The sequence below is a fragment of the Quercus suber genome, unplaced genomic scaffold, assembly GCF_002906115.3.
Source record: "Quercus suber isolate HL8 unplaced genomic scaffold, Cork oak 2.0 scaffold_1009, whole genome shotgun sequence".
Taxonomy (NCBI): domain Eukaryota; kingdom Viridiplantae; phylum Streptophyta; class Magnoliopsida; order Fagales; family Fagaceae; genus Quercus; species Quercus suber.
The window spans coordinates 1-68902 of record NW_027070422.1 but is presented as its reverse complement, the minus strand read 5'-3'; the positions used below and the strand labels follow the sequence as shown (position 1 = coordinate 68902).

General features: G+C 32.4%; 5 protein-coding genes, 2 long non-coding RNA genes and 1 other non-coding gene across 11 annotated transcripts; 3 read left to right on the top strand and 5 right to left on the bottom strand.

Moving 5' to 3' along the window:
- Positions 1–6: 6 nt before the first annotated feature.
- LOC136065538 (probable E3 ubiquitin-protein ligase ARI1) lies at positions 7–2092 on the bottom strand. Its single transcript, XM_065768859.1, has 3 exons — positions 1949–2092; positions 1363–1395; positions 7–1271 (listed from the first exon to the last, which is right to left on the bottom strand). The coding sequence occupies exons 1-3, from the start codon at positions 2063–2065 to the stop codon at positions 939–941; spliced, it is 483 nt and encodes a 160-aa protein (XP_065624931.1). The 5' UTR covers positions 2066–2092; the 3' UTR covers positions 7–938.
- An 8818-nt stretch (positions 2093–10910) lies between these two features.
- On the top strand, positions 10911–10984 carry TRNAN-GUU (transfer RNA asparagine (anticodon GUU)). Its single transcript has one exon. It is a non-coding gene; the product is annotated as a tRNA-Asn (tRNA).
- A 1029-nt stretch (positions 10985–12013) lies between these two features.
- On the top strand, positions 12014–14543 carry LOC136065539 (uncharacterized). The gene is made up of 3 exons (XR_010627162.1): positions 12014–12157; positions 12868–12912; positions 13636–14543. It is a non-coding gene; the product is annotated as an uncharacterized LOC136065539 (long non-coding RNA).
- A 6139-nt stretch (positions 14544–20682) lies between these two features.
- Positions 20683–24530, bottom strand: LOC112040119 (uncharacterized). The gene is made up of 7 exons (XM_024073027.2): positions 24323–24530; positions 24141–24237; positions 22883–23021; positions 21901–21983; positions 21620–21754; positions 21404–21508; positions 20683–21036 (listed from the first exon to the last, which is right to left on the bottom strand). Exons 1-7 carry the CDS (start codon positions 24406–24408, stop codon positions 20908–20910), a joined length of 774 nt encoding a protein of 257 aa, XP_023928795.1. The 5' UTR covers positions 24409–24530; the 3' UTR covers positions 20683–20907.
- A 1440-nt stretch (positions 24531–25970) lies between these two features.
- On the bottom strand, positions 25971–35476 carry LOC112040118 (protein TIC 62, chloroplastic). Its single transcript, XM_024073026.2, has 14 exons — positions 35270–35476; positions 34161–34278; positions 33993–34065; positions 33857–33908; positions 33535–33711; positions 32380–32461; positions 32190–32262; positions 31991–32101; positions 30224–30376; positions 29381–29514; positions 28312–28515; positions 26781–26978; positions 26332–26415; positions 25971–26226 (listed from the first exon to the last, which is right to left on the bottom strand). The coding sequence occupies exons 1-13, from the start codon at positions 35442–35444 to the stop codon at positions 26361–26363; spliced, it is 1605 nt and encodes a 534-aa protein (XP_023928794.2). The 5' UTR covers positions 35445–35476; the 3' UTR covers positions 25971–26226; positions 26332–26360.
- A 4901-nt stretch (positions 35477–40377) lies between these two features.
- On the top strand, positions 40378–43973 carry LOC112040117 (4-hydroxy-3-methylbut-2-enyl diphosphate reductase, chloroplastic). Its single transcript, XM_065768855.1, has 10 exons — positions 40378–40729; positions 41273–41469; positions 41846–42025; positions 42127–42258; positions 42384–42458; positions 42549–42654; positions 42769–42863; positions 43217–43402; positions 43534–43620; positions 43761–43973. The coding sequence occupies exons 1-10, from the start codon at positions 40453–40455 to the stop codon at positions 43824–43826; spliced, it is 1401 nt and encodes a 466-aa protein (XP_065624927.1). The 5' UTR covers positions 40378–40452; the 3' UTR covers positions 43827–43973.
- A 15393-nt stretch (positions 43974–59366) lies between these two features.
- LOC111990253 (uncharacterized) lies at positions 59367–59828 on the bottom strand. The gene has a single exon (XM_024022045.1). It carries the CDS (start codon positions 59826–59828, stop codon positions 59367–59369), a length of 462 nt encoding a protein of 153 aa, XP_023877813.1.
- A 4666-nt stretch (positions 59829–64494) lies between these two features.
- LOC136065535 (uncharacterized) lies at positions 64495–67316 on the bottom strand. Of its 4 annotated transcripts, XR_010627159.1 has the most exons (4): positions 66346–67316; positions 66043–66104; positions 65389–65454; positions 64495–65063 (listed from the first exon to the last, which is right to left on the bottom strand). It is a non-coding gene; the product is annotated as an uncharacterized LOC136065535 (long non-coding RNA). The 4 variants fall into 4 exon arrangements; XR_010627157.1 differs by having other exon boundaries at positions 64495–65454; XR_010627158.1 differs by lacking the exon at positions 66043–66104.
- Positions 67317–68902: the final 1586 nt, after the last annotated feature.

Below are 68902 nucleotides of genomic sequence, written 5' to 3'. Positions count from 1 at the left end.
AGAGAGAGAGAGAGAGAGAGAGAGAGAGAATGATCTAGAATACAACAAACAAGTCTTAGTCCCAAAACTTTGGGGTTGGCTATGGATAATTAACAAACTAACCGGGGTTGGCCATATATTGTTTTTCACCATTCTATTCTATTCAAAATCATACTATCTACCACCTTTTTAATTAACATGTCATTTTTTATTACTTCTACTAATGTTATTTTAGGTCTTCCTTGACTTGAATCAACTCACTTTTCCTCACTAGTTCATTAATTGCTCTTCTCTGCACAGCCAAACCATCTCAAGTGACTCTTCCTTGTCTTTTCATCAATAGGAGCTAACCCTGTCTTTAAGTGAATTTCTTCATTTGGAATCTCACTTATCCATTTCAACATTCTCATTTCAATTACAGTTAAACTCATTTTATGAAAATGCTACTTCTTAATAGCCCAACATGCAATACCATAGAGCAAAACTTGTCTTATAACAAACTTATAAAATCTCCCCTTTAGGTCAATAAATACCATACAATCACACAAAACTCTTGATGCACTTCTCCACTTCATCCACTCTATCCTTATCCTATGATTTGCATCCCTCTCTATACTTATGAATTATGGGATTTACTCAATCTTTGGTATCCTTTAACAATCTAAGTCTTAGAAATTATGGGATTTACTCACTCTTTGGTATTTTTTAACCATCTAAGTCTTAGAACCCTTAATTTGTGTCTCTACATTTACTAAACATACATTCCATGTACTCTGGTTTAGTCCTTCTTAGTCAAAATCCTTTCGATTATAAAGGATTTATCCAAGTTTCTAACTTGACATTAACTCTCCGTCTTGTTTCATCCACTAAAACTATATCATCAAAGTGATTAAGGGTCAATCTCAGCCTAGCTATGCCCTATGCAATAATGCAGCACGTGAAATAAGGACTTTACTACTTCAAAGTATACTGCACCATAGCACAAGAAAATGCAAATGAAGGGAAGAGTGCTTACAGTTGTTACAAAAGCAATGGCCACAGTCCTCTCTTGTTGCCTCACCACTAGGTACATCGTCCATGCAGATATCACACATTATTGTAGAACCAAGCGGTGACTCAAGACCTTGATGCTCCACCACTGTAACACCAGCTTGATCAAACAAGAAATCTTTCCCTTTTTCTACAAGCACCGCAAACAACCTTTCGACATCCCAGCGGTAATAAATCAGTAAAGTCCGGGCATGGTGCTCTCTAAGGGATAGCAAGTCCATTACTCTCCGCAAATCCTCCCTCTACATTAATGCAACCCAACTCAAAACATCAATATCACAAAACCTTTAAAAAGGAGCAAAATATAGGCAAAAGACCATTTGTTATCCTTACCTGAGCAGCCAAAAGAGATTCTTTTGTAATTACCTGTTAAAAAAAAAAAAAAAAAAAACCCACCAAAGTTCAGAAAAAATGGTCAATTTCCAAATCAAGTGTGGACAAAAATAGAATATAGACAAAAAAAAAAAAAAATACGTGACCAACTATCCAAACTAGCATAGAATCTATAAAACTAGAAAAATCATGTTTGCTCCATAAAAGGGTTTTGATTTTTCCACTGGAGTTGATATATTCAACAAAGGCAACTGCTTTTACACTCAAAATTGATCAAATTCCTACTTTCCAACATACCCATCAAGATTAAACCTAAAATCAAAGCATTTCCAAAGCTCTAACCCACATAAAACCCAAATTCACAACGAATACCATCAATTAAGTTCAAAAATCAGCAATCCCCAATTCTTAAAATCCAAAACGAGAACAATTACACGCAATTACCGTACAAAACAAACCAAAACTCACTTAAAGATTCAATTTTTACACCCAGAAAACACAAAAGAAAACAAAAATTCCAAACTCCAAAACCATCAAAGACAACCACATATTCAAAAAAGAACAAAATCGAATAATAACAAATAACCTTCGTAGTGGGACCCTTTGGAGGGGTACAGTGGAACTCAGAGTCCTCGTTCTCGAGGCCATCAAGCGAGTCCCGATCGGAGTAATAGTCCTCATCGCTGCTCATACCATCCTCCATGGATAAAATTACAAAAATCAAAGCAATCAATCAAATTCTTAATAACAAAAAACAAAAAATGATTTTTCTCTCTCTCTCTCTCTCTCTATAGAAATAAATATATGGGTATAATATATAGGTCAATTGGGGAGCGGATTCGGATCGGCGGCGGTGAGAATACGGATTTTCCGACGAGAAACGAGGGCTGGATTCCGATGAGGGCAACCGAACCGGCGTTGAGAAATGGGGGAGAGAGCGAGAAAAAGCTTAAAGAGGAAGCATATGCAAATAGAAGAGCATGAAGAATGAGTAATTGCTTGAAAGAGAGAGAAAGACAGGGCGATAAAGAATGAGAGAGAGAGAGAGACAAGTTTAAATAGATATTACTTTTGTGGAAATTAACGGAAGTTTTTACTATAAACGGCGTCGTTTTTCGCTTTTCTTTTGTGGGAGTGAGATTGGGTTGTGACTTTTTTAAAATTCGTTTTTGTAGGAGCAGAACAAATTCTCAAAAACATTTTCGCAACAAAATAATGTGACTGTCCACCCAATTTTTTTTTTTTTTTTTAAAGAAAGTTTTAATATATGACGTCTTCTCTTATTTTTTAGTAGAGATTGAACCCCAGATCTCTTATACAATTATTAAAATTTTACAATTAAGCTAACTATAACCCACTATGTCCACCCAAATTAGAATGTAATGAAATAGCATGAATATGTATATTTTTTAAAAAATGGGTTATAGTTAAGTCAACTAGTAAAGTCTCAATGATTAAATAAGAAATCTGGAGTTAATTTCCACCTACACCAAAAATCGATTGGTGTTTTGAATATGCACTCAAATTTTTGCCAATTAATAGTGGATGATGATTATGATAAAGAGTTATTATCAGCAAAGGGTAAAGAGAGAGTTTCACTTGAAGATAGAAAATCATTGTTAATAAATTGAAATTCTAAACAAGTTTTTTTTTTTTTTTTTACAAAATAGAAATTCTACTCTAACATAATCTGTACGGCCCCCGCGTCATATCCTACATTGGGCCTTGGGCCTTGGCCTGGGTATATGGCCCATGAGGCCAATCCCCTTATACCCGGCAGCCCATCCCCGGGCCACGCGTACTGCAAGCCCGAGCCTTGCTTCTTCATCGTTTCTCGGCAACACCTTTCCATGGAGTAGATATTTGACTCACGGGAAGACCTGCACTGTACCTACCCGGCCGCGCCCCGGAGAGCCACCGCTCCCGAGGACTTTCGTGGAGGCAGGAACCAAGTTCCAACGCCACCCTCATAATTTCCCACTCCTACCTGACCACCCACTTACGATCGATAATAGTGGACCGCCGGTTGCACTCGTTGGCAAGTAATTATGACCTCTCCACTAAACTATGGCCTATAAATGCAGGAAGCTTGGAAAAGAAGGGGGTTGGAAAAAATGGTGCGCAGTATGGAGAGTATAAGAACAGAGTGAGTAAAAAGAGAAGGTGACCCAGACCCACGAGGAAAGAAAAGAAAGGGCCTTAGGTCTCAGCGAGAAGAACGACCCAGTGTTGGAAATCCAAACCCACCATACAAGTAAGTTGTGAGCCCAACTTGAGGCCCAGTCTGACGGGTTTCGGTATCGGGCGCGCACATAATCTAATTGTATATGTGTGTGAAAACTCTCCTAGAGAATTAAACCTCGGCCCTTGCCTCTCACTCCCCACAAGCACTTATATTTGTGGAGTGACCATCGCACTAAGAGTGTGCGGTGGACGGTAGTAAAACAGTTTTTTCAATCCTTTCTGATATGCCACTCAAATTTTCGCCCAATTAATAGTGGATGATGATAATGATATTAAAGACAAATAGAAGATTTTGTAACCGACCAACGATTCATTAATAGTTAACAGCCATGATTATCAGTTATTAACGATTTAGAAAATTACAAATACAATGAATGCACAGTTATAAGTTCCTAATGGTTACAAGACAGAAAGGCTATAAAAGGAACCCTAATACACAAAAGAAATGTACACAAAAACACTTTTCAACAATATTACTCTACTCTCTTAATTCAATTTTCTTCTCTAACTTAATCATCGGAGGGTTCTTAGTCCACACTGATGCTTTGAGTCCTATCCTTTAGTCTTTTATTTAAAAGGCCCATATCACCGTCCATTCGACCTACACGAAGGAGTCAACTGACGATTATTTGTATCATCAGTTTCAAACTTAGTATGCATTAAAACTTTTGATTCATTGTGCAAAAGCATGAATATTCATGTTAAATTACCACATAAAGGGTATACACTTCTAGAAGGTAAATGATCTCCGTATTAAATACCCATATATTAGGGAAAAAAAAATACCTTGGATTCCCTTTTGATTCCCTCTTTATAGGTTGCTTGCCTTCTCCAATTTTTTTTTTAATTTAATTTTTGAGAAATTGAGAAAAATAAGGAAATGTTAAATTTTTTGTATATCAAAGTAGGTTGTAACACAAGTTTGATTCCATTTTGGTAGTAGAAGAATGTTATTTTAATCCCACTTTGATAGTGGAAGAGTATTATTATCTTTTTATAGAAGATAAGAGAGAGAAATAATATAAAACAAGAGAAAACTGCATTTGTGTAACTTCGGAATATTTTGGGACATTGGGTTAAGTGAATGTTAACCGAAAGTTTCTTTGTTACAATTTCATTGATCTCACTCAAAATTAGGTCGATCGAATGTTAGGTGAGACTATGCAAAATTGCAGTTTTTGCAAAATTAATGGTCAAGAATTGCACTACTTGATATTTTAACGTTTGTGAACACTGGGTGATTGTTTCTAACAATTTTCTAACAGTTATAAGTTATAACACTTTATTTGTAACAATATATATATATATATATTATATATTGTTTAAACTCTCATTATTAACATAAAATTGATTTTTCTTGCAAAATCAGATAATTTTAGAAACACAATAAATCATGTGGACTCTCTAAAATTGCTATTTGAAGTACCCAAAAATGTTGGTTGCGTCTTCGAAGTAATCCATTCACAACTTGTGTGCGTGGGAAAAGTTTGTCTAAGAGCAACAATTTTGTCACGCCTCCAAAGTCATTCAAGTTTCCTTATTTGTTTATTAAATTTCACTCGTTTTTTTCATTGTTTACTGTTTTATTCGCAACAAAAATTCACAATTACATCCACAGTCAATTACCAAACGAAACTGAGATTTATGAAAATAATAATTAAAAAAAAAAAAAAACAGCAACCACAATTATAATATAATAATAGATGGAGAAAGTGGGAACATGCTTTATATAAGAGGGGATAAATGGAGAAGCTCCATCGAGTTAGGTATACGAGAGGGCATTCAAAATCTCTATATCTAATCAATGGATTGGGTGCTTCAATTGAGATAAAGATGATTACTCAATCACCAATCCTAGTTAAGTAGGAGACGTAGAGTCTAACATAAATTGGTTAATATATTAAAAGAAGATAAATGAATAATTTGAGAGTAATGCTTAGACTTCTCATATAATAACTAGCCCACTAATTAAAGTTTGTACAGTAAACTCCATAGATATGGTGAATTAATATATTTTCAGCAAAATCTTTAATTAGTATCCCAATAATAAATGACTAAAGAACATTAAAATTTAATAATCATAAATAAGAATTTAAACTATAACATAAATATGATACTTATTTCTTTTCATTTTTAAGCTCTTAAGGATAAGTGGTTCCTAAGACTTCATGATATCCACGAGATTCTAGATTTGAAATCTCTTACTAGCATCTTAGGGTCACCCCCAAGGGATCCCTTCCTATAATAACTTGGTGTGTGTGAAACAGGTGGACTATATACACCTGCAGGAGTAGTCAAATACTTGAAAAGTTTTGGAATGGAATCTAGATACCCTCATTTCTCACCCAAAAAAAAAAAGCTCCTTAAAACATGACATGTATAATTTGTCATGTTACAACATAGTAAAGGATGATAGGACACTCCTCTCTTATTATAGATTGCAGTGTTAAACACTTTATCAAATAGTATGTAATGTGATTGATGGTATGCGTCAACAATAAATGCCAATGTGATTAGAAATGTAATTGGTAAAGTCTCCATAAGCAATTTGATTCAAAAGGGAAGGCACGTGGCTTGTTCATTGACCTAATTTTGTTGGCTAAGGTGGAGTTTGGATAGCCTTTTTGAGCTTGCCTTGCACGTTTGCATTTAAAAACTAGGTCTCACGGCACGATTTACACATTTAAAAATTAATTTGATATAGTGTTTTCAGTTTTTAGCAATAAACGGTATCCAAACAGACCCTAAAAGGAAGCACTTTGATTGAGTAGTTGTTGAGGGATTTTGAGTTGCATTGATCTTCTTTACCAAATCTTTAGATAGTTGCTAAAGAATGAATGATTAAAAGAACATTAAACTTTAATGCTCATAAGCAAGAATTTAAACTTGACATAATATAATTCTAGATATATACATTTATCTCTCTTTGCATTTAAGCTCCTTAAAACATGACACGCATAATTTGACATGTTAAAACATAGTAAAACATGAGAGGACACTCCTCTCTTATTATGGGTTGCATAGTAAAACCCTTGTCAAATAGAATGTAATGTGATTAACGGTAGGTGTGAACAGTAAATGAACGGCTAAAGACCATTAAAGTTTAATGCTCACAAATAAGAACTTAAACTTTAACATAAATATAATGCTAAATAAATATGTTTATTTCTTTTTGCATTTGAGCTCCTTAAAACATGACAAGCATAATTTGACATTATACAACAGACTAATAGAGTAAACATGAGAGGACACTCCTTTCTTCTCTTATTAAGGATTGCAAGGTAAAACACTTGTCAAATAGAATGTAATGTGATTGATGGTAGATATCAACATTAAATGCTAAGGTGATTAGGGATGAATTTGGTACTAAAGTCTCCACCAGCAATTTGATTCAAAAGGGAAGGCTCATGGCTTGCTTATTGCCCTAATATTATAGGCTAAAAGGAAGCACTTCAGCTAACTGTCATAGTTGCAGAGGGTTTTTTACTTGGATTATTCTTTACCAAATCTTTAAATAGTCGCTCAAGAATGAATGGTTAAAAGAACGTTAAAATTTAATGTTCATAAATATGATGCGAAATAAATACATTTGTTTCTTTTTGTATTTAAGCTCCTTAAAACACAAGTATATTTTGACGTGTCACAACAAAGTAAAACATGAGAGGAGACTCCTCCTTATTATGAGTTGCAGAGTAAAACACTTGTCAAATAGAATCTAATGTGAGTGACGGTAGGTGTGAACATTGAATAAATGGCTATAGAACATTAAAAATTGTTTCTCATAAATATGAATTTAAACTTTAACATAAATACGATGCTAAATAAATACTTTTATTTTTTTCGCATTTAAGTTCCTTAAAATATGACACGTATAATTTGACGCGTTACAATAGAATAAAACATGAGATAACACTTCTCTATTATTATGGAATGCAAAGTACAACACTTGTTAAATAAAATGTAATGCAATTGATGGTAGGTATCAACATTAAATGCCAAGGTGATTAGAGATATACTTGATCTCCACAAGCAATCAAATTCAATAGGGAAGGCTCATGGCTTGTTCATTGCCCTAATCTTGTTGGCTAAAAGGAAGCGCTTTGGCTAACGGCACTAGTGGTGGAGGGTTTTTGAGCTTGATTGATCTTCTTTACCAAATAGCTGTGAGTTAGAGCTTTGTAGGCTTTTTTTTCTTTTCTTTTTTTTCTTTTTTGCGGGTAGGGGTGCCCTTTAACCCAAGGGCAAGGGGGCACACTAAAGTTGACTCCTAAGCATGGTTTTCAGACCCAGACCGAACCGTATGGTCCAATCAGGATAATCAGGAACCTCTCACTAACACAGTTCTTTAAACCACCAGAACTGTTCTATGCACAGAAAGCACGAAACCATTCAAACTGTGGTTGAACTGCCTGGATTTGAAAACTGTGAACAGTTTTCACGGTTCAGATCAATGCTTTAAAAAAAAAAAAATTTTAAATTTAGAAGCTCACAGCACCTTATCACCATGGTTGAAGCTTCAACCACTATGAGATGCTGTCAAACGTTGAAAATATTGAGATCCCATCATCTCTCTCTTGCTAGCTCTGTCTCTCGTTTGTTATATGTCCAGAACTTTTCTTCTTAATCTTCTTCTCTTTCTCTTTGTCTTGTTTTCCTGCCTCTACTCCATCTAGATGTTGCGTAAACTGGTTTAAGAAAACTAAAAAAAAAAACGGTACGAACTGGGAAGTTGGAGTGACAAAAGAAATTAAGGTTAAGAAGACGAAAGAAGGAAAAAATATGTAGAAGTAAGGTTGTGTTTGGCTCTATGTAAAACATTTTCCAAGTGTAAAATATTTTCAAGTGAAAATATTTTTTAGAAAAGAAAATATTTTAAGGTGTTTGGTGGCATTTTAAAAAATACTTTGAAAAATATTTTTTAGTGTTTGGTTGTGATCTTGAAAATACTATAAAAAAAACACATTTTCTACTTGTTGCTCACACTTTCTCAGCTTCCAAACAAATATATAATATCATTTCTCAATAGATAAACACAAAAGAAACAAAACCAAAAAAAAAAAAACTCATCAAATCCTGTCAAATTGAGAGAAGAAGGAAGAGAGAGAGACGACTGGGTTCAATCTAGAGGTGGCAGAGGCAAGATCTCGTGGCGGAGGCGACTGGGTCATGGTGGGTCGCTCGTCTTGCAGTGGTTTGCTCGACATGGTTAGAGAGAAAAAGGGTAGATCAGTGACATGGGTGGCAAAGGGAGGAAGAGGGAGGAAGAAAGAAACAAGGCAGATCGGTGGTGGAGTCGAGCTTTGTTTGATCGGCGGTGAGAGGCACGACCCAGATGGCGGTGGAGTCGATCTCAAGTTCAGGTTACCAGCCTCTTTCTCTCTGACGGTGGGCGGCTCTCTCTCACTCTCTTGGTTCGATTCTTCTTTTCTTTTTTTTTTTTCTTTTTTTTTTCTTTTTTCTAAAAATGGTTTGAAGCTAAAATAGATGTCACATCTATTTTACACTTCAGGCCTTCATATTTTACAGTCAATGAAAATGATTTCCCGTTTGACTTAGTTTTCCGACCAAACTAAACACCCCTGGTGGTGTAAAATATTTTCTGAATTCTTTTTACACCCAAAACAAACGTAGCCTAAAAGCTTGACTTGGTGTAGAGATTTTTTTAAAAGGTGTGGTGTAGATTAAACTTTGGAAAATGGAGGCCTTAGGGAAATAAATAAAAAATAAAAAATAAAAAAGGTAAAGTCGATGTTCTGATGAGACCAAACATGATGTGTTGTTGGCATTAGAGTGGCAGGTGAATGGAGGGAATAAAAAGAAAAAGATTTTAAATTTGTATTGGGTTAGAAAGAGAAAGGTTATGGCTACGATATTTTCACAATAAATTTTAAGTGGTGGGTTGCTATTAGTTGTCATTGTTGGATCAAAAAAGTAATCTCAATGATAAGTTCAAATTTGAATTAACCTATAATTTGTTGTAAAAATAATTTGGATGTAGATATTCTAGATTAGAAATTAACGTAATGATATTTTTACTTAATATTTTTATAATATTTATACAATAAATTATTGCATTGGATTAATATTTAAAGTAATGTTAATTCTATAATAAATTCACCATAAATCTTAGGTTGAAAAATGTTTATTTTCGAAATAAATTTCTATATATATATATTGAACTATTTTAGTTAAATTTTCATTTTTTTACTAATTTAATATATTTATTTATATTTTAAATAATTATTAAATTAATTATGACATCATCACGGTTCAACTCTAGTTTGACCTCGGTCAAACCTTAAAAATCTTGAATCTCTCTCTTACATGGTTCTTTGAACGGTTCAAGTTTCAAAACCATGCTCCTAAGTGGACAAACTTATACTAATCACATCCACCCTAGCTAATCATAATGGGAAATTATTGTGTACTCTCGGAGTACCATAAATGCTACTCTCTCCTTTCAATGAATGGTGGATCCCACTAATTAAATTCATAGTGGGACCATTATTTATGTGAGAAGGGGAGTACACATTTATGGTACTCCGAAAATACCTAATAATTTTTCAATCATAACATACATTCAACCACTTTAATACCCCAACTTGATTACAAGCTTACATTACATAGCTCGGCAAAGCTTTGTAGGCTTTGATTTCAAGGAGGAGTATAACCAGCCAATCATATATTAATAAGACGGAAAAGTCCTTTTTTTCATCTAAAAATAAATAAAAAGAAAAGAACCATAAGATTAATATAGAATGCATTCAATGGTGTTATTATAACAAAATACACGTAATATTGTGTGCCTATTAAAAATAAAAATAAAATTTAGAAGGTCCCACTCACACGCTTGCGGCTGTGGAGCAAACAAGCATTCTTTGGAGAGAGAAAGAGAGGCAAATGCCTCTGTGTTCTGTGCTGCTTCTTGTGAGAAACACTTGTCAGCAAGACAAAAACAAATGGGAAGGAGAGTTAAAAAAAAAAGAAAAAAAGAATCAAAATCTTGTGTCATACCATGAGTGTTTATTGATGATCCACTAATCGAAACTTGTATGTGGTGAAATAAGATATAAAATTTTATTTAGAAAACCTATATGTACTTAAATAAGCTAAGGCTATATTACAACCATATAAAAGAAATAATTGAGATTTTAAAAATCTGTATGTGGTGAAATAAGCTAAATAAACTGAGAGGAAAAAAAGCTTCTCAAAGAAGTCCAAACTCCAAAGACATATATAATTTTTATTTAAAAATATTATGCAAATAGACAAAAAATTATTTTAATATTTGGGTGTGTGTCAGAGCTGGAGTAGCTCAGTTGGTTAGAGCGTGTGGCTGTTAACCACAAGGTCGAAGGTTCAAGCCCTTCCTCTAGCGATTATTTTATTATTTTCCCTTTTTTTTATTGCCTTTTTTTCCTTTCAAAAGTCAAAACCACGGTGTCAACCAAGTGACCAACTAATCACAAGGTCCCAATTCCAAAAGGGGATAAATAATTGCTTAAAAGTTAAATCCAATCATTTAAAAAAGAAGAACGAATCCATTAACTTTCAAACTCATATCCCCATTTCCTAGTTCCACATTCCACTGAGGTAGTCTTTGCTGTTTCTTTTCACTTTTGCCTCAGCCACAATTACTTTTCCATTAGTTTTTTGAATTTTATTTTTTTTAAGAATTACAAAGATAAAAATCATAGTCATGGAAAGTTCAATGTGTTAAATCTTATCATTCCTTAATTAGCCTAATGATTAAAACAATAACATTAAAGCTAATAATAAGAAGAAGAAGAAGAAGAAGAAGAAGAAGATTTAAAAGGTTCTGGTACTTGAGTAATGAATCATATTCTATATGGTTTTCTAAGGCTGCTACTTGCAGAACATATCTGGGTTTCACATTTAAAAATGAGTCTTTTGGCTTAATATTGCAGAAAATCGAGTTTATTTGTAATATGGGTACTGTTCAAAGTTTTTTGGAAAATTGAGGAAAAAAAGTGAATTTCAGTAACACCATTGCCGAAATTCTAACAAAAAGTACGAGAGAGAAAAGTTTGAATTTCGGTAATCTCATTACCAAAATTCTTGCTACCCAAAATTATTGCCCAGCTGCCAGGTGAAGTGCCCGAAGGAGGAGTGGTTGAAAGGAAACCAATTGTGGCAACCAAGTTGCCGAAATTATAGAGGAGTGAGGACAGAAAATAAGAATTGTGGCAACCAACTTGCTGAAAATGGGAGGAAAAAAAAAAAAGAGAATTGTGGCAACCAAGTTGCCGAAAACTTGGGTAGAAATTGAGAGGAGAGAGAGAGAGAGGAGAGAGAGAGAGAGAGAAGAGAGAGAGAGAGAGAGAGAGAGAGAGAGAGAAGAGAGAATGTTCGGATAAAAAAAATATATTTGGAGGAGTCCATCACCTCACCTCTACCTCCTAATTCTTATTCTCCAAGTACTTTGGAATATATTCTTTGATCATTCCCAATAAAACCTAACCTACTGATACAAATCTAAGTCATGGATTCTTTTTTGTCTTTTCATTTCTCTCCTTGATATAAAAGTCAGGTACTATCACTAAAGCATTGCATCTCAATTTTTCACATTGCTTCAGTGTGCACAATTAAGGATTGTAAGTTTTGGGTTAATATGAGTTTTTTTGCTATGCATATTAACTTATAGTTCTAGAAATTAACAGATTTATTATTATTGTATAAATATATGCTTTGGAAATATTAGAAGCTAATATATTGTAAAATATTATGTATTGTTGTAGTTAATATTATTTTTATGACTATAATTATGATTATAATTGTTGTTGTTGTTGTTGTTGTTGTTGTTATTCAAATTTTAGATTAATGAATTTTTTTTTATGGTGAGGACTACAAGCATTTTTAGTTATATTTGAAATTTACCATAATAAATTGTAATAGTCAACATACATGAATTTGATTATTTTGTAGTTGATAACTTATAATCAGCCTATGACTTAGGTGCTTCTCCAAAAANGGCTCACCAAAAAAAAAAAAAAAAAAAAAAAAAAAAAAAAAAAAAACAGATTATGCTTTTGTGCTAGGAATACTTTATTTTCACTCGTTGCAGAAAATTGCATTGTATAGAAAATCTCAAGTATCTTGTTGATATCATTATAAATACAATATCTTAAACTCTTTTAAGGGTCAAACTGATTCACATAAACTTTTCAGTATTGTTGTTATTTTGTGTTTATTTATTATTATCTGATTGTGTGTTTTTGTTGTTGTTGTTGTTGTTGCAAGTATCACTCTATAATTCTCACTCTTTCAGTTTGTATCACAATTGTGGTAAGCATCTCGACTCTCTAACTAAATTTATGTGCGTGTTTTGTTAATTTTGAAATTATTTAATATTATTTATTGTTATTATTATATGACCACAAAAATTGTAATAAATTGTATTATTGTGATCTTTTTATAATCAATTTTACTTTGTTATTATCAATTGTTACATTTATTACTTGGACAAAATATATTGCATAATATGTTTATTGGTTTATAATAAAGATATGTATGTGTATTATTATTATTATTTTTATTTAGTACAATAAATCGTACATTTGTGTTTCTTTTTCTTTAAAGTTTAATTGGTATAAAAATTTATTAAGTTTCTTGACTCTTTACTTTTTAGGGTGGCTATAGGTTGGGAAATGAAAATTAATTATATGCTTTATAAATATTATACACTAATATATTGTATGTATTATATATGGTTATACTATAGTTAATACTAATTATTGTGTGTATGATTATTTTTGCTAAAACTATTATTATTATTAAAAATTTTGCTTCATATATCCTTTATTTGAGTTTCTTACAATTTTATTATGAACTACAAGCATTGTAAGTTATATTTAATATTTAGCATAAAAAACTGCAGTAGTCACTATATATTAATTTTATTATTTTTTATTATTGTTCTTTTGTTTTTATTTAGGATTATATTTTTTTTAGAAGATATTTATGATTATCTAATTTTGTGTTTTTGTTCTTTCTTTCTTTTCTTGCAAGTATCACTCTATAATTCCTACTGTAGCGGTATCGAGCCTAGAGGTCCATTACACATGTTGTATAATGGACCTAAGGCCCACGCCGAGGATGAAATGTGTCCGAGAAGGGGTAAACGTTATCAGAAGGAACCATGTTAACAAAGAAAGAAGTCAATTTAGATCATGACGACTTAAGGAGTTGTGCCGAGAATAAGAGTCACCTCGGCTGACCTCGGCTGTGGCTCGTAGAGATGATCTGCTATCTGAAATAACGTCACAGAAGTACTTAATTGATGCAAATAAGCACTATGGAAGTTCAAGACATAGAAGGATCCTAAAACATCCAAGGAAGAAGCTGCTACCTCTGCATTAAATGCTTTATAGCTAACTCCCTGACTACATTAATGTGGAAATAATGCTTGAACAGTGGGTTTCAGCCTTACAGCTACTACACGAAGACTTATGGGAGGTGCTGATGGGACAAGTATCAAAATCCATCATTTGGCATGCACGTGGAAGATAAGGATGGAAAGGAGAAAGAGTATAAAAGGAAGGAGAGGGATAAAAGAGGGGGGATCGAAAAAAGGAGGAAAAAAACACTATAGTATTCAGGAACCAAACTTATAACCCAATTTGAAGATAATATAAAAGAATAGTGCATCTTGGATCTTGCTGAGGATAATTTTTCTTCAATATAATCCTATTCCGTTTCATTCTCTTATTGTCTGACTGATTCCAAAGTTTATTTGATCAACTACAACCTAGTTCTCCAACCCATACTCTATAAATTCATTGTTCATAGGCTTTTTGGGCTTGAGCCATTCCATAGAGTGGGCTACAAGTTTCAAACAAGTCCTTACACCTACATTCCTTCACTTCATATCGCGATTGTAGTAAGCTTCTTAGCCCCCTAATTTAATTGAAAATTATTTTCTTAGTTTGTAATTTTTTATATAGATGGTTTGCAAAAAATATACCTTCAGATATTGTTATTTTTTAATCTCAATGTTTATATATTAAAGATATTGTGAAAACGCATCTTCACTTACACTATACTTTATATTATGTGTGTATGAATTTAAGAAAACGATAATTAGGGTTGATTCCATTCCAATTATGATGAGGAAATATCTGAGGGAAAGGCTGCTGCCACCGTATTCAATGCATTACAACAGCTTTTCTGGCCGCATTTATGTGGAGAAGACCTTTGAACAGTGCCTCCTAACCTACCGCCACTCACACAGAGACGAAAAGAAGCTGCCTGACGTGACAGGTACTTGAGCAAGTTCATGGATGGGGAGCACGTGGACGATGGAGATGAGGGTGAGAGTGATTATATAATAGAGGGAGAGGGTTTGAAACAAACCATGGAATGTATGAGAAACTGATCAATAAATAGTTGAAAGAGTGATAATCCTTTGTTATAAATCCCTTGCTAATTCTAGTTCTTTGACCCATACTCTACAAATTAATTGTCTTGAGGTTTACGTAAAGAATTTAGACCCTACAATTATTATTATTATTATTATTTTTATTTAGTACAATAAATCGTACATTTGTGTTTCTTTTTCTTTAAAGTTTAGTTGGTATAAAAATTTATTAAGTTTCTTGACTCTTTAGTTTTTAGGGTGGCTATAGGTTGGGAAATGAAAATTAATTATATGCTTTATAAATATTATACGCTAATATATTGTATGTATTATATATGGTTATATTATAGTTAATACTAATTATTGTGTGTATGATTATTTTTGCTAAAACTATTATTATTATTATTAAAAAAATTTCTTCATATATCCTTTATTTGAATTTCTTACAATTTTATTATGAACTACAAGCATTGTAAGTTATATTTAATATTTAGCATAAAAAACTGTAGTAGTCACTATATATTAATTTTATTATTTTTTATTATTGTTCTTTTGTTTTTATTTAGGATTATATTTTTTTTAGAATATATTTATGATTATCTAATTTTGTTTTTTTGTTGTTTCTTTCTTTTCTTGCAAGTATCACTCTATAATTCCTACTGTAGCGGTATCGGGCCTAGAGGTCCATTACACATGTTGTATAATGGACCTAAAGCCCACGTCGAGGATGAAATGTGTCCGAGAAGGGGTAAACGTTATCAGAAAGAGTCATGTTAACAAACAAAGAAGTCAATTTAGATCATGACAACTTAAGGAGTTGTGCCGAGAATAAGAGTCACCTCGGCTAACCGAGGCCGTGGCTCGTAGAGATGATCTGCTATCCGAAGAAACGTCACAGAAGTACTTAATTGATGCAGATAAGCACTATGGAAGCTCAAGACATAGAAGGATCTTAAAATATCCAAGGTAGAAGCTGCTACCTCCGCATTAAATGCTATATAGCTAACTCCCTGACTATATTAATGTGGAAATGATGCTTGAACAGTAGGTTTCAGCCTTACAGCTACTACACGAAGACTTATGGGAGATGCTGATGGGACAAGTTTCAAAATCCATTATTTGGCATGCACGTGGAAGATAAGGATGGAAAGGAGAAAGAGTATAAAAGGAAGGAGAGGGAGAAAAGAGGGGGGATCGAAAAAAGGAGGAGAAAAACACTATAGTATTCAGGAACCAAATTTGTAACTCAATTTGAAGATAATATAAAAGAACAATGCATCTCGGATCTTGCCGAGGATAATTTTTCTTCAATATAATCCTATTTCGTTTCATTCTCTTATTGTCTGACTGATTCCAAAGTTTATTTGATCAACTACAGCCCAGTTCTCCAACCCATATTCTATAAATTCATTGTTTATGGGCTTTTTGGGCTTGAGCCATTTCATAGAGTGGGCTACAAGTTTCAAACAGGTCCTTACACCTACATTCCTTCACTTCGTATCGCGATTGTAGTAAGCTTCTTAGCCCCCTAATTTAATTGAAAATTATTTTCTTAGTTTGTAATTTTTTATATAGATGGTTTGCAAAAAATATACCTTCAGATATTGTTATTTTTTAATCTCAATGTTTATATATTAAAGATATTGTGAAAACGCATCTTCACTTACACTATACTTTATATTATGTGTGTATGAATTTAAGAAAACGATAATTAGGGTTGATTCCATTCCAATTATGAGTATGAGTATGATTATGATTAATTTCTTATATTCTATTTAATTTAGGGTTGACCAAGATCTTAATAGTACTTTATTGTCAATTCATTAATGTCATAGAGGTTATCCCAGTCAAAAAAAAAAAAAAAATGGTTAATTTAGTTTGATTTGTAGACAATTTTCTACTAATATAAAGGTAATGGATGTTGCATGGTTTAACTCATTGTAGGATTTAATGTAGGATATATTTGAAATGGAGCTTGGGCCATTCGATCCTTCTCTGCTAACCCAACAACAATATCACATCTCTAATGATGCAATGGAAGGCAATGTACGTTGCGAGATCAAAATTTATTAATGTCCTAATAATATCTACAATTATTCAATTTACATGAAAATAATTTCAACATTTGCAATATAACATTGTACATTTTTTTTTTTTAAATTTTAGGGTTAGGCGAGCGTATCACCCCATATTTGCATCAATGTAGACTATACCGTGTTTTCTGTCTATCACATATAGATCTTGACTGGGGTCTTGTCACTTCTTTGGTGAAGTAGTGGCAATTTGAAATTCATATATTTCACCTACCTACTTGTGAAATGTCGATCACTCTACAGTATATGGCAATCATTACTGGGTTGCCTATTGATGGCAATGCAGTGCACGGGCCCACTAATTTGAACTGGAGAACAGTTTGTCAGAATTTACTTAGAGTGACACCACCTGCAATAGCATTGGAATATGATGGCCTTAAAATAACCTGGGTAAGGAATACATTCTCAAACCTACTAGAGGTTGCCAATGCTGTAACAACCCAACAGTATGCTAGAGCATACATGTTTCAGGTTTTGGCTTTACTATTTGGAGATAAGAGTCAAAGTAGATTGCATTGCTGCTTTCTCTAGCTGTTAGCAGACTTTGGTGTAGCTGGGGAATATAGCTGGGGTAATGCCACACTTGCTTTCTTTTATAAAGAGTTGTGTACTGCTGTTATTAAAAAAAGCATGGAGGTTGCAAGGCCTGTTTTTATATTACAATTATGGGCATGGGAGCATCTTTCCATCTGACCCTATTTCCAATAAATCCATCGAATTTAAATGGTGAAGAATCCATATAGGCAGCCTAACATATCGAATATTGCATTGACAACATTATCATTTTCTACCAAAACTTGTTGGTAAATCACAGGATGTGGGTGACATTGAAAAGGAAATCTATACCAAATAGTAAGTTTTGAATCTTCTCTGTTTATATGATGCGTGGATGCTACTCCATCACATAGATCTTCAAGTGTAACACCTCGGCTTAATGGAAGCATAAAAGGAGTTGGCCCTTCATAATAAACCCTATTTTTTCCATGTTTAATTATTCTACCTGAATGAATGAGAAAAATGAATAACTTTTCTGCCATCTACACTAAAACATAACAATAGTATTAATATATTAACACTACACAACCATAAAAATGCAATAAAAGAAAGTAATCTATTAAAAATATTCAATGTTTATATAGCTAGAGCTGAGAGAATTCTATTAAAGAGGATTAGTTCATTAATAATTTATTACTATCCATCATAGTAGTTAAAATTATTTTTTGTTTCCCTTTTCTTAAGTAACTTTGCATAACATTAACATTTAGAAGGATTTGTTATGGATACATTAATTATTTTATGTAGCTCTTCATTTTGCTTCTTCTAAAACAAGACAAATTATATAATGTTCTCATGCATTCATATGATAATAGATAAATATTTTTAATATTGTATAATTTTCTTTATTATTATTATACCTAAAACTTAGATTTTAAGGTTTATGAGCATATACCAACCTTTTTTTTTTGTTTTTTTTTTTTTAGCATACGTGTATATTATAGGCTAACCAAGTAAGTATTTATTTAAGGAAAATTTATGTCAATTTTAAAATATATTTTTGCTATATCAAATTTTAGGCAATAATTCATGGACAAATAATTTAAAACATATCATACAAATCAGTTCATGTTGCAAAACACATAATACAAAAGTAAGATTTGCATGAACAAATAATTTAACAAAAACAAGATTTTCATGCTTAGCTATACCCCTAAAACATATGAACATGAATATTATATAAAGAAAAGTAACTACTTAAGAGATGTAAGTCACCTTGTAAGAGATGAAGAATGGATAAATATTTGCAAGCGTTGTTCGTTATAGTTGTTTGTAAAATGTATGCCACGCATGAATTGAAAATAGTTGATAGAATTATGAGAGGAATAAGAGTGGAGAAGAAGGTTGATAGAATTTTTAGGGGAAAAAGAGTAAAAAATAAGAACCGTGGAAACTTCAGTAACATTAGTGCTGTTTAAATATGATGCAAGTTTCATATAAGTTAAATTCTTAGATTTTAAACTGTATAACTAGATACGCCAATTGACCAAATACAATACAATACAGACCAAGATAGGACACTCTAATACAAACAAATTACTTAACTATAAACGAATATTCACTGCAAAGAATCTCAATTTTTGTTGTTGTTGTTTTTGTTTTTTTTTTTTTTTTTTTTTTACATTGTACACATCAATTATTTTTTTTTCTTTTGTAATTTTCTCTCATGCATGGACAGGAATCCAGCACTGAATAAGAATCTATGTACTTTATTTTTTATTTTTTATGAGAATAAGAATCAATGTACTTGAATCTATCATTATTTGTTTCATAGGACAAATCATGCAAAGAATACTTTTACAATACAAAATGAAAGAATATGACATACATACAAACCAAACTGCTTTGGTAAAAAAAAAACTACTGACACACGGAAAGAATAAGAATATGTGTACTTTTACAATTCTCTCTCTTCCCTCCAATTTTTGACAACTCCATTGCCACAATTTTTTTTTCTTCCATTTCGGTAGCTACGTTGCCACAAATCAATTGCCACATTTATTTATTTATTTTTCCTTTCATTTCGGCAATTCCATTGCCATAAATTTTTTTTCCCCTCATTTTCAGCAACTTCATTGCCAAAATTACTATTAAATTCCTCCCACAGTTTCGGCAATTCCATGGCCACAAATCAATTTCCACAATTTTTTTTCCCTCTAATCCATTGCCAAAATTATTATTAAATTCCTTCCCAAGATTTCGGCAACTTGGTTGCTACAATTTTTTTTTTTCCTCCCATTTTCAGCAACTTGGTTACCACAATTCTTATTTTCTCTCTCCTCACTCCCCTATAATTTGGAAAATTATTAGGTACTCTTTGAATACTATAAATGCGTAGTCCTCTCTCTCACATGAATGGTGAATCCCATCATGAATTTAATTAGTAGGACCCACCATTCATGTGAGAGGAGAAAATACGCATTTATGGTACTCCGGGAGTATACAATAATTTTCCTTACAATTTCGGCAACTTGGTTGCCACAATTGGTTTCTCTTTGGAGCACTCCACCTAGCACTTCGAGCACTTCACCTAGCACTTCACTTGGGCAGAGTTTCGGGCAGCAAGAATTTTAGTAATGAAATTACCAAAATTCAAACCTTTTTCTCTTATACTTTTTGTTAGAATTTCGGCAATACCATTGCCGACATTCACTCTCTTTTCTCAATTTCCCAAATAACTTTAAACAGTACCCATATCACAAATAAACTCAATTTTTTGCAATATTCAGCCCAAAGACTCTTTAAAAAGGCCTTGCCACAAAATGTTTTGTTCTTGTTTTTTGCTCAATTTGAATGGCACTAAAATTCTAGCCTGTAACTCGTTGAGAGTGACAGCTTTTGGCTGTGAACAGCATGGTTATTATACACATCACAGAACCACTACTCAGGACTCGACATTGGCAATAGTTTTAAGCAACCTGGTTCTATCTATGAATCTCAAACGATTGGGAAATATAATCTTGATCTTTAATTAATTGTAACAATACCTTGGCTGCTTTAAGATTTGTAATTGAATTGCGAATTTTCGACAAGAAATAAAAAAGGCACCAATTAGAAAGGAACCCATAACTCATAAGCTTTGGCAATACCATGCCATAGCAGCATCAGCTTGAGATGGTTTTACTCTTCTCATTCATATCAATATCACACAGATGTCAGAACTATAGTTTTGATGGTTATATTGTTTTAAGTGTCTACTTTGATTAAATCAAATCAAGGTTACAAAAAGGAAATTTGAAAATGGGGCAAAAAAAGAGAGCAAAAATACAATCAGTTTTAAGAATTCATCTCATCAATGTTGGTCCGGAAAATATAATCTTCACTTTCTAACTCTTCATGAAGTAGACTGATTGATGGTGGCTGGACCCTCTCACTAGATACTTTTCCATCCAATGATCTCCTTCCCTGGAACATGTTATTTTTATCATTTTACATCATAAGGAGTTTAATTGACTTATAAATCGTTTAAAACCATTGGAATTGAATCCAATAAGAACATATCAACAGCAAAAATTTAACCCAGAATAGATTCATAACAAAAGATGAAGGCATCAGCACAAGTTATAGAAAAGCAAAACATTGAAATGTGATTCTACGCCTAATTAAAAATTCTTTTCAAATGCAATAGTGAACAAAACATACACATGTCGAATGCAATGAGAAAACAAGAGAATGCTTCAATACCTTCTGGCTTCCAAAATAGCTCACAATAATAAAGATGTCCTTAACAAGTATACAAAAAGTTTAAGACTCAGGCTTTATCTGGACTAACCTTCTTCAAGACATAGAAAAAATAGTGAAATGCATCACCAAAAGTATTCCACTCAACAGACCAGGTAAATTTTGGAGCATCGAATAAAGGACGCCTGAAATGTGGCTGTAAGAGATATAGTTTCAGGGTAAGAACTAAGATTAATAGCAAACAAAATTAAGGGAAAGGAAAAAAAACAAAAACAAAAAAACAAAAACTATATATCAGTTCATATACCTGGCCAAAAGAAATTGAGATAAAAATCCCATCTGGTTTCAAAACCCTATGAGCATCATCAAGCATTGCCATGACTTTATTTACTGTTTCAGGCCGCGGATTCCATGGGTCTCCACTGTCCACGAACAATACATCCTTCAAAATCAAAAGTTATAATACATAGTTGACCAATTAAAAGTTATAGATTATGTAGTGGAGAGTTTATAATTATGAGAGTTCAACGCATCATATAGAAATTCCAGCACATCTAAAAGGAAAAACATCACGAATTGCATGTTTACCATGGTTCCTTTCTCAATGACGACATCAAAACACTCGTTGCTAAATGGCAGGTCTAGCATGTCAGCTTCCAGAACCTTTATTTCTGGTGAAACAGGTGACAAAACCAATGAACAATACTAAGGTTAAAAATTAACCTTTCTAACTGAAGAAGTTTGTTCCTACAATTAATTTAAATAACATTGAGAGAAAATGCACTTTTATTTTTTCATTATAAATAAGTGAAGAAGCATATATTTTCACAGTGCAAATAATTCATTTTACTAGATTTTGTTTTTGACAGGCATTACTTAGCCAAACCTAATTCTGAGTTTAGTCATTTATAAAACAACAATGCCATATGCACAGCATTTTTCCCTTTTTTTTCCTTCAAAATTTGTTATTGTAGCAATGTGTTATTGAATTCACATGGGCCCACCACTAATACCACTTTACTTACTATTGTTAATAATTTACCAGCTCAGTAGTCATTAAAAAGTTGTCAGTAGACTAATTGTTTAGAAAAAAGACTGGCAGAAACTTTTCGGCAACATTGACAAAAATGTCCAACCAAAGGAAGAATCCATCTCCAGATCTGGCATTCCACAGTTTGTGACAAGAAAAGTATGAATTCCCTCATCTCTCTATTTGCTTCGAAAAACATTTTAAGTATACAATTTTCTGAGTTCCAACCTTATTCTGATTACCACAAGTAGTTCCCCCAAATTGAATAGATTGTGCTGTAATTTATATTTAAGGGTAGATACATAAATTCCATAATGTATGCTTTGCCAAGTTTGCAATCCTCAGGCAAAACAATTGCTACTAAAAATGAAAATCACTGTTGTGTTGAATGCTAGAGAAAGTTTAAAGTAAAGCATTTCATTTAACTAGACTACCTTAAGGATTAAAAGCTCAAACACATATAAACAAGAAAAGAGTCCTTATACAGGCACATAAGCAATTGCTAAATAAAGAAGTTTGCAGGTATATCAATCAACACACCATTATATCCCTTCAATGCTAATCGCTTCTGCATCTTCTCCACTGCAACGGCTGACAGATCAATGCATGTTATCTCAGTGATCCCATCTTTGTATAACTCTTCAGACAACTGTGAGTTCCCACAACCCAGCTCCAATACCTTCATCACACAACTTTATCATCACTACCTTGTCTCCATACCATGTTATTTGTTTAATCAAACTAGAATCAGATTACATTCAAATCCAACAAGTCCCATATACAAAAGACAAAACTTTCCAAAAGAAACAAGTCAAAACTCAAAAGCCCACATGAAAACACCACCAAACTAGCTCATAAATTGCACAAGAACATCATAAATTCAAACTAAGTCGTCAAGTAAATTAGATTCCTCCAATTTCCAAACCTAACTTATTGCTTTATTTACTTCAAACTCATTACTTAATTACACCCTTTACTCCACACATTAAGATTCTTTAATCAATAACCACACAACTTAAAAGTTGGTAAATTTAACACATGGAATACGAAGAAAATCCCCAAAAAATTAACTTGTCCCTATACCATGTTATGAGTTTAATCAAACAATAATCAGATACATTCAAATCCAACGTCCCAAATACAAAATGCAAAAGTTTCCCCCAAAAAAAAGTCAAAAGTCAAGACCCACATGAAAACATCAACAAAAATAGCTCATAAATTGCACAAGAACATCATATATTCAAATTAAGTCATCAAGTAAATTAGGCTCCTCCACTTTCCACATCTAAATTAAAGCTATGTTAACTTCAAACTCATTACTTAATCAGACCCTTTACTCCACACATTAGGATTCTTTAACCACACAACTCAAAAAGTTGGTAAATTTAACACATGCAACACAAATCAAATACCAAAAAAGAAACTTGTCTCTATACCATATTATGTCACTGTGTTTAATCAAACTAGAATTAGATACATTAAAATCCAACAAGTCCCATATACAAAATGCAAAAGTTTTCAAAAGAAGCAAGTCAAAACAAAAAACCCACACGAAAACATCACCAAAACTAGCACATAAATTGCACAAGAACATCAGAAACTCAAATTAAGCTCCAATTTCCTTACTTACACATAGCTTTATTTACTTCAAACTCATTACTTAATTAGACCCTTTACTCCAAACATTAAGATTCTTTAACCACACAACTTAAAAGTTAGTAAATTCAACACATGCAATACCAATCAAAAGCCCAATAAAAATTATATGTAAAAGCAGTGACAGAGAGAGAAAAGGTACAGAAGAATTGGGTTTTATATGGGCTTGAATGAGGTGGCGAAAATGAGAGTAATCTTTGAACCACTCGTAGTGTTCCTCATTAGAAAAACGCTCATCCCTGAAAAGACAAGAAGCAGTTGAGGAAATTAATGAAAACTCTAGTGGTAAATAAGGAAACAGAGTAAAAAAAAACAAAGAGATACCAATAGTGAGGATCGAGGTAAGCCTTGGCAGAGGAGGGACCAAAGCTATTTTTCTGCGTTTCCTTCGGGTCCTGATTCGTACCCATTTTCTGATTTTCGGGTAATCTTCTTCTTCTTGCTCGAATTTAGTCAGAGAAACCTTAAACCCCTGCTGCACAACAAAAGTTCTCAGATATGGACCTCGACCCGACCCGACCCGACAATATCGAACCTGGACCGTTAACAGGCTCAACAGATGTTGATAAGCTTATAACTTATACTTTGGCCCACCCAGACACAGGCTATTATCTTTTTTTTTTTTTTCATTTTTTTTTAATAATACATATTATCTTTATATTATTTGCCTCAAGGCCCTCAATTTTTAATGTATGTTACCATATTGGAGTTAGTTTTTTTTACTTTATATGGAAGATGCAGCTAAAGTTATATAGATGGTGAGTTCATAATCCACCTCCTAATCATAAGATCAAGATACTAATTGGTTTTTAGTGTAGGTGATAATTGAATCTTAGATATCTTATTTAACAATAATAAACTTAACTAGTTTAGTTAATTGGAACTCACTCATAAAATCCAATTGATTTATTAAAGATCAATACAACAAAATCTATTAATTTTATGGGAAAAGAAAATTTTGATTTAACATCCAGAATATCTTTTTTCATTTGAAGCAAAAGAGTTCAATTTCTAGACAAAAACCCAAGGTCAAGTTTCATTCCAATGGAGGGATTTGATAAAAAGAGAGTATATGTCTAAATCTATCATTTATTTATTTTTGATATTTTTATGTAATTTTCGGATTTTTATTTTCTTGATTTTGAGTGTTTTAAGGAATTCTTAGTCAAATTAGTGTCATATTATGATTCTTTATCAATTGGAATCTATTTAGAATTATTTTTACTTGGAAAATGGTCAGCAATATGCAACATGAATATGAACAGTTAATTTTTGTTAGAGTTGACTCATATTTGTTATATGTAAGCAATGTTGTAATGTCATTTTTTCATGGATATTTTTAGTTGCTTGCCCTTGTAGATGTAGGCACACTGTCAAATCACATAAATTCTTTGTGTTGATTTCTCTCTTTTCCATTCTTTACCGATTTTTCACAATAACTTTTCTGTAAAATTGAGTTTTTGTTTATTTTTGGTGAATTTAAAGAATCCTTATGGATTTAAGGCTTGCGTTTAGCTTGTAACGAGATCTAGCCTTTTTCTCCTTTTTAGTATATATATTTTCGCAGCCATGAAAGGAAGCTAGAAAAACGTATCTTGTTCCAACTATAATCAAATTGTCAGAAAATCCCAGATTAGAAATAGACTTGGGGCAAATAAAAAGACAACAGATTTAGACTCCAGAGCATCAATATAAGGACATTGAGAGCCAAACCATCTAATAGATGGAATGCTAGACTCCTAAAAAAAAAAAAAGGATGGAATGCTAGACAAATGTCATGATTCAATGTCCCCGGAATCATTTGAATAAAACATGCAAATTATCCACAGAACAAGAGGAAGAGAAGAGAATTACAATCTTAGGCTAACCAACTCAGGCAGTCTCAGCATTGACACCACCATGTTTGTTGCATATCAATTGTGCTAAATATCTTTTACAACTCAAGGGAGTTTGATAGGTGCAGAGTATCACAGAACAAAAGAAGAGAAAGATGTTATAAGAAACTATTAGAAACATGGATCATTATTATTCAGTTAAGTCAAGCTGAACTTGCTGTTTCACATCTTGAATAGAAAAGGAAGAAAAATTTAGAAAAGGATCAATGTTGGCAATAAACAAGAATTATCCTTAGAAGCTATTCCCGGAATCTCAGTTGCTTGCCTCTTCATTAATTACAAGTAAACCTGTATAGACTCCACAGTGCAACATTGCGATATACTTCAATGGTTCTGTTCCAGTCATGTAGTCACAGTCACTTATGTGATAAGGGCTTTAGCTTCAAAGGATGTATAATTAATTCATAGAAAAGGGTCTATGAAATTTATAATTATTACCTTGTTGAAAGTGATTGGCAGTTGTTTCTCTAAGATCTCCTTGGGGATGGGATTGGGGAAGTTGGAGGCTTCAAGTCATCATACCTGGTCATTTATTGGAAAAAAGATCAGTTCACAATATACTATTCCCCTGATTGCATAAATTGACCGTGACCTAAGCTTGAACTGTGTTTGGAAGCAAGCAAATTTAGACCATCCAAATGTATAGGTCTAAATCTAAATAACTAAAATTTTCTCTGGTGAACACCAATAACTTGGTCCATGTGAAAATAAGTGCACAGTTTATTTCTTTATGTGCAACTGGGATGATCACATCCTGGATTTTGTATTAATTTATGCTTTGGAAAAATATTTCCAGAGTGGAATGGTCTAATCAATTCCCCTCACACAACCTTCATGGAAACATTTCTAATGAAAAGAGAAAAGATGGAAAACCAGGTAAAACTCACATAGTAAAAGGTGAAAGTGGACTTGGATTTGGTCCTGTGTGATGCTGCTCCCTTGGTTTATCTTCTGTTGGAGACTGAGCTATGTTGTTGATTGACAAATTAGCCATGTTGGAATGGCCATCTACCTCCAATGTTGGAAGGGGTGATGCAGTTGGTACAGTAGGAGACGGTGATGTGGGAGGCTTAAGGTCATCATATCTGAAAACAAAGTGTGCACATGATGTGCAGGAATCATAAAAGAAAGAGTAAGATGTAAGGAAAATAAAACACTAAAAGGTTATATCAAACCACAGCCTGTAGTTCAAGGCTTTTCATCATGGCTGATAAGAAAATAAAACAGAATTTATATTATAAGCATAAATCTGGACACAAACTTAATCACTCTGACAGCTTGTCCAGTGACTAAGGATCCTAGAAATGATAACAAAATATTGACTTCAACCTTTAGGCAGATGCAAATAATTTAGCAGAAGACTTTTTTTTTTTTTTTGGAAGGGGGATACAACCAAGGGAAATTTCTGTAAAACCTATGTTTTGAAGGGAACAAATAGGTATCATCTTAATCTTGAATCACTGAGGATCATCACAACCACTTGTTTAGTCTATATGCTGCACAAAGAAGCCATCTGAAAAGATAAAGTATCAGTAACTAATTTGCTTAAAGTCTGGATTTATTATGTCTTTGCTTTTATATCTTTAATATTTTAACTAAGTCTTGTTGGTAGACTGCAATCCTCTTTCATGCATTTTTAACAAGTAATGGTCTTAAAAGAACAAATGGAGTAATGGACCTTAGACGTATAGCCTTTACTTTATAGATTGAACAAAAAGGAGACGAGATCTAAAGAAGAAGAATTGTACTACCAAACTGTATAATGCATCCTTAAAAGTGTAGAATACAGTAGCTGATTACTTTATAATTACAGTGATCATAGACTTACACAGGGTAGAGTGAATCATGATAAGTTGAACTCTGTGGAGGAACCTTTTCAACAACACGAGTCACAATGGTCTTTGCTACATAGTTGCCTCCAGTAGATGGTGAAACAACTTGTACTGGTGTTGAGGCACCTTAGGTGTTACTTTGGGACCACTTTGTGCTGGGGATGGAGAGCTAGGTGGCGTATGATAAATTACCACTTATACCAAAAACTTATTTATTTATTTATTTATTTATTGTTGTTGAGAATCAACTTAAACTAATAGGAAAGAGTAACTTTTAATTAATTAATTTTTGACACTCCCTCTCATATGTGGGCATGGACTCTCCCTTTAATAAGTGAGGTCCAACATGTGGGATTTTTAACTTTTTAAATAAGAGGTAAAGTGGAGACAAAGTTCGACTTTAGAATCACTTCTCTGAAACTAAGATAAATAACCACTTATTCTAAAAGCTTAAATCACTAGTAGATGGTGAATTTAATCATTTAACCATTATGACTTCAAATACTCATAACTATCAAATTAAATAAGCTCATAAGAATTTGTCCCATGTATATCATTCAACAGGAAAGTATCAGAGATGGCTTACGCAACATAAGGTGAAAGAGGCCTTTTAATTGGGCGTTCTTCTGGGGCAGGTTTTGTCTCAGTGGTGCCAGTTTTCATCCCTGTTGCACTTGTTTCAGTAGCTGAAGTATCAGGCTTTGAAAGTACATCACTGATAATGTTTTTAGTTTTCTGACCAACAGGTGGAGTTGGAGTAGGAGATACAGGTGGTTTCAGATCATCATAACTGTAAAATAACAACAGAAACAACAAAGACAATAAAAACAATGACAAGAAATGTGTTTTATGACCCACAAACTAATTTAGTGGTCAGAGTTCTACACTGTTTGACATACATTTGGTATAAATGCAAAATATGTTCAAAGATATCTCAATCTTTTTAACTATGGAAAATTCTCTATATAGTCCTCTGAGATGATATTCAATGGCGGCAAAACATAATTTGATGACTCTAATAAATATTTTTGGGACATCCAACAATCTCTTTTGTCAAACAGACATATCAAAGAAAAAGGAGAAGTTCTAGAATAAATGATGTCAAGTATGTGAGCTTAACATGTATAAGGTGAGAGAGGCCTTGGTTTCCTCACTTCAGTCTGAGTAGGTTCTTTTTCAATGATGATTCCTGCAGGTTCCGGTAAAGGAGTGGACTTTGACACTTCTGGTTTAGCATCTACATAACTAGGTTTGGTGGCACTGGCAGTAGTGCTTGGGGTTGGCATTGGGGAGGTTGGTGGTTTTGAGTCTTCATAGCTTTGGCAAAAGGGAAAGACAAGATAAATAAGAGGTTGCTAACAACAAACAAACAAACAAAGCCTTAGTCCCAAAATTGTGGGGTTGGCTATGGAACTCGATAGATTAGTAAGGTTGGCCATATGCCATATGTATTTTTTTTCTTCATTCTATTCTATCTAAAGTCATACATACTCTCTGTTACTCCCTTAATTGACAAGTCATTTTTTTATTACTTCTATTAATGTGATTTTAGACCTTCCTCAACATTTTTTTCCCTCAACTTAGATCAACTCACTCTTTCTTACTGATATATCAAATTCCATATACAATAAGCAGGATGAAATATATCTACTTACACAACATAAGGAGAGAGTGGTTCTGTTGCCAATGCTTTTGCACCAGAAGGATCTTTCTTGATGGGAGTGCTTGATTCCTTGGACTTGACAGTCTTAGATGGTGATGAACCAGGCCCACCTGCAGCACCTGATTCCTGATGAAACCAGAAGAAACTTTGAATTGGGCTCTTAAAGTATTTAGCAATAGTTTTCATTTGAGCTATCCAATGAGAGAGGTAAATCAATTGATTGATCTTTCAACAATTCTAGTCAAGGCAAGTTGCCTATGATTCAACCTCCACCCCCCTCCCCCGCCCCCTAGCCATAGGTCATCAGTAAAATCTGGACCTCTGATCCATGCTGTCCATTAAGATTCCTATACCATCATCTTAATATGGATTTAGCCCAGTATAATTGATCATCTCCTGACTGAATATGGAGTAGAGGCTACTATACAGGAGCCATTTCTGCTTCAGGATTTTCAATACTTTCTCCTTTTCACAAAAGTTCAAAAGGCAATGCTTGAAAAAAGAAGAGTAGCAGAAAGTCTATACCATTTGAGCACTACACTTAGGATAGAGAAAAAGGTGAAAGTTTTCATATCACTAATGACAAAACCATAAACAAAAGTTCAGGTTAGCCCTCCAAGTTAATGACTTATCTAATTCTAGTAATACTGTAGAAATGCTAAATTATAAAACACATTCGGCTTAGATTACCCTTAGCAGTCAAATTTAAAAAGTATTGTCCTGTTGAGCTTGAATTTTCACTTCAGTAGCTCAAGCCAATCATTAAGTCCTTCAAGCATGTTTGATGTCCATGGAATACAGTGAGTGTTTTCACTCACTTAAGCAAGAAAATAACCTTTGTTGAGTAAATTTCAGCACGTTGAGATGGTATCTTTGCAAGAAGCTCCTCCATGGGAGTCAACGGTGCAGTTGTCTCTGCAATTACCTCCACTACTTTGCAGTATGAAAGGCTGCGGTTTTTGGCCATGACTGCCATAAGCTCTGCCACCTGCATCAATGCAAGTTGCTTTTGTTGTTGACGGAAAAGTGACAAGTTTCTTTGACCAAATATAGATGTGGATGTCAAGATTAATTCTGCATATTGAAAATACAAGTAAAATATGACACGACACTGTACGGAGCGATCGAACAATGCAGTATATGAATATCACATGCATGGGTAGTAAGAAGGAATATACAGAATACATAAAACAGATGCAATGTCAAAAAAAAAGTCACAGGTTTAGACTTGCAATAAGTTCTTTGGTCTGGAAACGATGCTAAGTATGTGAAGAATTATATGACTCTTTAGCATTTGATCTTTCTGTTTCACTATTTTGTCAATAATTGAAAATTTTTCTTCCTAACGAACATAACATGCAATATTAGTTGAGTTGAGTTTTCCAATTTGAAAAGGCGATCAACATTTAAATTTAATTCAAGATATTCCCCAGAAAATTTTAAAAATACTACGACCCAAACCTTCAATTTCAATTATTTTCTTGAATTCCTAAGCAAAAGAAATATTTAAAAATAAAATAAAATAAAAAAAGAACAAGAGAAGAAAAGGAATATCATCGTAAAGACCAGACACACATTCAATTATATCCTGCTCAGATAAATAAACATAAATTTCAATGCTAGAAATTTGTTTAAACTCCTAATAAGACTTGGTTTAGGATTTCTTGGCGTGGAAGGAATGTTTTTCCATGGTGTGGAAGAAAATGATTCTCCTTGATATGGAAGGAAAGAGTTTGTTTTGTTGAAGAAGTAATTGGGTATTCCTTGCCCATTAAGGAAAAGAATTGAAGTCTTACAAATAGGCATTGTTGCAAGGGATTTGGTGGCTTTGGCACAATGGGGTCCTCTCACGTGGGGAGGAGAAAACTCTTGTAAGAAACATGAATTAGGTTACTTGAAGAGTAATTTGAGAGTTTGTTTATTGTGTGAAAAAGAGTAATTGGGTGTATTGGGGTTTTGAGATTGTGGGTTTGTCTTTTTATGATGTTTGTGAATTATTTTGTGTTTGTGAGAATTACCTCTCTAAGAAGTAGTTAGATCACCGACCACTTACATTGATCTTGTTTTTGAGTTTTGATTGAGAGCAGTTGAAATCTATATCGTAGATGGTAGATTTTGGTTAAGAGTAGCCCATGGACTTAAGCTTGAAGTTGGCTGACAATGATAAATTTTGCTATCTCGTGTGACTGTTTTATTTCCTTTGTTCGTGTGAATGCACTCCTACTAACCCCAAATCACAAAATTCTATCTATTTATAATTACTCCATATTTTTGTCGTGTTTGTTGCGATTTGAGCTTAATAGCCTATAAGGTGAATGGTCATTGCAATGTGATTCTACTTAAGGTATAGAATTTTCAAACCTCAAAAGTAAAAGTGTATGGCAACATAGCTATCACCCTTACAATATTTATTTGATTGGCAGGACCACATTCATAGAGCTTTTTAATCATTCTTCACTCACATAGAAGAGGACTTTTTGAATACTGAATGAATTGAACAATGTTATGAGTTATCAATCCAAGAAAAAAAAAACATTTTAAGAGTTGCTCTCAAGGCTAAATTATTATTGCAAACTGAGAAAAAAATGTATAGAAAGAGCACCTGAAGGTTTGACACCTGGCCACCAAATAAAGTATCTTCCTGTGAGAGGGTTATATTATGAGTTTCCTTGTAGGCATCAGTAGGCCGCTCCATGCCTCCAGGTCTCACTATCTGAAGAAAACTATTAAATTAGTAATCGAACAACAAAAACACCCATAGTTTGACAAATTTATTTGCACTTAATATTATTTACACCCACAGTGTAGGGAAGTCCACTGGCTAGTAGTGCCTCTTCTGCCTTTCTTTTCCAAATCAGGACTCCCCAAAACAAACTACAAGCAGAAGAGAAGAACAATCAATATAAGAAACCTAATGAAGAGGGGTATATATAATTCTCTTTGTTAATAATGACTATAAGCAACATACTGCAAAATATGAGGACAACTTACTTCAGAATAGCAGCAGGAAACCCAACCTTATTTGTTCCTAGGGAGGTAAGTAAAACGAAGTGTTTAACTTTGGCAACAGTTGCTGCATAGTAAAAGAAGTAATCAAAATTCTTGCATTTTCAAGCTTATAAGAAAATATAATTGGTTAATCAAGTTTCATTCTCAAAATGAAAAAACAACTGATACAGTGACACTGCATTTTCCTTCCCATCTTCCCAAATAATAGATTTCAAAAAAATCAAAGAAACAGGGCCTGAACTCCCTCTCTACAGCCCCCCCCCCCCCCCCCCCCCCCAACCCCCCAACAAAAAAAAATGTTCAGATCTTTTAAATTCAAAATAGAGGTTGAGACTTTTAAGGAAGCAAAAATTACGTTATAAAATGAGAATAAAGTGATAAATATCTTATAGAGACAATTTTTATATAAAAGTTATAAATCTTTAGAGCAGTCAATATTGTATGAGAATTTTTTTAATTAAAACTTTATATATTCTTACATGAAATAATGATGTCTAATTAAAACTCAACATGTTTAAAAGTCCAAAAAAGAAATTGAATCAAGAACCTTTCCTATAGATTTAGTTTAGTCCTTTCTACTAAAATATGATCAAATGTATTTATGTGTTTACATATAAATATATAAATGCATATATAATTCAATTAGGTTTCGTCCCCGAAAAGAAGATACAATAAGCTGTTTTTTTGGCCCTGCCTGAGTTCAGAAGCCCATTCCATCTCAAGGCCAAGCCAAGTTGGAGCATGATGATTCATGACCAGGGGCTTAACAATACACAGTTCATGCAGCTTAAAACTAACTATGGTTTCAAGGTTATCTTTCCCAAAATGGTCAAGTGAGAATTATGCACAAGTTGGCCAGAATGTCAATTGTTTAGTCCTGCTGGTATATCTGATGTAGGCATAATTCCACAAGAGAAAATCCAAAATTTTATATCAGATTTATTAAAAAGAATTAATTAGAAAATCCTGTGATTCAAGTACTTCTAGGCCATTTAATTCTTCTATTTCCATAGATTTCTTTTAGGGCTTACAGAATAATATATTGTGAAATTTTAGCCTGATCTTGCAAAACCATGGTGGGTGTTGGCCAAACTACTTAGTTCATGCAAAGCTATGATCAGCGGCATCTTCATTCACCTGCATCAATAAGGTTTTTGGCAGCCAGGTAGTCGATTCGATATGGTCCAGTGATATCAAAGACCTCCTTCTCACTGGCACCAATGCAGCATATGACTACTGATGCATTGCCTAATGCTGGCCCAATCTGATCTTGTTTCTCTAGGTCACATTCCACAAGTGCAAGCTTTTCTACAGCTGGGCTAAAGACCAAAAACAACCTGTTATTTACTATAAGAGCATATCTTACTAAACGGCAATTTCATATCCTGCCCAAGTTTTGAAAAGTAAATAGCAACAACACAGAGATCAAAGTGATAGTTTCAAAGCTTTATTTTCTTACACTGAGTTCCTTCACTTGCATTTTCAACATTTAGCTTCATTTGTTTAACACTCTGCAATAAGTTACTATTTTCTCATTACCAATACATTTTAGAGAAAAGGTAGTAGAATATTGTAATTAACAATCAAACTTGTACTTGCACAAGAGTTTCTGCTCTCTGAGCACTCCTCACACCAGCTCTGACTTGGAACCCAAGTTTCAAAAGCTCCCTGAAGAAGATTACAACAGCTTAATAGTTTTAAATACCAGGCATCAAGTTGAAAAATAATTTTACTTAAGAGTGAAGTTAGAAGCAGAAAGTAACCTCACTGTTCGTGAACCAACTCTACCAGTAGCTCCAGCAACAAATACAAGATTTTCATCTTTCAAATCTTCTTTCTTTGACACTGCTCCAACTGCCTCTGACCGGACCTTTGTTGTGCCTTGTAGAAAAACAAGAATTACACATAGGAATGGATGATACATAAAAATGATAATGTTTTGTTTCGGCACATCAGCACATCCTAGATAAGAAGAAGGGGGGGGGGGGGGAGAAGAAATGGAAAAATAATTCTCTTTCATATGTTGGTTAAAGACATAAGTCACATAACTGCAAGTAATATTGTTACAGGAACTTGCAGCAGCATGATCTGTATCACTTATGCTTCACTTATGACTCTGTCAGTTCATTTAACAGTTTGTGTTTATGCACAACACAAACACATATCAAGTATGTATCAAGTTCAGCAACACAAAAGCATAATTGTGTGTTGACCAGTGCATATTTGCAGATGACCATTGCTTAAGCTTCCAATGATATCATCAGAAGTAACAAAGAAGCAAATCTTCTATTCATTTTCATTTTTTCTCGCGCACACACACAAAGAGCCAATTTTCATATGGACTAGATCATTGTATCTGCACATTGCATATGCTTATTTACTTACACCACATGAGGTGTATTTCTCTTCTTTTTTATTTTTATAAGGGAAATTACATTCGGACCTCCTTCATTGACATGATATAGAAACCCCTACCTAGCCAAGTTGGAGACTTCCCCTAAAGTATTTAAAAAGTATGACCATTCGTCTGCATCTTAGCAGAATGTATAGAGGTCAGCACTCCCTGTACTATGACTTCACATAATGCTCAACTGCCATTAAATTACCTGTCCACCAATATAATCTATGTTATCTAGAACATTTGTCCGCAGAACTCATTGGATCACTAGGAAACAACTTTATAGGGGTCGATTGAGAAGTACTATACACAGGCAACTAATGCAGGATGTGAAACAAGTAAAGATGATTGCCATATTATTCATAAAAAAAAAAAAGATGATGACAACTTATTCAATGGCAAGGAAGCCCATTTGTTCATGATATAACAAACCCAATTCACAAGTGAATGAAATGTGGGAAGATAACTACGTACCTGAGGCTTGAGCTCTGTCATTAAAAAATTTTAGCTTTCTGGCATGTGGGTATCTCTTGGAATAGGGAAATTTGATGAGCTGACCATGTACAAAAGGTTTTTCAATGAACCCACTTAGGGATGGGGAAGATGGAACTGTGGTTACAGTTTGTGAATGTAGGGAGTAACTCTCCATTGCTAGGCAATGTCTTTGAAGAATTGTAAAGAAAGAAACTTTATATTCATCATCTTCTGGTTCTCTTTCAGCTAGGCAGTTGTGGCACACTCAGTCCACTCCATGTGGATATGATAGGTCCCACAGAAGGTGCCATGCCGACTGCTAATTTGTTCCGGCTTCTGGTAATAATATTAAATTTAACAACTACTATCAGCTTGGTTGCAAATTTGTTCCTCACTGATTGGCCGAGGTTCTTTTGTGGGAGCCACACTCACACCAATCCGATAATGAGGAGTGACTACTGACTAGTAGTGCACTTTGAGCACTGAACGGTTCAAAGGAGCCGTGTTTTATATTCAATACTAAAAAATTCTAGTTTATTTTATTTTATTTTATTTTATTTTATTTTATTTTTTATCTAACAAAAAGTGTGTGTGTGTGTGTGAGTGTGAGAGAGGCGCATTTTAAATTGATTGAAAAATAAAAGTTTCTTTTTTTTTTTTTTTTGGTTCAAAGGAAATAGCATTAAACTAAAAACTCAAAGTATGAACACTGCCACGGCAGGGTCTTAAGTACACATAATTAGCAGCATCCTGAGCAAGAAAACATAAAACAAAAGCAGGAGGGCTATCAAATACAACATAATCATCCTCCATCTTTGACCCACAACTAGCCATCGCATCAGAGACGGACGCAGGATTTCAAGATAGGGGGGCCGGAGATAAGCGAAAAAAAAAAAAAAATTTAAGCGCACATCCATATAGTCACTGGTGGAGCCAGTAAATTTTCTTAAGAGGAGCAAGTTAGTTATGCCTACATTGGCTCAAAATGCAAAAAACTCAAGTTAATTTGGCCCAAATTATGGCCAAAATTAAATTACTTTATTTCACAAACTAACTTTAAGTAAACTTGTGCCTACATTTTTTTCACTGTACTAAATTATTTGTGCTTAGGTTAATAGGTTTGAACTTACCTTTTTACATTTTAGAGCTTTTCTAAAAAGTTACATCTAATGTTTCAGCATTTAGGATAAAAAATTGATTAATAGGTATGAAATTTTGAAGATTTATACAATAATTTTTGTTAAAAAAAAGTGTGAACAATGAGGTGCAAATTACTATTTAAGTGCAATTAGATCAAATCAAAGAATTAAAAAATTATTTGTCCTCCTACTATTATCAGATATAAATAGATAATCTAATATTCTAATATAAACCACATTATTATATATTATTATTATTATTATTATAAATAGATTTATACATTTTTTTTAAGGTTTTCTTGGGCTTTTGAAAACTCTTGGGCTGGCTGGCTGGGGGGCCTGAGCTAAAAATCAAGGGGGGCCCAAGCTAAAAACCAAGGAGCCCAAACCTGTTTTTTTAAAATTTTACATACTAATTTTTTTTTTTGGACCCAGGGGGGCCCGGGCCCCCTTTGCCCTGCACCTGGGTCCATCCCTGCATCGCATCAGCTACGCTATTAGCTTCCCTGTAGCAATGCTTGACTTGGTGATGGGGTATCATTGAAAAATAAAAGTTAAAATTTTCCTATAATTATGTTATTTATTTGAATTAAAATGTGTTAGTAAAATGAAAGGTTATGGGAGTTACAAATTTATATATATATATATATATATACATATACATATATATTTAGAGAGTTCTAATGTGTTAATAATGGGTTAATAGTTTCGATTGATTGAGCTGTAACTAAAAGTCTAAAGAAACTATGCTTCAACTGATTGAATTGATTGAATGGCAATCAAAGTCGTCTTTATTTCCTTCTTTTTTTGAGTTGCATCTTTGATGCTTAGGTTGTGTTTGGCTCAGTGTAAAATATCAAAAAAGAAAATGTTTTTAATTGTTTGGTTGTATTATGAAAAAATGCTTTGGAAAATATTTTCAGGTGTTTGGTTGTATTTTTGAAAATACTCTAGAAAACACATTTTCTACTAGTTTCTCACATTCTCCCAACTTCCAAGCAAATATTATAATAGAAAATTCCAAAATAAACCCAAACGAGAGAGAGAGAGAGAGAGAGAGAGAGAGAGGTTCATGAGTAGATCGATGGTTCGATTTGGAGGCGATGAAGACAAGCTTGAGGCAGAGATGACAAGATCGATAGTTTGATCTAGAGGCAGCAATGAGATCCCATAGGGTGGGTGGTCATAGTGGTTGACATTAGTGGCTAGGTAGTCACGATGGTCCGATCGGTTCATGGGTAGGTCACTTGACTAGGTCATGATTGTCTTATTGGCTTATGGGTGTGTTGCGAAGACTGGTTTGATTGGTCACCTTCGTTTGGTTCAACTTAACTCAAGTCTCTCTTTGGTTTGAATGAGTGAGGCGGAAAATAAAATTAGGGAAAATGAAAGTGAATTTCATTTTACACCAAAACCAGCTCTATTTTACAATCAAAGGGAAAATGATTTCAAGTTGATCGGGTTTTTTAGTTGACCTAAAGACTTGTAATGCTATAAATTGTTTTTCATAAAATCTTTTTAGTTGAACCAAACGTAGCCTTAATCTTGAAATTATAATAACTAATTATAAACTTAGTTAATATTACAAGTGGAATTTGCCAACGTATAAACCTAACAATATCCGGCAAATTTTTTGACAAAACTTAATTACAAATTAAATTATGACATTAATTACAAATAAAGATATGTTGTATCCATTACAAACAATCCTAAAAAACCACGTAATGAACATGGATTGAAGAAACGATAACACTTAGAAGTCAGAACACAACAATACTTGTCTTTCTTGAAAATATGTATGAATACATTATGCCCACCGTATGAAAAACAAAACAAGTAAACACAAAAGCTCAAATTGCTTACAAATATCTCTAAAAGCTTAAATCACATATATTTAACAATAACAGACATACATAAAACATAAATTGATATCAATAATGAATAAGCAATTTAACGCATTTTCATATCAAGGACGAATGGGTGGAAAAGTTGAAGTACATCATCTCTGAGAAGGACAAAATTTTCCTTCAAACTTGTATTAATTAAGTAACGTCACTAAAAGCACACGTGAATAATTTTATCAATCGTCACTTATTGGGTTGGAAGAATTTACCTTCAAATCAATTTGGAGGTAAACTTTTTCCATCTAATATAATATTTATAATCAAAAGCATATGTTCTCAAAAAACCGGTATACTCCCTTCAAATATTCTTTACTTCCCTTCCACAAATACAGAAAGAAACCCGAGTTGCTTAAATAATGTCCAAGAGAGGGGTTTTCAAATATTTCGTATAATTTTTTGTGAATTAGCATCTTGGTTGAGTGCATGGTGGAGGATTGAGAGTCAGAAGGGGCCGGTTGATGGGCTACTGAAAGCCTTACCTTTCTATTTATTATATTGTCAAAAAATAACTCATTTTTTAATTTTTATTTTTTGTGGTCTATAGACTCTCTATAGTCTATACCCATATAAAACCCAAGAATATGAGTATATAAATGTCTTCTATTCAATATTCATCATGTTAGTATTATATTAGGATATTTTAGAGTTATTAACCAACTCCATTGTACATTCTAGAAAATTTTTCCATTCATTTAAAATTTATTAATTATCAAAATTTAGTTTATTAATTTCAAAACGGATCTTAACTCCTACTCGAAATAAAGTGCCCGTTACTTGCCGCCAATTTGTTAGTGCCGTTGATTATTTTTGGGCACGGACAGAGAAGCCTTTTTTTTTTTTTTTTGGTGTGTGGATAGAGGCAAGGACAAAAGCTCAAGTATAAGGTTGAATTGGAATTGAAATTGGAATCTTCTATGTAGTTTAAGCTTTAATCTTAAAGTTTTGCTGCTTTCCCATTGTCTTTAATTGAAAGAGGTTATGCTTAGTTTCTTTTAGTTTCCACAAAGTTGCTGTATTAATATTTTAGTATTTGATACCCATATCTTTTTTAATTAGATCAGAAGACCTCATCCACATATTTATTTCCATCAGGCTTCTAGTTTTAGGCTTCTAGCTAGTTTGTAACCGACTAATGCAGACCTCCTTCACATTTTTTTTTTTTAATGATTTTTTTTTTCTTTATTATCTAACTATCTTTCCTTCACAAGTTTAATTTCAGGCAGGGTAATAGACATGTGGCAACTGCTGCAATTTGGCATTTTCAATACCAAATTATATTGTCAAGTCTGCATTCAAAATGTTGAATTACAGTGTCAAATTTTTTCTTATGCTTAATCACTCCTTAATCGAATTATTTTTACCGTCAAGTGATGTGAGTTCGACAAATCTACACCAAAACCTTTTTTCTTCTTCTTTAAGTTCAGGTTTAAAAAAAAAAACCTCCTTAATCCAACAATAATTTTACCAAATTATTTCTCTTTCCTAAGTTCCACCAAATAACATCAGTATTAGTTGTAAGTCATAAACAAAAAAACCTATAAACAATATTTTGCCACAAAAATCTTCTTTTGTCCCCCTACTAAGACAAAATCCTCACATTTGACATTTGTAATAATCTTGGCAAAAAGTCTAAACAAATAATCATGAAAAAAACATGCCTTACAGTTCAAGAGAAATGTTATAACTATAACATTTGTACAACAAATCTTATAATATTTGTACAATAAATTTTAAGTGACAAATTATTATTGACCGTTATTGATAAAAAAGATTTAATTTAACTTAAACTTATAACAATTTACAATTTATAATTTATTGTAAAAATATTGTTGTCGCTGATACTACTCAATCGTGATTTCACCAAATACCCAAATGTTGCGATGGATTGATTGATTAGGAATCATAATTTATTAATAAATCCCACAAAAAGCCAAAACACACAGAAAACACGAAAAAAACGAAACACACAAAAACGCATTTAAAAAACACCATGAAATATTTTTAAAATGCCATGAAACACGAGTTTGATTGGTACTCTGAGAGAGCCGTGGCTGTGGATAAATATAAAATGAAAATGCGTACCTAAAATCATTCACTCTGCTATCGTGCGCACCCTCCTCTCTCTCTCTCTCTCTCTACCATGGCGATTTCTCTGCAACTGTGTCGGATTCCCACTAGCACAGACCTCTTCTCGCCAGAAAGTTTCGCCGGACCCGCGGCTCTCCGTTGCAGAAAGCCGCTCTCCGTTAAGTGCACCGCCGATGATTCTTCTTCGTCTTCGTCGGCGTCGGTGGCCGTGGACTCCGATTTCGATGCGAAGGTGTTCAGGAAGAACTTGACGAGGAGCAAGAACTATAATCGGAAAGGGTTCGGTCACAAGGAAGAGACTCTCGAGCTCATGAACCGCGAGTACACCAGTGAGTCTCAGTCTCTCTCTCTCTCTCAGTCTGAAGTTCATATCAAATTGAGCTAAATTTCTAATTTTGGCCCCCGTTTGGTTCCCGAGAAAACAATCAAGAAATTTCTAAAAATGGAAACTTTTTATTTAATTTTGTTGAGTTGTGTTTCTTATTAGTGAAAATGACTCAGAAAAAAAGTTAGTTATTTTAAGCGCGAATTTTGACTCATATGGAGCTTAAATTTCGTTATATTAAGCGCGAATTTCATTGATAGCTATAAAATCTACATGGGGTTGAATTTAAGTTTAAATTTTTAATAGCTATCACTTTGTGCTTAAATTTTATATAATCATGAGCTTTAAGGAGGGAATTTATGATTTCATTCATTGAGAAATGTTGCTGTGAATTTATGATTTCCTAACTTTTAGATAAAAAAAAAGTAATATTTATTGTGGCACTGATCATAGTAGTGACTTTAGCATTTTCCTTATGTTACTTTTTTGGTGCTTTGATTGGGGAGTTTTGGTTTGTGTGCTAATATTTTTGTGTGAGAAATTTCAGGTGACATCATAAAGACTTTGAAGGAGAATGGATATGAGTATAAATGGGGAAATGTTACTGTGAAATTGGCGGAAGCATATGGCTTTTGCTGGGGTGTTGAGCGGGCTGTTCAGATTGCTTATGAGGCGAGGAAACAGTTTCCTGATGAGAGGATTTGGATCACCAATGAGATTATTCACAACCCAACTGTTAATAAGGTCTTTCAGTCTTATACTTGACCTTCATACGCTTGAATTTGAAAGGAACTTGCCAAGTTTTAATTTCTTTTTGCTGTTTTCTGGTGCTGAATTTTGAAACAAATAGAAGTAGTCAACTGTGGTTATATGCCTTTTGAAACTACTGGTGTTTTATATATAGCTGATAATTATGTTAGTCATGAGTTTACTACTTTACCGTCTGCATAATAAGAGACTTTTTTAAGAAAATAGTCCTTTCTCTAGGTACTTAAGGGAATTTTCTTAAGTTGGATATTGTGTAATATGTTGTGAGAAGTTCCTTCTTGGTTTATATTATAATTGTTCTATATTTGGTTTTAACTAATTTTGCTAATGAAGTTTTAAATCTTTATCATAGCGTTTAGAGGAGATGGAAGTGCAGAATATTCCCCTTGAGGAAGGGAAGAAGCAATTTGAAGTTGTTGACAAGGGTGATGTTGTTATTTTGCCTGCTTTTGGAGCTGCAGTGGATGAGATGTTGACTTTGAGTGACAAAAAAGTACAAATTGTTGATACAACTTGCCCATGGGTGTCTAAGGTACCTTTGCAGATATTGGCATCTTTTTTGTCATGCACTTAAAAAAAAAAAAATAGTATTCCTTTTTATATTCAGACGATACTTAATAAATTTATGTGAAGGTTTGGAATACTGTTGAGAAGCACAAGAAAGGAGATTACACCTCAATCATTCATGGTAAATATGCTCATGAGGAAACAGTAGCAACTGCATCTTTTGCTGGGAAGTATATTATTGTCAAGAATATGACAGAGGTATGTCCTAGATGCAGATAATAATTTACTCTGTTTTGTTATATTTTGCTGTTTTTGGTGTAGAACTGTACATACATTTTTGTCCAAGAAATATGCTTTTACTATGAACTTTTTAATGAATGCAGGCAATGTATGTGTGTGACTACATTCTTGGGGGTGAACTTAATGGATCTAGCTCAACCAAAGAGGAATTTCTAAAGGTAAAGATTTCTGTTTCTGATTTGAGCTTTAATGTCAACTACTTTTGGTATAATGCAAGGTTTTAGTGATAATCATTGGCTTGCCTGCAGAAATTTAAATATGCAGTTTCAAAGGAGTTTGATCCAGATATTGACCTGGTAAAGCTTGGCATTGCAAATCAGACAACAATGCTCAAGGGAGAAACAGAAGAGATTGGTTAGTTATGCACTTAAACTATTTCAGTTTCTATTTTTACAAGAAGTTGTTACTTGTGATATTTTTATATAGTTTTCACTTACCCAAAAAAGAGGAAAAAAAATCATTTGACAGGTAAATTAGTAGAAAGGACAATGATGCGCAAGTATGGAGTGGAAAATGTTAATGAGCACTTCTTAAGCTTCAATACCATTTGTGACGCTACTCAAGTAATTTTCTCCTTTCTTGGTGCATGGTATTGCTTTTCCATTAAAATTATATTAAAATGTTGTGTTCAACAATTTTAAGAATATGTAATCTTTATTCGTATGATCACCATCTTCACCTTGTCCTCCTTGTTGGCTGTACTAAAATACAATCAAGGAAGAGAGAAGATGTTCTCCTAACACCCATTAGCAGCCCTTCATCTACCCACACATATGCCCTTGTGTAGCGTAACCAACTTGCATTTTAGCCAAAAGCTAATCTGCCTTGAGACAGCTGCCATCCAATATGTTTATGTCCAGGCTTTCTGATTTTTCAGGTGGACTTCAACTAATTTAGTAATTTGCTTCATTGTCAGGAGCGCCAAGATGCAATGTACAAGCTGGTAGAGGAAAAGTTAGATCTAATGTTGGTGATTGGTGGGTGGAACTCAAGCAACACCTCGCACCTACAAGAGATTGCAGAAGAACGTGGAATCCCCTCATACTGGATTGACAGTGAGAAGAGAATAGGTCCTGGCAACAAAATTGCATATAAGCTGAATGTGAGTATGAATGCATAGAGTTCCAATGTTTCAATTGATATTAAATTTCAAATCTTTTTCCCATTTTCTCTCCCCCCCTCCTTTTCTCTAAATGCTTGTCTTTGAATTGTTTCAATGTGACTTTGCAATAGCATGGGGAGTTGGTTGAGAAAGAAAACTTTCTACCAGAGGGTCCCATAACAATTGGTGTAACATCTGGTGCCTCTACTCCAGATAAGGTAATTTTTTTTTTTTTTTTTAACCATGGCAATCCTTTGTCATAAGCTATGGTAACTCCCAGCCATTATATGCCATGCTGAATTTTTAATGATATTGGCTATAGAAGTGATAATATAATGTCCTTTTGGATTTTAACTAGGTTGTTGAGGATGCCCTTATCAAAGTGTTCGACATCAAACGTGAAGAGGCCTTACAACTTGTGTAATTAGTTTAGCTTCAGATGTATACATTTGCCAGAGCATCAGTGTAACCATACAACTAAACAGGAGTATAATTGAAGAATCTATGTTATGCAGTCCCAATGTACCATCAAATTTTTATGTTGTATTGAAAGTTATGGTTATTGTGGCTATCATGTTTTGAATTTCTTAATTAATATGCTTAGGGACCTAAAAATTTTCGAAACTACTGAGGTGGTATGTTGTAATTGGTGCACAATAAACATGATGTCAGTCAGTGGTGAGCCATGTAAAAATGATTTTGTAAGACTCACCTCAGCAACTTGCAAAATAAGTTGTGAAAAAAGCCTCTAGCATTACTTGTGCACATGATATCTAGAGGTAATTATGTTTTCAAGTTGATTCTTTGAAGACGTTTACTTGAAAGGGGGTGTAGGGCATTGGTGAATTTGTCATCTGTTTTGACAGTGAAGTCTGCTTCTTGATCTGCTCGATACTTCTGTTCAATTTACCTACTTTCACTTGGTGTAAACAATATGTCCAAGTTGCTTTCAGATCATTTGAACTTTTTGAAAAAAATTGTACGAAAACTAGTTCAATTGATAGTTCTAGCAATCTAGCCAAGATGCAGCTGTCCACGAGAAACATCTCAACGAAGAGAGAGAGAGAGAGAGAGAGAGAGAGAGAGAGAGATCAAATACTTGAAAATCAGTCAATAATGGTGTCCTGACTTTAATTTCTTTGGTCTATATAATTTTTGCCCCACATACGATGGAAAGTGATGTAATTTTTCTAGGGATGTTAGTGCACTTTCACGTGCGTGCAGGAATATAGGAATGAGTCTATCTTACTGCACATTTTGATATAACTTATACATTTGTCAAGATTGAATTCCATTCCTTACCCATTGGTACTCGTGAAAATTAATTCAATCATTACTTGGCTTCTGTATTATTTATGGCAAAATGTACATTAAGAGTGTTTCCCTAGACTTTTAAGAATATAGGGTCCGTTTGGTTCCCGTAAAATATTTTCCAGAAAATACATATTTTTCGGAAATGCTATTTTCCGGAAAAGGAAAATATTTTTAAGTGTTTGGTTGTTTTATGAAAATTGGTGTGGAAAATATTTTTATGTGTTTGGTTTAATTAGGAAAATGCTATTTTCCGGCAACAAAAACAACAACAACAGCAGCAGCAACAAATTGATTCCGGCGGCGGCGGCAACAACAACAACAACAACAACACAACAACAACAACAACAACAACAACAATCAGTTCATCAAAAAAAAAAAACAACAAACGGCGATGGGTCTGGTTCGTGGATCGGCGATGGGTTGCTCGTGGGTCTGGGTTCGTCGTGCTCGTGGGTCGTCGTGCTCGTGGGTCGTCTGGGTCTGGGTGAAGGCGATGGGTTGCTCGTGGGTCTGGGTTCGTCGTGGGTCTGGGTGAAGGCGAGGTGAAGGCGATGGGTTCGATCGAGCTCGGAGGCGATCTGGTGTCAATCTGGAGCTCGTTGCTTGGAGTCGATGGGTTGCTCGTTGCTTGGGTTCGATCGTTCTCTCTCAACTTCTCTGGCTCTCTCGGTTGTTTCTCTCTTTTGTGCATGATGTGCGATTTCCGAAAATGATTTGAAGGTAAAATGAGAACGTAAAATCATTTCCGGGTCAAAGGCGTAAAAATGGTCAAACTGAAAGTAATTTTCCGGAAATTAAAATTTTCCTCCTCTACCAAACACTGGGGTCAGGTGGTAAATGATTTCCGGAAATCATTTACCACCAAAACAAACGAACCCATAGTATTAATATATTCACTGGTTCACTTCGATCTATTTGGATTCACTTTGGCTCATTCGGTTCATTTTGGTCCAGACAATCTGGTTATGGACTCATGTGTTGCTGGCAAACACCCTTCACCTCACGTTGCAAAGGTCTAAGATGTTTTGAACATTTTTTGTATCTCCCAAACTGTTAATTACTTCAATGGAGATGACATTTGTCTGTCCATAATATTGTATATTTTTATTTATCAAATTGTTAAATAAATTAGAGGATTATTTTATTGGTTCTGTCTTCCTTTGGGTTCAAAACTATTAATTAATCACTAGAGATAATCGACAAATATTTTCAAAGACAAAGATCCCTATTTTTTGAACGAGAGGCCCTAAAATTGTTAAATGAGGAGCCCATTGGGTTTTATTTTTTTATTTTTTATGATCAACCCATTGGGTTTAGTCTATTATAGAATTGTTACCAAATATGCATCTCCTATCCTATGTGTTGTTAAATTATACTATGGAATCTTTGTTTTCTATATACCTATAATGTAGATCTATAATTGGTGACTTATTTTATTTTATTTTATTTTTTTTATTAACATAATTGGTGACTTTCTCTATTATGATTTCCTTTATGGAGATATGCGATATTTCACAGTAATTTCACATATGGTTTGTCTTCTAGGTGGTGTTTGGGTTATTTGTTGTGGATGGGTTGTTGGCTTTTTGGAGGGTCTTGGTGGGCCATGGGTGCTTGGATTTATGGACAGTAATTGTTGATCTCTATTTATGGGTTGTCCAATTCGGCACTTAGTTTTATGACATCATTCATCAACAATTTTTCTCTGCCTTTGATGATAGTTGTTTAGGTTACTTAGATTAGCAACCTTTTTACTTTTCATTGTATTGCTGTGATTGATGTTGTAGATCTCGCGGTGTCGATGGGGTAACAACCTTATAGTAGTAGTAGTAGTTGTTGTTGTTTTATTATTATTATTTATTACTTATTAGATAGATAGAAATCATAATTTAGTATAATCTAAATATATATGTACATGAAGTTCTCTTTTGAAAACTTAAATCCCATATCTTGCTTTTTCTCAAAAAGGAAAAAAAAAAAAAAATCCCAGTTCTTGCCATCCACTCTACAAAAACTTATACTAATCAGGTTTATAAAAAAAATATATACTTGAGTTGACTTTCTTTGTTCTGAAGATAGTGGTGAGCAATTAATTGGCTTTTATTATGCCGTTATAGAAACTAAATTGAAGGTGATATACTGGAGATTCTCAAATCCTAATATAGTGGTCCTGCTCCTTCTTCTTCTTCCTCTTATTCTTCTTCTTTTGGTTAAGATAAAAAATTTATTCTAGTCTAATCTAAATGTATATGTGTGAAGCTCCCTCCTAGAGGCTTGAACCGTGGTCCTTGTCCCGCACATCCTACAAGCACTTATACTTGTGGAATGATCATTACACCAAAGGTGTGCAGTGATGTGGTATTGCTCTTTTCACACTAACATTATCATGGAGGCTTAATCTAAATGATGCCTATTTTTTAGCGTTTTGAACATATAATAGACACTCACAATATTGTGCAGTGTAATCATCCATCTAAAATTTTTGTGCTACACTAAGTCACTAACACTTTGAGAGATATATTGTTATTTGAGAGAGATAGAGTATTTGAGTATGCTTATTTTGAAGGAATTTTGTTTTGCAATGCTCTAATGATAAACTAAGTCACTAATGCTTTGCTTGTTTTGAGGTAAAATATTTGCAGAGGTAAAATATTTTTTATGAGAAAGAAATAACTAAATTTTTGCTTTTTATTTTTATTTTTATTTTTTATTAATATTTCCTAGTATTAAGGTATGTTTGGTTGGTGGATTTTGGGAGGATGGAAAAAAAAAAAAAAAAAAAAAAAACGAGGGTTTTTGAACTTTTTGAAAAAAATTGTACGAAAACTAGTTCAATTGATAGTTCTAGCAATCTAGCCAAGATGCAGCTGTCCACGAGAAACATCTCAACGAAGAGAGAGAGAGAGAGAGAGAGAGAGAGATCAAATACTTGAAAATCAGTCAATAATGGTGGCCTGACTTTAATTTCTTTGGTCTATATAATTTTTGCCCCACATACGATGGAAAGTGATGTAATTTTTCTAGGGATGTTAGTGCACTTTCACGTGCGTGCAGGAATATAGGAATGAGTCTATCTTACCGCACATTTTGATTTAACTTATACATTTGTTAAGATTGAATTTCATTCCTTACCCATTGGTACTCGTGAAAATTAATTCAATCATTACTTGGCTTCTGTATTATTTATGGCAAAATGTACATTAAGAGTGTTTCCGTAGACTTTTAGGAATATAGTATTAATGTAATCACTGGTTCACTTCGATCTATTTCGATTCACTTTGGCTCATTCGGTTCATTTTGGTCCAGACAATCTGGTTATGGACTCATGTGTTGCTGGCAAACACCCTTCACCTCACGTTGCAAAGGTCTAAGATGTTTTGAACATTTTTTGTATCTCCCAAGCTGTTAATTACTTCAATGGAGATGACATTTGTCTGTCCATAATATTGTATATTTTTATTTATCAAATTGTTAAATAAATTAGAGGATTATTTTATTGGTTCTGTCTCCCTTTGGGTTCAAAACTATTAATTAATCACTAGAGATAATCGACAAATATTTTCAAAGACAAAGATCCCTATTTTTTGAACGAGAGGCCCTAAAATTGTTAAATGAGGAGCCCATTGGGTTTTATTTATTTTTATTTTTTATGATCAACCCATTGGGTTTAGTCTATTATAGTATTGTTACCAAATATGCATCTCCTATCCTATGTGTTGTTAAATTATACTATAGAATCTTTGTTTTCTATATACCTATAATGTAGATCTATAATTGGTGACTTATTTTATTTTATTTTTTTTTATTAACATAATTGGTGACTTTCTCTATTATGATTTCCTTTATGGAGATACGCGATATTTCACAGTAATTTCACATATGGTTTGTCTTCTAGGTGGTGTTTGGGTTATTTGTTGTGGATAGGTTGTGGGCTTTTTGGAGGGTCTTGGTGGGCCATGGGTGCTTGGATTTATGGACAGTAATTGTTGATCTCTATTTATGGGTTGTCCAATTCGGCACTTAGTTTTATGACATCATACATCAACAATTTTTCTCTGCCTTTGATGATAGTTGTTTAGGTTACTTAGATTAGCAACCTTTTTACTTTTCATTGTATTGCTGTGATTGATGTTGTAGATCTCGCGGTGTCGATGGGGTAACAACCTTATGGTAGTAGTAGTAGTTGTTTTATTATTATTATTTATTACTTATTATATAAATAGAAATCATAATTTAGTATAATCTAAATATATATGTACATGAAGTTCTCTTTTGAAAACTTAAATCCCGTTTCTTGCTTTTTCTCCAAAAAAAAAAAAAAAAAAAAAATCCCAGTTCTTGCCTTCCACTCTACAAAAACTTATACTAATCAGGTTTATAAAAAAAATATTTACTTGAGTTGACTTTCTTTGTTCTGAAGATTGTGGTGAGCAATTAATTGGCTTTTATTATGCCGTTATAGAAACTAAATTGAAGGTGATATATTGGAGATTCTCAAATCCTAATATGGTGGTCCTGCTCCTTCTTCTTCTTCTTCTTCTTCTTTTGGTTAAGATAAAAAATTTATTCTAGTCTAATCTAAGTGTATATGTGTGAAGCTCTCTCCTGGAGACTTGAACCGTGGTCCTTGCCCCGCACACCCCACAAGCACTTATACTTGTGGAATGACCATTACATCAAAGGTGTGCAGTGATGTGGTATTGCTCTTTTCACACTAACATTATCATGGAGGCTTAATCTAAATGATGCCTATTTTTTAGCGTTTTGAACATATAATAGACACTCACAATATTGTGCAGTGTAATCATCCATCTAAAATTTTTGTGCTACACTAAGTCACTAACGCTTTGAGAGAGATATTGTTATTTGAGAGAGATAGAGTATTTGAGTATGCTTATTTTGAAGGAATTTTGTTTTGCAATGCTCTAATGATAAACTAATTCACTAATACTTTGTTTGTTTTGAGGTAAAATATTTGCAGAGGTAAAATATTTTTTATGAGAAAGAAATAACTAAATTTTTGTTTTTTTTTTTAAAATATTTCCTAATATTAAGGTATGTTTGGTTGGTGGATTTTGGGAGGATGGGAAAAAAAAAAAAAAAAAAGAGACTTGGAGACTTGTATCAAACCTCTTCAAAAGGGCGAGTTGTTTTCCTCATCTTATGGTCATTTAGTTAGGGACACTTTATTTCATGTAAACTCATTTCAGAGTTTTTCTTTCTCTCACACCGTTAGGCAAGGCAATGTTGTTGCACTTGCACATGCTTTAGCTTAGAGAGCTAGACTTTCTTTTTCTTTGTTAGTTTGAATGGAATCTGTTCCATCAACTATAGACGCTTTCGTTTTAGCGGATTGTTCTTATTTCTTAATAATAATTTTCAAGCACGGACCTGTTTCTCAAAAAAAAGAAAAAAAAAAAAGAAAAAAAAAGGAGAGGAAATGGGAGAGAAAATTTTTTTTATGAGTGTTTGGTTGAAGGGAGGGGAGGAAAAAAAACTGGTGGGGCCCGACTGTTTTCTCTTTGAGCCCTCCAAAATTTTTTCTCTCCAAATTGGGGAAAAACTAGAGAGAACAAAAATGGACAGACATGGAAAAAGGGCCAAAATTTGCTAACCCAACTTGAACCCACTCATTTTTTCTTATTTAAAAATGAGCCAACCTGCTGCCTGCTTGTTTCTTGTGGGCCAACCCGACCAACCCTTTGACCCATTTAATTTTTTTTTTTCCTAAAAATATTTAGACTACACTCCAAGGTGCAAGGTGTATAATCATAAATGCATAAAGTACTGCACAAACACTATTAAGCCAGTTAGTAGCCACTAGTGGCAGTGACCATGCCCCCATTTATTAAAAAATATTAATTAATCAATATATATATATATATATATACATATATATAAAAGCAGAGACCTCATGCGGGAGTGTATGAGGTCTTGCCAAGTGGCACTCTAACTTTGCATTTAGCCTTTTTTTACCTCTTCTATTAAGTTTTTTTATATTAATACGTGCTGTGATGGTCCCAAGCATTTTCACTTTTTTGTTTTCTATTAAAAAGTGAGAATACACAATTTGATCAATTCATCAATATTTCATACTTTTTTTTTCTTTTTTGATGAAGTTTCATACTTTTCTCACAACCCATAATTTTGAGAAAAGTTTGTGTTTTAGAAATTTTCTTAGCATAATCCTTCAGCCGGTCTCATTATTTTTTCAAAGAAGACCTTTCTTTTGAAGAAATTGTTTAATGCAATCCTTCTATGTACAACTCTCTCTTCTTCCCTTTCCCTTTCCTTACTTTTTCCTCCCTTCTTTCCTTTTCATCTCCCTTACAACCAAATAGGATAGTAGTTTCCAAGTTTAGCTAATAAAAAAGTGTTTTGAGGATATTAATAAAAAGAGTTTGAATTTGGTTAGAATGGAGTGTAAAATTCATGTTTTACACCATCCAATAAGAGATGTTACATAAGCTCTTTACTTAAAACTCAGTATTATACCACAATTAATAACATCTTAATAAACTCCCAATTTGGTTGAATTTTCAAACGAGCATTATAATTGATAGAATGTGGTTGTTCTTATTCTTTAATATGTGATAAGATGATATGACATGTTGAAATTGGAGGGTGTAAAACTTGGGTTTTAAACCACATTATTATAGAATTTAGTCTTTAATAAAAATATGTAAAAAAACATGTTTAATTACCGTTTTAGTCTTTAACACTTGTACTATGTATCAAAATGATTTTTAACATCTTAAACATGTCAATTTTGTTTCTAAACTTTTGGTATTGTGCCAAAATAATCCTTATAATTAAGCGGTACATGAAAAAAATTGATGTATCTAACATTAATATAAAAATAATATTTTTATGTCATCTAAGCTATCCTTTGAATTATCACGTGTCCTTAATTATAAAATAAAATAAAATATTTGAAAATATATTAAATGCATCTCCATAAGTAAATGAGATGTTATTTTATTAGCAGAAATTGAAAATTTCTTTTCTTTTATTTTCCTTTGCTTTCTCGGCAACCAAATGGGGTCTAAGTCTTGACTTTTTAGCTAAAGTGCTCATGAACATCATCTAAAAAACATACTATTTACCTAATTTTAAAATGAAAATTAAAAAAAAAGAAAAAGCCAAATGTCAATTTTTTTACATTATCATTTTCTTAAGAAGTTAAAGTTATTACCAATTATATTATAAAAATCTTGTAAACTAACATGGTAATGAATATAAGTGTCATGTCAACAAGGTAAGAAATCAATTTCCTAATTATTTTTCTATTTTGTGTTTAAAAATTGATACATTCATTTAATAAAAGTAGTGTGTAACCCTGACCATATGCACATGTACATTTAGAAACAATCACAATTATATATATATATATATATGATTTAGAATCTAATTGGATCTAGATTCTTTGGTTTTTATACAAAATAATTCACTTGCTACAAAAATTAAAATATTAGATGGGATACATGGCGTAAAATTGAACTCCAATTAAAATTCAATTTAGAATCTAATTGAATTTAGACTCTTTGATTTTTGCACCAAATAATTCACTTGACACACAAATTTAAAAATTAGATAAGATACACCTTCAAAATAAAAAAAATTAGATAAGACACGTGGTGCAAAATTAGACTCTAATTTAGAATTTAATTAAATTTTCTTTCAGTTTTGGCTATATATATGTGTGTGTGTGTGTATAGCAACCTACCATCAGTCTATTTAAAATTACATGTTGTTCATGAAATCACAATCCCATATATGGCCCTTTTTTAGGAGCCACTATCTCATCAAAAAAACTATCTCATAAAAAAAAAAAAGAGGTTAGTATATTGCAATGTATTTGGAATGGTGAGTCCATTGGTATTTTGGAATCAATTTTTTTTTTTTTAAGAAAACCTTAAATTGGACATGTGACATAAAATTAAACAACAATTGGAATCTAATTTAGAATCTAATTGAATTTTCTCTCAGTTTTGGCTTTAATTATATATATAGACTGGTTATTGGCCTGTGCGTTGCACAATTTTTTTGGGTAAATATTATGACTAGAGAACATTTTTTTTGGGGAAAAAAACTTCTTTTATTTTTATGTAATGATTTAAAAAAAAAAATACAATGAAGGGTTTTATGATAAATTTTGTTAATTTTATGAAATACATTTATAGAAAATAAAACTCATAAAATGCATAAGATATACGTAAATGTATAATTCATGACTACGCATGAAAGTTATTGTGTTTTTTTAATTTCTATTAGCTAGGTCACATTTCTTAAATAAACTAAACAACCATTTCATCACCCCATTATACATGCAATGATTGGAATGTTGTTAGTTAGTACATGATTACTTGATAAACAATATTGAGTAAAAATTATTTTAATTCTATTTAAGAAATATCTTGTGAAATTTTCATTTTCATGTCCTTTTTTTAATCTAATAGATTTAATTTTTCACATTAGTTTAATTGAATGGTATTTTGATTATATGTTTTTTCTTAACTACACTTGATAATTCACAAAATGAGTAAACAACTTATTGAGTATTGCAAAAGATACAAATATGAACATCAACATGAGCATGAACATGAAGGGAGATTTCTATTCATTTTCTTGAAGAAAAAATTTACTTACAGAAAATTTCAAACTTTATTAGGTAAAGAAGAATCAAAGTTATAGATAGCAAAATAATTAAACCAAAAAATTTAGGAGCCTAAGAGGAGCCATTACTCATTTGAAACAATCAAAAAAAATACTCAAGGACTAAAAAAAAAAAAAAAAAAAAAAAGAAATTTGAGGGGACGTCGCCTCTGTCATATTGGCCTCCTCCTACCATCAAGACGCCGAAACCCCTACGGGTATTTAAAAAAAAAAATTAGGAGATTAAATATGATTTAGATTTGGGTAATTTGATTGGATAGTTTTTTGTTTTGGGTATATAAGTAGAGAGAATATTTGGTACGCAATGTAAAGTCATATTCTATCATGGTTTTAAATCATCTATAAGACACGTGCATACACACTTGCTCACACCATGTTTTAATGTCGCACTATCAATGAGTGGAAAACAGTGAGAGAGTTTGACATACTTTTATTTCATTGTATTAAAGATGTGAAGACAACATAAATTATTTGATTTTCACGGTCATGTTACTCTTTTGCATTNCCTCAATTAGTCGTTTAAACAACATACCGCTTATTATACCACAAATGACAATGCAGCATTAGCCATCTATAATTACTAATCGGAAAGTACAGATTTCTTTAATAGCTCTACCTTCGTTTCTTTTGGCTAATATGTCTTTACTGAATCAAAATCAAACCACAAAAATCATATAAAAATCACCAAATTAGAGTTTAAAATTATAATTAAAATTTTAAAAGAAATCTAGACACATTTGTACAAAAATTCCATGTAACTAAGTCACACTTAGGAATATTGGATCATTTTTCCTTTGTATAAATAGGGGGGTCCCAATGGGATGAGGGCGCTAACAATTTTCTCTCTTAAACATTTATTGTAGGAATACAAAAGTTTTTCATTGTAGACTTTTCACAATTAAAGAACATGACTTGTCAACTAATTAAACTAGAGTTTTTAGTACCTACAACAATTTCACAACATCAAGAACAAACCCCAGTGTATATAATGTCAAATTCCATAGTCTCCTGTTACACCAACTGATTGTTTAATTTTTCTTGCAAAGTATTGAATTGTAAATCTTCTGGGCCATAGTCTCAATTACAACTCTCAATCATGTTGGACTTGGATGACACCTATCAACAACGTATAATTATAAGATGTAGAAAAAATTTGGAGTGTACACAACGTTTGGTGTGGATGGGAAGAAATTTCATCATATTCCAATTGGTTAGGTTAGTAAGAGACCTATTCCAATTTAATGATCTTTGAATTTTGTATACAAGTAATAATCAAGGAAACTTCCACCTAAAACAAGTCGGACTTTTGGCAAGAGAGAAAATTGATGTCTAGACAAATCAAGCTAAGGCCGACCAAAATGGACCATATTCTTAATTTCCTTTCTCTATTTGTTCCATGTACAAGACTTATAGTCAATGCTTGGTGTATAAAAGTTGAACATCTTATCTAAAGTCCATCATTTGAAACCTTGAGAAAAAATTCATTTAAACCAACACAATATATAAATTATAAAGGAATCAAAGAAAAATTGTCAAAAATAATGAAAATTTAATCTATGCTTAAATTCTTATAAGGATGAACATAATAGCAATATCCTTTAAAAAAAAAATAAAGATAAAAAAAATCTATACTTATTTTGTACGTATGATAAAGTCTTATCTCAAAGTTTTTTTGAGACTCATGTTGATTAGTGATTAGAGGTTATAAAGAAATAATCATCAATATATATATATATATATATAAGCAGAGATCTCATGCGGGAGTGCGTGATGTCTTGCCAGGTGACGCTCTAATTTTACATTTAACATTTTTTTTTACCTCTTTCATTAAGTTTTTTTTACGTTACTAAAAAGTTTACATTAACTTATTTTACTGTTATCTTATTAGTCTCTCATTAATTGCCTAATCTTACATCACACATTTCTCTCTTTTTCATGTCTTTTAGCATACCCACCATTTTAATATTTTAAAAAAAGCAAAAAAATTAATAATTAAGGACTAATAGTAATAACTAACCAGATAAGGCTTTAGAGAGAGATAAAGAGACATAAAAATGTTGTGGATTGTTAAATAAAATGTACTGTTTCACTATAAAAGACTTGAGATTGACAAAACAATTGAAAGAGAGAGAAAGAGAAATTTGAGGGGACGTCGCCTCTGTCATATTGGCCTCCTCCTACCATCAAGACGCCGAAACCCCTACGGGTATTTAAAAAAAAAAAATTAGGAGATTAAATATGATTTAGATTTGGGTAATTTGATTGGATAGTTTTTGTTTTGGGTATATAAGTAGAGAGAATATTTGGTACGCAATGTAAAGTCATATTCTATCATGGTTTTAAATCATCTATAAGACACGTGCATACACACTTGCTCACACCATGTTTTAATGTCGCACTATCAATGAGTGGAAAACAGTGAGAGAGTTTGACATACTTTTATTTCATTGTATTAAAGATGTGAAGACAACATAAATTATTTGATTTTCACGGTCATGTTACTCTTTTGCATTTATTTTTTGTTTCATGATTTAAAAAAAAAAAAAAATCTTACCATTTTTTTTTAGGGTGAAAAATTAATCTTACCTTGAGAAGGCTATAAATATGTAGTGAAACAGTAGTTATAAACTGCATAAACATAACCATTATAATTATTCAGTTCAAGGAATGAGTAATTTTTTTTTTTGAGGAATATTGTAGAATAAAAGTTGTTACAAAATGTCTCTCTCAGAGATCTCATGCGAGAGTGCGTGAGGTCCTGTAAAGTGGCACTCTAATTTTGCATTTAGCCTTTTTTTACCTCTTTCATTAAGTTTTATTTTTTTATTGTTACCAAAAAGTTCACATTATCTTATTTTACTATTATCTCATTAATTGCCTAATCTTACACCGCACCTTTCACTATTCTTCATGTCTTTTAGCATACCCACTGTTTTAGTATTTAAAAAAAGAAAAAAAAAGAGTAAGGGCTAATAGTAATAACTAACGAGATAAGACTTTAGAGAGAGATAAAGAGACATAAAAATATGGTGAATTGTTAAATAAAAGGCACTATTTCACTGTATATTACCAAAATAAAAGACTTGAGACTAATAAAACATTTTAAAGAGAGAGAAATATGAATTTGAGGGGTCACCACCTCCGTTATACTGATCTCCCACCACCATCGAGACACCGAAACCCTTACGGGTAATCTTTTTTTCTTTTTAACTTAGGGGCTTAAATATGATTTAGGTTATGTAATTTGGTTAGTTAGTTTTTGTTTTTGGTATATAAGTAGAGAGAATATTTGGTGTGTAATGTATAGTCATATTTTACCATGATTTAATTTTAAATCATCTATAAGACATATGCATACACACTTGTCCACACCATGACTTAATGTCGCACTATCGATGAGGGGAAGATAGTAAGAGAGTTGGGTATACTTTTATTTCATAGTATGAAATATGTGAACACAACACAAATTAGTTTATTTCATGGTCCCGTTACTCTTTTGCATTTATTTTTCATTTCATGATTTAAAATAATAATAATCTTACCTTAAGAATGCTACAAATATGCAGTGAAGTTACTAAACCAATTTTTAATATCTCAAAATGTATATGTTTCTTTACTCTAATTTAGTTTACTTTTTCTTTATAATTTATGTACAACATTATTCAAAACTGTTTTACATAAAATATCACAAAATTATCCGTGCATCGCATGGGCAACTTATTAGTTGGAAATAAATACAACTGCAAAAGCATCTACAACTATACATTTGCACTATTAAACATCTAACACAAAGTTAAATACCAAATAGTAGAGGAAAAAAAAAAGGCAAAAATATTTACAACTACACATCTAAACTATTAACCATCTAACACTTAGTTAAATACTAAGTAGTAGAGGAAAAAAAATACAAAAGGAAAAATCATTTACAATTACACGTCTACACTAAGTTAAATACTAAGACTAAGTTACTAACACTAAGTCTAACTAGCATAATACAAAACTAAAGTAAAAGAAAAAGTCCAAAAGTTCATATTATTAGTGAACTTTGAATTAAAAGTGTGTAAACTTAATATATACTTTTTTTGTTCCTTAAAATCTATCTCTTTCTCAAGTTGTAAATTTGTAATTATAAGCATTATGCTTGTGAGTTATTAACATGGAAGATTTTGTTATTAAGAGTGTAAAGAATTTTAGTTATGCACAAAACTATTAGAATTGGAAAGATATGGAAAGTTTTATATATATTTTTTCTTTTTTTCTTTTACATGTATACTAATAACACAAATAGTCTAATAATAGTAGGTGCCCACTTAGTGGAAAAAAAAAACAAAGGATATTATGTACAATTCGTTTCTTTGATTGATTTGATTTATTCATTCTAAAAATTTGACATTTTTTTTTTAAAGTTTTATTTATTTTTTCATGTGAAAATACAAGTCAGCCCGAATCCGTCCGACTCGCAATCCGATTGACTCAACATGTTTTCAACCTGTTTAAAATGGCCCGTATTTTAACCTAGCCCGTTTAGACCGCAACTTGATTAACTCGATTTGAACTCGACATGACTAGACCGTTTGCCATGTTATGGACTAAAGCACTTATGTGCAACTGTGTTATTGCTCAATGTTAACTGGGTTTTGCTTCTTTTTGACAAGCAAATTTGGTTTTGCTTGGTTTCTTCTTTGTTTTATTTTGTTTTTTATTTTTTAGTTTTGTCATTTTCTGTTTAACTGCTACATTTTTTAATATTTAATTTCCTTCATTGGTTTTTTTTTTTTCTTTCTATACTTCATTCGTTTGTTCTTTTTTTTTTTTTTTTTGTCATGTTCATTCGTTTTTCTTCGTATGTTTTTTTTTTTTTTGGGTTAATCCATTCTTTGTTTTTTTAATAAATTATTTTATTTTATAATTTGTTCTTTTTTAATCTAACAGGGATATAAAAGTAAAGTTATATAAATTACTTTTTTTATTCTTTCATTTTTTCACCCAAAACCAAATACCACGGTGAAAAATTAATTTTTTTTTATTTTTATTTTTATTTTCTCACTTTTCTATTCTATCTCTATTTTTTATACTCCTATTTTTCTACTCCTCAAACCAAACGGTTCATTAATTTTTTTTAAAAATTATTTATTAATAAGTGCAATGTGAACTTTCACAAGTAGGACGAAAACTAGCTCAGTTGATAGTTCTGGCGAGGGTGCATCTATCCCAAAAAAAAAAAAAATGTCAATATACAAGAGAGAGAAAATGTGTGTGCACCAAATGATTTGTTAGAAAAAAAGAAAAAAAGAAAAAAAACTAGAGAAGGAGAAGAAGACGATGAGTCGATGACGAAGAAGAAGAACGAAAAAAAAAATCCAATCTCAAGTTCCAAAGAGATAAGAGATAATACATAATAGTAGGTGGGAGTGGAGATGACTCTTGATTCTTGAAAATGATACAAGGCTTTGAAGTGTGATGTTAGGAGTCAATTCACAAGGGTAGTAGGTGGGAGTGCAACTTGCTAGAAGCTTCGTGATTGACCAATCTAATCCCAAATTTCCAACATATTCATTTATGGGAGTTTTTGACAGCTTTTCAGGATTTTGGACAATTTCTAGTAATTTATTTTTATTTTTTTAACAATTTTTTTTTAAAATGAGATTCAAAAAGTGAAATTTTAACGAGTTAATATTTTCCTTCATTTATTTATAAAAAAAATAAAAAACTCAAATTTGAAACTTTTAATAAATTAACCAATTTAATCTCTTTTATTAAGATTTTTTTTTTTAAAAATCACTATATCAATTTCATTAATTTATATCACTTGGCTTTATAATAGCAATTAGTAAAATATTATTTTATTAATTACTATTGTGTGAGTAATGATTTATTATAAATTTTCTTACCGTGTGAAGTGTTATTAATGTTAAGACTTTTTTTTTTTAGAAGGAAACTGAATTTTATTCAAATAAAAAAAAAAAAAAAAAACTCAGCCAGAATCGGCTAAAAGAACAGAAACAATGGGAGGGGGAACATCTTCCCTCCAAACAACTAAGCCGCTAACATGTTTAGCATGTCTAGCAAGACTATAAGTTACAGAGTTCTCTTTTCGCTCAACATAAGAGAAATTACAATTAAGAAAAGAGTCTGCATGGAATCTTATTTCGTCAATAAGGTTACCAAAGGTAGCAAAGGATTGCTCTGCATCCTGAAGGGCACGGGTAATGATCTCTGAATCACCTTCCAACGTAATGGAGCTCAGATTCAGCTCCTTAGCAAGGACAATGGCCCGTCGAGCTGCTGCTGCCTCCACTTCTGCCACTGACTGAGGAAGGGTAATCCTTTCAACACCGGATGCTACCACTCGGCCTGCACTGTTCCTGATGACAGCACCTAATCCGGCCTCATTGGTTTCACAAAAAACTGCTCCATCATAGTTTACTTTCAACATGGGGCCAGATGGAGGGGTCCACCGAGTATTGGAATGGGAAGTAGTTTGCGAAGGGGTCCACTTTCAATTTTTTTTTTAAATGAGATTCAAAAAGTGAAATTTTAACGAGCATTACACAATGTTTGTTAATATTTTCCTTCATTTATTTATAAAAAAAATAAAAAGTTACTAACATGCGTCTTTCCTTAGCCTCCTCGTTGGCCATACTACAATACAATCAAGGAAAGAAAAAAAACGACAAGTCGTGCTGCCTACTGGGTTCATATGACATGTAATTCATCATCTTGTCACAAGAACCGTAGCTGTGCTACAAATCGTTAAATTTAGCCTTTGATTTCCACGGTGTCATATTTTTTTTTTTTTGTATAGACTGAGTTAGTTGGTTTACCAGGTTTACCGATTTGATTAGTTGATCTGTCAGCCCTGTATATCGGCTAACACTGTTTCTTCTTAGAGAGAGTGAGGTATATAGTATACCCCCGATACATGGTATATTTTCTCATATGCGAGTAGACTCCACAAGTGTGGCTTGGATTGTATATCAATGTACTAATCAAGATTTAAGAGCTAATAAGAAACCTCACAGTATCTTATTCATTCTCATAGCTCGCCTTTACTTTTAGCAAGGGTCTGCAATTAGTTTCAACTTTCAATAATTGTGAAACAAAATCATATATAAATTGCGTGTTTACCACTACAGTCATTTATTATTGGTCCCACTAGACTGGTGCCGACATTACCACGATTTATTTTTGGTCACATTGGACTGGTGAGGAAGTTAAAGATTGAATTTTTGCACCACAAAATGTTCCTGCCAAGAATTTTCGCCTTCATTTCCAACTTTGAAGTCCCGCACGACATTGAGTCAACATAAAACAATTTCCTTTACCCTTCTGGACTATTCCCCCCAAGAAAAAAACTTTGTAATTGTTGTACAAGTTCTAGTGTTTTACTCGCAAAGAAACGAAATAAGCAGATATGGCAGACACTTTCTGCCAGAGGGTCCCTTAATGTAACATCAAACGTGAAGAGGCCTTGCAACTTGTGTAACTTAGGTTAGCTTCAGATGTATGCATCAGACGGAGAGTATCAGTGTAATCATACAACCAAACAGATGTGTAATTCAAGGATATATGTTTTTATTTTTATTATTTTTATTATTTTATTATTTTATTTTTTATGATAGGGAAGGATATATGTTATGCAGCCCCAACGAACACTAACCACCTCCAAATTGGTATAAACTAAATACTGATGGGGCATCATGTGGAAACCCCAGGAGAGCAGGAGGCGGTGGTGTTATAAGGGATAGTGCAGGTAATTGGATAAGGGGTTTTGCTAGATATATTGGCTATACTACAAGTATAATAGCTGAGTTTTGGGCACTTAGGGATGGCTTACAATTAGCCATTCAGCTTGGCGTGCAAAATTTGGAAGTTGAACTTGATGCGAAAGTCATTGTGGACTTAATTAACTCCAGGAACTCTTCCAATTTAGCATACTCATCCTTATTGTTTGATTGCAGATTATTATTGGAAATGATTCCTCACACCAAGGTGAAGCATGTCTTTCGGGAAGCAAATAAATGTGCAGATGATTTAGTTAGGAAAGGATGTCATGCTCATGAGGAATTTGTTATTTTTGATAGTCCCCCATCTGATGATGTTTTTGCTGTTGTGTATGCAAATGAGAATGGGGAAAGTTTTTGTAGACAAGTTGTTGCTAACTTAGCCATTTTGGCTGCCTAGTTTTAATTTTATTTTCCTCTTCACCAAAAAAAAAAAAAAAAAATTTATGTTCTATTGAAAGGTTATGATTATTGTGGCTATCATGTTTTGAATTTTTGAATCAATTACTTTAATGACACTGAGAATATAATTGTCATTTTCAGACAAATGCTTTGTTTATTTTGACATTAACGTTTTTTGAAAAATTATTCATTTTTCAGAGAGTATTTTTTGAAAAACTATCTCATTTTTCGATATTTGGTAACAACCTTGAAAATGTGCTTGAGAATGTTTTCTGCTATTTGGTATCCACAATTTTTATAACATTTCTTGTATAATTTAAAACATCTATAATATGTGTATTGTGTAAACCCACCTAATGTAATCAATATAAATAAATAATAATAAAAACCAAGAATGAATTTGGTTTTCAAACTAAAATTTTGACAACGGATATAATCAAAATTAGCTATCCAATCTATATATATAATAATAGGTAAAACAAAGAGAAAATTCAATTAAATTTCAAATTGGAATTCAATTAGAGTCTAATTTTACGTCATGTGTCATCTAATTTAAATTTTAAAATTTTGTGTCAAGTGAGTTAATTTAGTGTAAAAATTGAATTTCAATTGGAGTTTAATTTTGCGCCATGTGTCTCATCTAATCTAAAATTTTAAATTTTTGTGCCAAATTAGTTAATTTAGTGTAGAAAACGAGAAGTCCATTATAATAAACCATAAAAAAAAATCATATAACTAAAAAAAATTCAAATTTATAAGTCATCTACATATATATATATATATATACACACATATATTAATAGGTAAAACTTAGAGAAAATTGAATTAGAATTTGAAATTATAATCTTATTTTGCGCCATGAGTCTAAATTTATGTGAGACCTACACCATAAATATCCACTTAAGCTTGTGCCATGTGTCTACTTAAGTTTTTAATTTTTGTGTCAAGTGAGTTAATAAGTGCAAAATACTAAGAATCTAATATTAATGAACTATAAAAAAAAAAAAAAATCACATATATTCAATAAAAATCACCACATGTTTCTCAAAAAATAAATAAAATAAAAATCACCACACATTCTATCTTATTAAAATTTAGAAAAAAAAAATCATAAATAGTACTAAATTTAGGTAAGAATTTTAATATGTGAATAATTATGTTTACTTAAAAATAATTGACTAATTTTCTATATTTTATGATAAAAATTGTGTTTAATTTTAATTAATGTATCTATATGTATGTATGAATGCATGTGTTACATGCTTTAAAAAAAATTAATTTGACTAATTATTTATATTTTTATAATAAAATTTTTATTTAATTTTAAAATTGTATCCATGCGTTTGCATGAATTACATGCTAGTTTCATAATTATCAAATACTCATTCTTGCTCATGTAAAGAGTAACTACATAATATATATAATACTTCTCAAAACATAATAATTATACCTAATTCATTAAAAATAGTTAACAAACAGGCCAAATAGTTTTACTGCAACAAANGTTTATTTGGAAAACAACAGGAAAATCTAGAAAAGCTGATAGAGAACAGTTAGTGTAGTTGAAGACAATTGTCTTTGTACAATTTCTTTTCACTATTTGTAAATATTATGTTTAATATATTAGCAACAAATTATTATGTCTTTAATATATGATGTTCTTAGATGCTTAAGGAATTGTTTTAAGTGTTTACAAATATTTTACATTGTTTTTCATCTTCTTTATTTCATTAGTGTGTTCTTTGAAAATTTTAAGAAAACAAATTCTATTTTGAGTTTAAAATTATTTATTTATCTATTCATTTTTCATATGTTAACATTAACACAATACTTCTTTTTTCAAAAAAAAAAAACTTCTCTACTTTTTCTCCTTTGGAATTGTACTTTTTTTTTTTTTTAAGGAAAAAGAGATGCAATATTTTATTTTTATTTTTTGAATTTTAGTTTTGTTGAGTTTTATTAATTTTTTAGATAAGTTTCTCGGTGTTTTTAATTGTATGGTAGGAAATTTCTGGTTTGAGAAAGTTTGTTTAAAACTAACAGAAAAAATTTCAGATTTTATATAATTTTTAATGATACACAAAATATTATAAATAAATTTTATTAAAAAATTAATATTTTCACTAACTTACCTTTTGAATTTTTTGAGAAAAATTGTATTGTTTTGATTTGGTATGACAAAAATAATATATATATATATATATATTACATTTGGGATTGTCCTTATAATAAATTAAAATATGATTATAAATTACATTACTATTGTAAGGACTTTATCCGCTTTGGGGAGTCAAGCCCTCACGGTTTTGTACTCTGTATCAAGTGTAGGCAAGCAAGGAGGGCTGAGACTATGAAACCCTCCTTGCTTGCCTACACTTGGTACATAGTACAAAACCGTGAGGGCTTGGCTTCCCAAAGCGGATAAAGTCCTTACAACTATTTATTAAACTAGATGATGTCCCGCGTGATGCGCGGATACTTTATAATTTCCTTTTCAAATAATTTCTAACTAATATTTATGACCTATGGTAAGATATTTACATAATTAGGTTCACTTATCTTATATATTAAAAAAGAGGAAAATAAAAAAGAAACACAAATTACTAAGAATAACATAATTAATGATATGTATGTGTTGTGTAGGTGAATTCATGATTATTTAATTATTTCTGTTAAGTTACATGCACAATTATTAATTTCACATCCTTTGAAAGAGAGCGAGCATATAATTGGATTGGTTTGTGAGTATTAAACTAAATCCTATCTTCTTCTTCTTCTTCTTTATTATTTTTTTTTTCATTTATTATTTTTTTTCTAGAAGAAACCTAACTCCTATCTAGAAATAAATGGTTTGAGAAATAGATGCCAAAACTAAATATTTCATCAACATGGAGCAAAAAAAAAAACACCCTTAAATTTCCCAATCATTATGAAGTACATTCCTCAAATTAATTCTTGAATCTTATCAGCTAGCTACAACAAAGATACTAATTGTCAAGGAGCTACATGGTATTGATGTTTTAACAAATATACCCGATAGTGCTCCTAAGAGTAGTAAAGTCTTGTATGTAAACCACCAAATTATGCCCAACGCATAATTTCCCAATCATTGTATCACTGTGGAATAGAGTTTAGAAGGAAGATATTTTTGCTTAACCACAATCATCTTTATAAAGAGAATGAAATGGTGATATCTCATCGTTGTTCAACTTATTAATAGAAGTGTAATGATTCATTTATAGTAAGTTTTCACCATCCTTGAAGCTTCTAATATACATAGTCTATGGCCAAACGCACTAAGAAATATATTCTTTGGCACCAAGACCAAGTCTTCTACTTGAATACCTACCAAGAACTAATACCCTTTTAATGTCCCACACATTATGGAAATTTTTGCCACCATGAATTTTCAATCCAAGTGTTGTAATTACATCATCAGTTATTGAAGCATTGCCTTTGTAGTAATCAAATATTGAAGCATGGCCCTTGTAATAATCAAACACTATAGTTAAGGCTTGAAAGAAAATTTTAAAAAGGAGACTGAATTTTCATTCATAAATCAACTTTATTGCAATCATGATTCATGTTGGAGGACTAATAAATTCATAAAAAATTTCATATAGTCAAGAAAAGTAATGGTAGTGACAAAATTTGGTAGTAATTTTTTCAAACGTATTCAAAGAATGTTATATGCTATAATGCCAAGTTGCAACTTCTAAATGGAACTGATTCATAGTCTAGAACTATAATACTAATAATACTAAATCTTTTAGGCTGTTTGACAAAACTTAAAGAGGATAAAAAACTAACCTTGATAACCTTTAGTGGATAGGCATGCCAACCTTCCATCTTGAGAAACATTTGATGCATAACTGACTGAAGTGAGATAAGTGCAAAAAATGTGATTATTGGAAATTTCTTCAAGTCTTTGGGGACAATTATCCAACCAAGGTAATATTAAATAAAAAATAAAGTTCAAAGATTGATAATTTTCTGTTCTTGTTATAAAAGAGCTCGCCAGATGAAAATTTTGAGAAGGGAAGAGAAGAGGTAGTAAAAAATAGATAAAATGCATAAAACAAAAGGAATTTTTTTTTCTTATGTCAAAGGGCTCCAGAAATTTGGCCAAGAGGTGAAATTTCTTTACTTAAAGGAAGCAACTGTTGGGTTACACTTGCAAAATAATGACCAACTGTTAATACACTTAACCTCACCTATTGTAGCCATACATAATAGAAGCTTGACACTTGATTTTTTTTTTTTTTTTTGGGTGGCAGTTATGGTGTGGAGTTATATATGAATGTGTAGTATTAGTTCTTACTCTATTGCTATTCATAGTGATTATAGAGCTCTGCAATTCTAGGAATTGGTCGTTCTTGGTCTGGAGACTACTGACTATGTATATTAGGTCCATAAAGGTATTCTATCTAGGAAAGCCACTTCAGAAGCTCAGAAGTAACTCACTCATTTGATTTGTGGGATTTGGCTGAACCACCAGTTATAAATTTACCCTGATTAACTGCCACCTGCAATTAGAGAGAAGTATAGGGGTAATGTTTGGTGGTTGACAGATTAACAAAATTGTGCTTCTTTGTTTCAAAAAAAGTTTCTTACACTTATATACATATATATATATATATAAATAAAGAATTTAACTACACCATAATAAATTTAAAAAATGAAAAACCCAAACAATATTTTTTAAGAATTTAACTACACCATAAAAAATTTATAAATAAAAAACCCAAACGCAGGTTCTCTTATTACCTGGACAGGTCGACCGTTTGGCTAGAGGATGATTTTTTGGGTCGGCCCTATATTCCTGGAATCATTCCAAACTTTAAAAGAACACATAGAAACCCAAAATTCAAATTCATTTAATTTTGAAAATTTGCAATAAAAATCTCTGAGGTGCTAATTTCTATGGAAACAAAAAGAGAATTCAACAAAACATTGTGTGCTAAAAAAGCATCCCTTGCGAAGTCCCTGAGATTCTCAAAGAAGCTAATAATCTTTTTTTTCCCCCAAAATAGGAGAATGAGAAAGAGAAAGAGCATAACAATTTAGTTTTAGAGAAACAGAGAAAGAGAAAGATTTAGAGGCTGTTTGGCTTCAAAAATTTCATCACTCAATTTCCGTCACTCAATTTCCATAACTCATCACTCATCACTCTAAAATACCACACCCGTTTGGCACCATCACTCAATATTTTTCACACTATTTGTGGGTCTCATACCTGTCATTTGGTCAGAGAAAAACTGTTTTGTGGGCCCCACCATTTTTTCTGTTTTAATTTCCCCTCCTTCACCCCTGTTACTTTCCCAAAACACAGACCCGAACCCAGCTTCAACCACAATAACAAAAACAGTAACAGCAACAAAACAACAACAACAACAACAACAACAACAACAACAACAATAACAACAATAGCAAAATGCGGCCAATCAAACGGCTAATTCCACCTCCACCTCAGCCGGCGACGACGGGACGACGACAATGACAAGCTGATACAAAATTGATACGACGATGGTCGAGGTCGCCATATTGGAGTCGCGGATTGGGTTCGCGGATTGGGTTCCTCAGTTTTTTTTGAAACCCATTCATATGGGTATTATGAAACCCCAAATCCAAATTTCAGTTTCCATCCTTACCCAGTCATGGAGTGCAGCTTCAGACCAAAAAATTATGTGATGAAGGAAAAAAAAAAAAAAAAAAAAGACCCAGAAACCCGAACCCAATAAAAGAAGAAGGAAAAAAAAAGGAAAACTGAAGCGAACCCAGTGAAAGAAGAAGAAGGAAAAAAAAAAAAAAAAAAAAAAAAAAAAGAAGAATGGAAACCCAGTGAAAAGGAAAGAAAAAAAGAAAAAGAAAAAGAAAAACCCAAGCCCAGAAACAAACCCAAAAACCAACGTGAAAGAAAAGAAAGAAAAAGAAAAGAAAGGGAAAAGAAAAAAAGAACCAAAGAAAGAAAGAGAAAGAAAAAAAAAAAAAAAAAAAAGACAACCCAGAAAGTGAAAAGAGAAGAAAAAAGAAAAAAAAAAGAAAGAAGAAGAAAAAAAAAGAACCAAACCCAGAAAGTGAAAAGAAAAGAAGAAGAAGAAGAAGAAGAAGAAGAAGAAGAAGAAGAGGAGCAGGTGTGTGTGTCCAGACCCATGAAAGACAAAAAGAAAAAAAAAAAAAAGATAAAGAGGGAGCAAAAGTCTGAGGTGGGACGATGTGTAATTAATTTACAAGTTTGCCATTGAAAACAGAAAACTGAAAACTGAAAATAGCCAAAAGTTGTTTTCAGTTTCACAACTCATAACTCAAAAAGTAGAGAATTGAGTATTGAAACAGAGTTATGAAAACAAAAATTGTGCAGGCAAACGAGTATTTGCTATGGGTCCCACCATTTTTAGAATTGAGTTATGAAAACAGAGAATTGAGTCATAAAACTAGTGAATCAAACAGCCTCTTAGTGACCTGATGAAATCGATGCAAATGATGGATAACATCTCTAGAGTAGATTTGAGGCCTTTGAAGTCATTCACACAATCCTTTGAGATTGAGATTCAACCACATAGTTCAGAGAAGATTGGTTTTTTGGTTGTCTAACCAAATGTATGGAAAGAGAGGAGATTGAAATGGAATAAGAAGGGTTAGAACTCAGAATAGCAAGAGGTAAAACGAAATGAGTTTGTGTAATTAAGGATACGTTTAAGTTTTGTAAGACTAAGAGACATACTTGAAAGTTTAAACATTATTTTAAAGCCAATTGAAGGATAGGAGTGAAGAGGAGTAATAACAGATGAGGTGTAATTACTCAAAAAAAAAAAAAAAAAGGCTAGATGGCTTAAACAAAAGAGCTAACCACTGAAGCCGCCACTTGGCAGAACCTTATGCTCTCCTGCATGAGGTCTCTACTTATATATATATATATATATATTTGATTAGTCCAAAATGAAATAATAAATAAATTTAATGAGACCATCCTAAAAAAATTATCACGCACAATGTGTGGGGTCCGCGACTAGTTGTAGAATAAGTTGCGAATTTTTTTCCCCATCATTACTTGTGTATAGAATATCTAGAGGTTGCTATGTCTTCAAGATGACTCTTTGAAGACATTACTAGAAAGGGAATTTAGGTATTGGTGAATTTTTCATCTGTATCACCTAGCCAAGATATTCCTGGAGAATTAAGGACATTTGCTATGATATTTCAGCTATACTCTCACAAACCCTTTGTGCTTTGTTAACTAGATTCCCGGAGGGGCAAATGCAAGGCTCGTGCCTTGGCCAAGTGTTGTTACTGAACATTGTATTTGACTTTTTGATTTGAGTTG

Bases quoted from the DNA above. Each gene is read 5' to 3' on its own strand.
- LOC136065538 (XM_065768859.1), bottom strand. From the start codon at position 2,065: ATGGAGGATGGTATGAGCAGCGATGAGGACTATTACTCCGATCGGGAC. The intron at 1,396-1,948 runs GTTATTTGTTAT...TTTTTTTAACAG, and splicing joins CAAAGGGTCCCACTACGAAG to GTAATTACAAAAGAATCTCT. The intron at 1,272-1,362 runs GTAAGGATAACA...GCATTAATGTAG, and splicing joins AATCTCTTTTGGCTGCTCAG to AGGGAGGATTTGCGGAGAGT.
- LOC112040119 (XM_024073027.2), bottom strand. From the start codon at position 24,408: ATGGGTACGAATCAGGACCCGAAGGAAACGCAGAAAAATAGCTTTGGT. The intron at 21,984-22,882 runs GTGTGTTGATTG...CTGTTTCACCAG, and splicing joins AGCATTGAAGGGATATAATG to AAATAAAGGTTCTGGAAGCT. The intron at 21,037-21,403 runs GTTAGTCCAGAT...AACATGTTCCAG, and splicing joins TTTTCTATGTCTTGAAGAAG to GGAAGGAGATCATTGGATGG.
- LOC112040118 (XM_024073026.2), bottom strand. From the start codon at position 35,444: ATGGAGAGTTACTCCCTACATTCACAAACTGTAACCACAGTTCCATCT. The intron at 32,462-33,534 runs GTGAATGAAGAT...TTTACTATGCAG, and splicing joins CAAAAACCTTATTGATGCAG to CAACTGTTGCCAAAGTTAAA. The intron at 26,979-28,311 runs GTAAGCCATCTC...CTTTGTTTTCAG, and splicing joins CCTCTTTCACCTTATGTTGC to ATATGATGACCTTAAGCCTC.
- LOC112040117 (XM_065768855.1), top strand. From the start codon at position 40,453: ATGGCGATTTCTCTGCAACTGTGTCGGATTCCCACTAGCACAGACCTC. The intron at 43,403-43,533 runs GTGAGTATGAAT...ACTTTGCAATAG, and splicing joins AAATTGCATATAAGCTGAAT to CATGGGGAGTTGGTTGAGAA. The intron at 43,621-43,760 runs GTAATTTTTTTT...GATTTTAACTAG, and splicing joins GTGCCTCTACTCCAGATAAG to GTTGTTGAGGATGCCCTTAT.
- LOC111990253 (XM_024022045.1), bottom strand. From the start codon at position 59,828: ATGTTGAAAGTAAACTATGATGGAGCAGTTTTTTGTGAAACCAATGAG.